Raw genomic sequence first — 62,194 nt, 5'->3', positions numbered from 1 at the left:
TTGGTGTTCCGAAATAACTAAAAAAAAGAACATAACAAACAAAATGATGTTGAAATGTTTTTTCTTATTCACCAAAGAGTTTCTAATTAAGAACAATCTTTTATGTCTATATATTCTGCCTTACTGAACTTTATTTTCGTTACGTGATTTTTTTCCATTCAAAATATTACCAAATTTAGCTCAAAAGTTTATTCATAATGCCAGTCATTATACTGACACTTATTCCTATTGCAGTGCAATATGCAAAAATAAATCTCCTTCAAGCTGTAATCGCTCAACGCGATTACTTCCTCCTCCTCCGTCTCCTGCTGGAGTCTTTTGAGAACCTCTTCAACGCTTTCCCGGTTCTTAAGACCCTCGACCCTGAAGCCTGAGTGAATAGTTCCTTAAAACCTCTTTATCTGCAGGTCAGTAATGGATCCATAATGCCATTGCCAACTCTCAGACGCATTCACGTGTATTCCAAAAACCCACAAACCCGAATTTCTGATAAATAAACCACCGGGTTCTTTTTGGTTAAGCTTGCTGGTGGGAGCTAAGCCGAGTATAATGAACCGGAATGGACCTTACGGGTGGGAAGTGTAAGCTGACTCGGGTACCACCGTCTCTATCGTCAATAAGCTTCTATTAAGGAAAACGAGAGAGGTTAAGGGCATGTGAGAATGAGATCAATTTCAGATAAGGAAGGTTGGTGCCTGGGCTTTATCCAGAGTGCCAGAGTGTATCGTGGCCTCACTCTCTATGTTCATATACATATAATGAACATTTTATATATATATATATATATATATATATATATATATATATATATATATATATATATATATATATATATATATATATATATATATATATATATATATATATATATATATATATATATATATATATATATATATATATATATATTATTAAATATGACCGAAAAAGTAAGATTAATAATTCTAACACGAATTTTCTCAATCTTTCGTACATTACGCTTCACTGTTGGAGGTAAATCAAAAATTAATTCTCCAAAATTCATTTTTATTTCTAGTCTTCTGACGCGACACGGGCGCGTTTCGTAAAACTTATTACATTTTCAAAGACTTTAGTTCACAAATACACAACTGAATAGAACTTACGTATCTCCGATTTTATATCTACATTTGAGTGAGGTGGGAGGGGTGATGTGGCATTAACACAAGACAGAACAAGAGGGGATATTAATAGGGTATTAAAAGTATCAACACAAGACAGAACACAAACAATGGGTATTGAATAGAAGTGTTTGTAGAAAGCCTATTGGTCCATATTTCTTGATGCTTCTATATTGGAGCGGAGTCTTGAGGTGGGTAGAATATTACCCATAGTAATAGGGTAATATTACCCATATTAGAATATTAGAATATTACCCATAGTGGGTAGAATAGACTTATTCGTACCTAGTAGCCAGAATGCACTTCTCAGCCTACTATGCAAGGCCCGATTTGCCTATTAAGCCAAGTTTTCATGAATTAATTGCTTTTCGACTACCTAACCTACCTAACCTAACCAAACTTTTTCGGCTACCTAACCTAACCTAACCTATAAAGATAGGTTAGGTTAGGTTAGGTAGGGTTGGTTAGGTTCGGTCATATATCTACGTTAATTAAAACTCCAATAAAAAAAAATTGACCTCTTATATAATGAAATGGGTAGCTTTATCATTTCATAAGAAAAAAATTAGAGAAAATATATTAATTCAGGAAAACTGAGCTTATTAAGCAAATCGGGCCTTACATAGTAGGCTGAGAAGTGCGTTCTGGCTACTAGGTACGACATATATATATATATATATATATATATATATATATATATATATATATATATATATATATATATATATATATACATTATATATATATATATATATATATATATATATATATATATATATATATATATATAATATGCCTGACTTCAATTTCTTTCTTTATTATGCACCCCATACCCATCCCGTGGGCGGTGGTGTAAAGGGTTACAGAGGAACATAATCGGTTCAGGAACTGAACCCTCTAGTTCGTTTAGCTAAGCAAATAACAATTTTTGAGGCTAGTTACAAAATTATTAATGTTATATATACATGTTCACATTATATATATATATATATATATATATATATATATATATATATATATATATGCAAACAAGCCTGAATGGTCCCCAGGACTATATACAACTGAAAACTCACACCCCAGAAGTGACTCGAACCCATACTCCCACAACTGGTATGTACAGGGACGCCTTAATCCGCTTGACCATCACGACCGGACATAAGGAAGTGATAGCCGAGGCTATATGAACCACTTCCCCGCCGGCACTCGGATGGTAATCTTGGGCATAGCATTTTATCAAATCACCTCATTCTTTGGGGCACACGTGAGGAACACAAATGCAAACAAGCCTGAATGGTCCCCAGGACTATATACAACTGAAAACTCACACCCCAGAAGTGACTCGAACCCATACTCCCACAACTGGTATGTACAGGGACGCCTTAATCCGCTTGACCATCACGACCGGACATAAGGAAGTGATAGCCGAGGCTATATGAACCACTTCCCCGCCGGCACTCGGATGGTAATCTTGGGCATAGCATTTTATCAAATCACCTCATTCTTTGGGGCACACGTGAGGAACACAAATGCAAACAAGCCTGAATGGTGCCGGCGGGGAAGTGGTTCATATAGCCTCGGCTATCACTTCCTTATGTCCGGTCGTGATGGTCAAGCGGATTAAGGCGTCCCTGTACATACCAGTTGTGGGAGTATGGGTTCGAGTCACTTCTGGGGTGTGAGTTTTCAGTTGTATATAGTCCTGGGGACCATTCAGGCTTGTTTGCATTTGTGTTCCTCACGTGTGCCCCAAAGAATGAGGTGATTTGATAAAATGCTATGCCCAAGATTACCATCCGAGTGCCGGCGGGGAAGTGGTTCATATAGCCTCGGCTATCACTTCCTTATGTCCGGTCGTGATGGTCAAGCGGATTAAGGCGTCCCTGTACATACCAGTTGTGGGAGTATGGGTTCGAGTCACTTCTGGGGTGTGAGTTTTCAGTTATATATATATATATATATATATATATATATATATATATATATATATATATATATATATATATATATATATATATATATATATATATATATATATACGTATACACATACACATACATATCTAATCACCCACACAAATACACACATCAATAATCTTGTGTGTCATAAGTAATCAACAAGAGGCTCACAACAGTCACTATACAAGGCACTTTACATCTATGGTGAGTCACACAGTTACTAGTCTTGCTCCACACCCACCCAACAGGGCGGCAGCTTTACAGTCATGTGCTCCACACCCACCCAACTGGGCGGCAGCTTTACAGTCATGTGCTCCACACCCACCCAACTGGGCGGCAGCTTTACAGTCATGTGCTCCACACCCACCCAACAGGGCGGCAGCTTTACAGTCATGTGCTCTACACCCACCCAACTGGGCGGCAGCTTTACAGTCATGTGCTCCACACCCACCCAACTGGGCGGCAGCTTTACAGTCATGTGCTCCACACCCACCCAACTGGGCGGCAGCTTTACAGTCATGTGCTCCACACCCACCCAACTGGGCTGCAGCTTTACAGTCATGTGCTCCACACCCACCCAACTGGGCGGCAGCTTTACAGTCATGTGCTCCACACCCACCCAACTGGGCGGCAGCTTTACAGTCATGTGCTCCACACCCACCCAACTGGGTGGCAGCTTTACAGTCATGTGCTCAACACCCACCCAACTGGGTGGCAGCTTTACAGTCATGTGCTCCACACCCACCCAACTGGGCGGGAGCTTTACAGTCATGTGCATGCATTACCTACAGTAAGCAAATTTTGGATACTTCGCTAAGATTTCGAGCAGCACATCATTTTGAATGAAGTACTTACACATTTCTTGGACACTATTGATGGTGTTATATCTAAATTCCGCGATTTTTTCACATTCCATTATATAATGACGCAAAGTATGCGAATAGTTCTGCTGACAGAGTTTACATTTAGTCAAATCTACATCAGCAAATGTTACAAATTCCCAGAGGTACTTGTAGCCGAGCCTAAGCCTAGCAGTGGTAACATCTAGAAGTCTGCTAACTGGCAGAAAGATTTTCGTTGTTTTCAAATATTTATTTCTAAATTGGTTCTTTTCTAACAATAATAATAAACTAGGAGCATAATTTACTGACTTAGGTAGGTTAGGTTAGGAAAGGTTTTCACATTGGGAATACATTTCCAAGGATTTGCCTAACATTGGCAAGACTTCTCCAGGACACATCAATAGTGTCCAATAGTGTCTCTTTACCAGCTTGGTGAGGGGCGACTCCAATCTTCACCAGCGCCATCTGTTGACCAGATGCGTCACTTGTTGAAACCGAAAGGTTGAGAAGATTCGCGTTATTAAACCATCAGTTAGTGAAGGGCGGCGAGGGTTGTTAGTGGTGTGTTGGTGTCTGTGGGGTGAGCAACAGGGCCTCCAGTGGTAGCAACAGTACACCACACAGGAGCTGTTCAGGCCTGCCACCACCACCACATCCACGACGTTTTGGTGAGTACTTTCTATACACGTGTGATGTAAATATAGAAAAAGGTTTAAATATCTTGACAGGAAGATGAGAAGAATTGCCCAGCAGATATTGGGTTTCAAGTAACATTGCCCTTACCACTTGGTCCTACTACTTGGACTGGACGGTAGAGCGACGGTCTCGCTTCATGCAGGTCGGCGTTCAATTCCCGACCGTCAAGTGGTTTGGGCACCATTCCTTCCCCCCCGTAACATCCCAAATCCTTATCCTGATTCCTTCCCAGTGCTATATAGTCGTAATGGCTTGGCGCCTTCTCCTGATACTTCCCTCCTCTTCACTTCCTAACGTATATATTTTTTTTAGAGGGCGGATTATCCAGCCTAGAATAGTCATCCACGTGACTTGTTTTATATATGATTTTGATGAAGTAATGTTGTTGGTTTGTGTGAAATTTTGATTTTGAAATTTCGGCACAGCACCATCTTGGGGGGAGGGTATTGAGTCGTGTTCACCACACGAGTAGTTTGCAAGCAATTAGAACCAGTAATAACGCAGTCTTGATTATCCACCACGTACAAAATCCACCGCCCTAACTAGGGGCCAGACTCACGAAGCAGTTACGCAAGCAATTACGAACGTGTACATCTTTCCTCAATCTTTGACGGCTTTGGTTATGTTTATTAAACAGTTTACAAGCATGAAAACTTGCCAATCAACTGTTGTTATTGTTATAAACAGCCTCCTGGTGCTTCGGAGCTCATTAACTGTTTAATAATTGTAAACAAAGCCGCCAAAGATTGAGAAGATGGACGGGTTCGTAAGTGCTTGCGTAACTTCGTAACGAATCTGGCCCCAGATTCGTAAATGCTTGCGTAACTGCTTCGTGAATCTGACCCCAGGAGCGTTTAAACCCTATCAACACCCGTAGCCTGGTCTTTCGATGTATAGAAAACATGTATATGTAAGCCGCTAGTCTTATGGTACTTTGAACGTGGCGAAGTCTTATTCTAGACGTTCATAACGTCTAGAAAAAGACGTACTAATTGATGAGTTGAATAATAGTATGGAGGGACCATCAACTGGGCCTCTACCCTCCCCTCTCCTCCCTCTGGCGTTGGCCTGCACGCCGCATGCGGTTGATGAACGCATGCGGTTGATGAACGCATGCGGTTGATGAACGCATGCGGTTGATGAACGCATGCGGTTGATGAACGCATGCGGTTGATGAACGCATGCGGTTGATGAACGCATGCGGTTGACGAACGCATGCGGTTGACGAACGCATGCGGTTGACGAACGCATGCGGTTGACGAACGCATGCGGTTGACGAACGCATGCGGTTGAGGAACGCATGCGGTTGACGAACGCATGCGGTTGAGGAACGCATGCGGTTGATGAACGCATGCGGTTGACGAACGCATGCGGTTGACGAACGCATGCGGTTGACGAACGCATGCGGTTGACGAACGCATGCGGTTGACGAACGCATGCGGTTGACGAACGCATGCGGTTGACGAACGCATGCGGTTGATGAACGCATGCGGCTGACGAACGCATGCGGCTGACGAACGCATGCGGCTGACGAACGCATGCGGTTGATGAACGCATGCGGTTGACGAACGCATGCGGTTGACGAACGCATGCGGTTGACGAACGCATGCGGTTGACGAACGCATGCGGTTGATGAACGCATGCGGTTGATGAACGCATGCTTCAGCTGCCGACTTTTCCAATATTTACCGACGGGAGAAAAACACAAATATCCCTCCGAAACAAAATTTCTTAATCTAATGAAGCAGAAGTTTGTGCTGGCCTAGTGGTGGTCAGGGAATTGTGGGTTGGCTCTTTATGCACTATCTTGAGATGATTTCGGGGCTTTTTAGTGTCCCCGCGGCCCGGTCCCCGACCAGGCCTCCACCCCCAGGAAGCAGCCCGTGACAGCTGACTAACACCCAGGTACCTATTTTACTGCTAGGTAACAGGGGCATAGGGTGAAAGAAACTCTGCCCATAGTTTCTCGCCGGCGCCTGGGATCGAACCCAGGACCACTGGATTAAAAGTCCAGCGTGCTGTCCGCTCGGCCGACCGGCTCCCTACTAGTTTCGTACTGTTTTTTTTTTGTAAGTTGACGTTAGTTCCTTGTCGTATCTTGTCTTTAACTTGATGGAGGTGGCTTCCACGACTTCTCGTTCATTTAGCCTTGTCACCCGTTCAGGGATGAGGTATTACTTGAAAGTTCGTAATTAGGTCGCTTTCCCCTACATCCCTGTGTTCTTGTTTACTATTTTCTTTTAATTTAAAGAGGCTGGCGCTATCCTCAATGTTTATTCCTATCGGTAATTTGTATGTTGGGATCATATCTCGTTTCTCCTCCATAGTTACGAGCTTAATTCTCTTAATATAGGTACTATAGTCTTGCTGCAAATTTGGTTTTATTAAGTTTTTCACGAGATGCAGATTCCATGCTAGTACTTCACATTTTTATATTATATTCTTTCCATGACTACACAAGACTGCAGGCGACGAGTCACAATAACGTGGCTAAAGTATGATGACTAGACCAGACCACACACTAGAAGGTGAAGGGACGACGACGTTTCGGTCCGTCCTGGACCATTCTCAAGTTGGTTGATAATCGACTTGTGAATGGTCCAGGACGGACCGAAACGTTGTCGTCCCTTCACATTCTAGTGTGTGGTCTGGTCATCATTACACACTGCTACATACTTTTCCACTAGTGTAGCAATGCCTTCTGTTGATAATTACTTAGCACACGTAGCGTTTTGGGCAAGTCCTTAATCCTGTGTTCCCCCGGGATACGACCCGCCAAATTGGTTTAACAACCAGGTACCCATTTTACTGTTGGGTAAACAAAGGCTACGGTTAAGGCGACAAGTTAATCTTCCTCGGCCAGGATACGAACCCAGGACAGTGTTCACGGCGAGTGTGCATGCACTACGCCATGGGAACTAAACACTTCTATCATCAGTTGACCTCTGCGTTACTCCATTATAGAAACGGCTGTTAGTTGCATGTGACTAAAATAAAACTAAAACTCGGTAAAAAATATATATTGAAATTTTGAATGTCTTTTTGCATATCAAATGTGATGTCAATAAGAATCTTATAAACTTCTATAGAATAGTTTGTTTTCAGATTCTGTAAATTATTGAAAATATAAATCCCCTTATATGAAAGCCCTGAACAGAATGATTGTTAGACCTGAAGCTGACGTTAACCCAACAATCTGACGTATTGTTCACAATCCCAAACACCTCGTGACATCCCGGTGGGGGACTGAGGCACACACACATCAGGTGAAGCCGACATCCCAATCCTTGGATAACGATAATGGCATCACGACTACTGGTCGGTTTTCTCCTCACTCTAGCCTGGATAACCTTCGCTTCAACCAAGAGGTTAGTAAAGGTTTAATATACAATTATTCAAAACGTAACTGCACCACTAAATTGGTATATGTAACTTCTTTGCGTTACGTATGGAAATACTTAAATACTTCTTGGGACTTCTCAGTCTCACGAATGACGATAATGACAGTTCTATAGACAGAATTAATGTGGGGGGTAATGGACGGATGTGAGAGGTCTTTTGAGATGAGGAATGAGACGTTGGGTTTTGTAATAAGGACGATCAAAGCCCTCACAAAGTCCCTGGTCACGATGATGGATTAGTATCTCAAATTATGTTAAGTGGTCCTCATATAGACTTAATGTTAACTAGAACAGCCATCACTTTCCACTGTTAAGTGTGTGTGTCTGTGTGAGAGAAAAGGTGCCTTTCTGTGGATAATTTGCCACTATGTATGCATTGGGCGTACAAAGACAGCTTAGCGAATCGTGACTTGATGTTTTCGAGCAATATTTCACTCGAAACTTCTAATTTAATACATTTTTACCTTTGTCTGGATTTAGGTCTTGTACGTCAGAGCAACTGGACTAAATGGAATGTTGAGATTTAGGCCTAGTCCAGGTGTTATAACCGGTTATACTGCTAACTTTGTGTAATAGGATAATGGGTATATAATAGGTATGATATACCTGTGTATAACCTCGATAATTATGATAAACTGGCTTGAACGGTTTGTTTTCAGTACTATAAAGAACAATGCAGCTTGCAGAGCTGCATTTGGGGTTGTCACAAATATCATTTACTTGAAAACGGCGCTGTTTAAGGCTGTAATGGATAGGTTCACCAGACCACACACTGGAAAGTGAAGGGACAACGACGTTTCGGTCCGTCCTGGACCATTCTCAAGTCGATTGTGGACTTGGACTAAACCTATCCATTACCACTAATGGATGAGTTTCTTTGTAGCCTCAGGGTCTGTATTCAGTCATGAACCAACGAAATAATTACAGCTTTGCCGGTCTGAAAGCGTGTAGGCAACCGCCAGATTTTACAAGTCACGGAAAAAGGTTAGCTTAGGTGGTGTAAATAGTAATTAAAATATATATTAATTCACTCATGACAGGAGTGACATGTATGATCTTGGAGATTGGTGGACAGATGTACAACAGGTCAGTGTGTACACCTGGCAATCACTTCTACGTGAACTTGTCATAGTATGTCATCTGCAAATGCTTAATTACCCATTATTCCAGTGTTGACTAAAGCATAGTGCAGTGAAACCTTACTATTTTGTAATAGTCTATTTTTTTTTGTCAATTTTAAATACATCTCCAAGCATTGGATATAAATTGAACAAGTATAGATTCAGGAATGACTTGGGTAAATACTGGTTTGTAAACGGGGTTTGTTGATTTATTAAAAAAATGATTAGGTAACCTTATTTTCGTGAAATCGTTGGGTTGTTTCAAGCGTAGGTTAGACATATAAGAGTTTCGGTGGATATAAGTAGCCTCATATGGGCCAATAGACCTTCTGTAGTTGATTTTTTTAACAGCACAAAAAAGGGCCATTAAAAGCATTCTTTTTCTACCACAAACGTGGCCACACATTTACAATGCTAACCAGCATATATTAAATCATTGCTTGGGTAGGTCTGGGCGCCCAGGAGCTGAAGTCTCTCCGGATGTGGCTGATCTGGGAAGCAGTACGGTGCGGCCGGCTGAAAACATAGGCCTAAACGACGTAGGCTTACTGAGCTCCATGTGGCGAGCAGTTCAACCTTATGTCCTCAGGAAGGAGACGTCTGACCTGGGTGAGGGATTTTCTTGAACTTTTAAATATGCTGTTCAATTGTTCAATTGAAGTTGGCAGTCATTGCATTCACTTTGGTTGCAATGTATTTCTGAAGTTTTCTTTCAGAAATTCAGAAATATAATGCATGAAGATCAGATGATGTTAAAGATTAGCTACCTGGAACAAAGTTCCAAGTAGCACAGGCTATGGTGAGCCCGTAGGTACTTTTTTTTTTTAGTATAATTAAGCTTTAGTTCCCAGTGATGTCCTATTAGATAAGGTTAAGTGCGGTTATATAAAAAAAAAGCACACTTTAGAAATATATTCTGGAATATAATAGTTTTCTTTTTTGTGCACTAAAAAGCTTGGATTATCTTTCCAAACCTTGATATGGGAGTAAGTTAAATGTGTGGACATGCAAATGTAATTATTTTTCTTTACTAAATCCCTTGCTGGACATAAAAGTAGGAGTCAGTTTTATTGGGACTAGTTTATATAAACGGTTTAGCTTTGTGTGTCAACAGAGGCTCGGCTGACAGCTTTCAAGAGGCAGCTGCTGACGAAGGCTGACGACCTGGTTAACCTCCGCACTCGAATCCCTGATTCGCGTCTGCTGGGTGCGTAAGTGCTGGAACCGGAGTGGAGGGGCTGGGCCAGCATTCTAAGCCACATTCACGTATTTCTGTATTGAATATTCAGCAAGTATAAATAAATCCCCAAGGGCCGTGATAAGGGTTCGAATCAACGTCCAGGATGATTCCAGACGAAGGTTCGAACCCTTATCACCGCCCTTAATAAGGATTTATTCCTTTGGTATATCACGCTATTGTGATTTGTGTGTAGTCAGAAAGTATCTTATATTTCATGAGCAGCAGTCGTACACAAGTCTCTGAAAGTCAATTATCAAGCTCATTAAGCTTTAATGAGCTTGATAACTTAAGGTTAACTCATTAAGATTATATATTCTTGGTTGGTTTCCAGCCAAGTTTCCCTGTCCCCCCAAATGCAGGCGACGAGTCACAATAACGTGGCTAAAGTTGACCAGACCACACACTAGAAAGTGAAGGGACGACAACGTTTCGGTCCGTCCTGGACCATTCTCAAGTAGATTGTGCCTGTGATTGTGTCGATTCTCACAATCGACTTGAGAATGGTACAGGACGGACCGAAACGTCGTCGTCCCTTCACTTTCTAGTGTGTGGTTTGGTCCCCCCAAATTATCCTAGACACCAACCAGCCTTCCCTAATGTAACTACAAATTCTCGTCTCAATCGACTATATTCCCTCAAATTACGGGACCAAATTTGTCAAAACGTCCCATTTATTCTGCCCACGATAACTTGCTCTTAAAGTTGTTAGGCAGCGCCAATGGGTGAAGTCTTGGCAGCCCCAAGTCCGGTCCTGGATTGGACTTGTGGCACGTCTGGGACTTGGCTTCCATCGACGTCTCAATAAACGCAGCTGTGATTGGAGATATATGTACATACAGACGTCCTTGTAATGGCTTGTCTCGGGCCTCCAAGACGCTTCCACCTTGTTTATGCAGTACACACATTCCTCTTCCGCTAGCCTGTGTTTTTTGTGAATAATAGTATACGTTTTGTATTAGTAATCACTAGTTACAGCAGTGGATTGATGAGGGGTGGATAGATGCGATGGGGTGAAATGTTTGATCAATGTTCTATTATGTTTTTGTCTACGAGTTTGTTTGATTTAAACACTGCACAAATTATGACTAAAACAAACGAGCTAAATCTAGAAAATTGCAATGTGTAATTGATCGTCTTGAGATGTATGTTGACCAGACCACACACTAGAAGTTGAAGGGACGACGACGTTTCGGTCCGTCCTGGACCATTCTCGAGTCAATCGACTTGAGAATGGTCCAGGACGGACCGAAACGTCGTCGTTCCTTCAACTTCTAGTGTGTGGTCTGGTCAACATACTTCAGCCACGTTATTGTGACTCATCGCCTGCATCTTGAGATGTAATAAAGGTGTACCAAGATTGATAAAGGGTGTAGTTGATGGGAGACAGGTAATCTGTCCTTCAGCTGGAGGAAGATGGTCAAGGAGACGGAAGGTTGAGGAGGAGGTCAAGGTGGTCAGCGCTGGAGTCGGAAGTGTCGAGGACAAGGTCATCACATCCACCGGAAGTAGTTCAGAGCATCACAGAAGCAAGCGGGATCATCTTGAGGGCTTCACCAGCCTCAGAGACACAGAAGGTAAGTTAGTTGCTCCTCTGGCAAATATCTTTTATATTTTTCGTAATTTCTAAATCTACTTTCTAAAGTGTTGAACTATAACTATTTTTTCCCCAGGTGGAAAATTGGTAAACGCTTCCCTTGTCTCCTTTACAGAATTATTTGATTGGTGATCTGTAATTGTTTAATTCTGACGTTACTATGTATATAAACTTACTTTTCTGCTTGATCTCGGATACATGCCTATGAATGGGGCAAGTTCAGAAGAACATGGATGGCAACATGGTTCTTAAATAGTTGCATTAAATAGGTTTGGTTTAGTTGACTTTGTAAAACCATTATTGTATAGTGTGTGTGTGTGGGGGGGGGGTATTTAGATTGTGTATCTGGTATCTTCAGGCCAGTCTATATCAAACTCGCTGTTGGCAGAAAAGGCTAACGAAACGTAACAAACATGACTGTCAAGAGTGTATGATAGGGAGTCTGACTGCTGAAGGTAAGCTTTAGGGCCGTTCTGTATTAGGGTGTTGTGATAGGTGAATGCATGACGTGCATTCACCTATCATTTATACGCTGTGTGTATATATATACACTTAGGGTACTTGGAGTGCTCATTGCTCACACCTGGAAGTACTCTAAGCGTCGTGGTGTCGAAGGGGCGTCCGGAGCCTCCACATACACCACCTCGGTGATAATTTGAGTTTGCTTAGAGTGCCATGTCAGATCCTCAAAACTGAGGTCGTCGTCTGCTTCTCTCGTTCCTGGACCCAAGAAGGTAATCTGTAACCTTTTACCCGGACGTGGGGGAAGGGGCCCCAGCTGTCAGCACGGCCTGCTGTCAGCACGGCCTGCTTTCAGCACGGCCTGCTGTCAGGAATACACAATCAAGTAGACCACAGCCTCCAGTGCAACGACATCCTCTACTCAATTTACTACCGTCGGTACCTCATTAATTTATAATAAACTTGGCTTTGCCTCTGATTCCAGCCATGTAGTTACAACCATTCAAGACGCTTGAACACCTGAATCCGTTCAACAGGGTTTGCCAATGGATTTTAGAACAAACACCTACCTTGCCCAACCAAACCTAATGTCCTAATCTAACTTGTATTTACGTTTTTGACGATCTGAGACGTTCTGGAGAACAGCCTTGTGTGTTATTTCATTCTGTTGTCAGGTGTCCCAGTGCTGGCGGCGGTAGAGGGCGCTGTGAGACTAGGAGCGCCAGGCGCTGGGGCCGTCCACATGACAGTATGGCGAGGTAAACTCATCGTCGCTATCATCGATAACGCCATGAACGTCTCCCTCTACACCGTAGACCAGCGCACTTGGCAGGTTAGTTGTCACCCTTACTTACACTATATAGGTTGATAGTGGTTGTCCCTATACCTTACTGATTACTGGTTTACCTCTATGTAACTGTAGGATAATGCTTCTCAAAACCCCACCATAAGTGATGGTGACCCTTCCGTCCCCCCACCTAAACTGCCACAGCCAGAGTAGGTGGGTGCTCCCACTGCTCACTATCATGAGTGGAGTGGGCTATGGTTCCCTACCACATCTTCAACTATCCCTACAGTTTGTAGGATATGGCTGAGTTCCCCCTAAGCATCTTGTGCACCACTCTGAAGACTGTTGCCCCAGTCTGTTGTTCCAGCACTAAGCGAGGTGACGACCCTCCTGCAACCCGCACACCCTGACACTCTTCCTCCCCTCCTGCAGGCGACGTACGCGTTGACCATCCCTGGCAAGAGCAGCTGCGACTTCACGGTGGTTCCTGGCGACGTGTTACTCCTGGCCTGCATCGTCCCCTTCGCCCCATCGAAACGCACGGCCTTCAGGGAGGACATCCACGAGGCGGTGATGATTTACGAGGTGACGGACGGGATCTCTGGTAATATTGCTCTGAAATTCTGGCAAAAGATTCAGGCTGAACACACTCTCGACCTGATCATGTGGTAGGTAATGATTGTGTGGAACCTTCAGGTGTTTTATATATAATTTAAGGTGTTTTATATATGATTTGAGGTGTTTTATATATGATTTGAGGTGTTTTATATATGATTTGAGGTGTTTTATATATGATTTGAGGTGTTTTATATATGATTTGAGGTGTTTTATATATGATTTGAGGTGTTTTATATATGATTTGAGGTGTTTTATATATGATTTGAGGTGTTTTATATATGATTTGAGGTGTTTTATATATAATTTAAGGTGTTTTATATATGATTTGAGGTGTTTTATATATGATTTGAGGTGTTTTATATATGATTTGAGGTGTTTTATATATGATTTGAGGTGTTTTGTGTGATTTGAGGTGTTTTATATATAATTTGAAGCGTTTTATATATAATTTAAGGTGTTTTATATATTTATAAATATAGAGTATTTAGAGGAAAAAATATGCCCACTGATACCGATGAGTGATACACCAGCTCATTTATTTTGCATTTATCACAACGTACGAAATATATATAGTACTAATCTAACCGGAAACGTGCACACCCAGGCAACCCCCCTAACCTACATGTGCAGACGATGATGTAAACGCATAGAAACGTATGTTTGTGATCCTCTACTTTTCCATAGTACTTTGTAATTTGTACTTTGGGGCACCACAGTGTACAGAAATGAGATGTACTAATTGAGAGGACGGAGAACCGTATGATCGTGTGACTGTACTACCAAGAGGGGAGGGGGGGGGGGCAAGAGGGGGGTTCAGACTGTAAACCAGTTTTATCCTAGCAAAAGCTGAAATCAAAGTTCTCACACTGATTGGTTCAAGCTTTTGAACTGCATGACAACATAGTTTCGATTTCAGTCTTTTTCTTTTTTGGTACGTTACTTTGACTGACTAGTTGGACTGGGCTGAAAGTCATGTTTTGTATTTCTATATAGTCTACTACCCCCATATAAACTGTCAGGTGTAGATGGTGCAGTAGGTGACAAATTCTGTCGATACACACAATATTCTGGAAGATCTTGTTTACATAAACATTATAGGACCTTGTCTAGTGTGAATGTTTTCGATAGACGTTGTTTATTGGTTTGTGTACACACACTGGTGGATGATATTGGTTGCATCTTTTGAAAGTGAGAGAAAGGTGTGTTGTAAGGTCAATGTTATGCTCCATTAGTGATGAGAGTAAGCCTTCATCTTCAATTTACCCTTTCAATTCCCTTTTCCTCTATTTCAGTATATTTCCCCTTCTCTTTAACACTGTTCTTACCACACCATTCCACCTGTGTTTCACCACTACTTTATCAACCCTCGTAACGACCCCCCCCCCCTTTTCCCCTCTCTCCCCTTTCACCCCTTAACAGGATCCAAGGTGGCAAGAACTACCTTCTGGTCGCCGACTCGAAGGAGGTGATAGAGCGCTTAATCTCCACTCCGACGGGTACCAAGCGGGTGAACAAGACCAACTATCACACAGTGTCCCGCCTCTACCACTGGACCGGGCAGTACTTCGACGTCTTGCAAGAGCTGCCCGGCACTAACCCGAGGGGCCTCCTGCACTTCCTCGTTGGCAACACCCATTTTATAGCCGTTGCCAACTTCAGGAACAATAAAGGCAAGTTGAATGGGATTGTTTATATGGAGATTTTACAGATAAAAAGCCGCGACCACAACAATAAAGTTGTGAAAACAATCACGAAAGTTCTTGAAGGTAGGAAAGATATTTCTCATGAGAAAGCACTAAACCATTAAGATTATATAACCCTTGAAAGGGATCAGGATAAGGATTTGAGATGGGGGAGGATGGGAGAAGCAATTGTGCCCAACCAACCACTTAGACGGTCGAGGATTGAACGCCGACCTGCAAGAAGCGACACCGCCGTTCTACCGTCCACTCGGTGATTAGGCGCCCATGGGAAATTAAGAGGAACTGATAAAATATTTAGGCAGTGTAATCGGATTGAACTCGTCTCTGGCCCTTAGCTCAATCATAGTGCATTAGCTAAGGTCAGTGACTATATAATAACTTTGTAATGATTTAGTCTTTTTAAGTCTGGCAAGAGCCATTGCCTGGTGCAGTTATACAAACTAAAAGTGCACACGCAAGCCAATCACAGCAATATATAAGTGACTTGGCTTGAGGATCCAACTAGTTAGCTTGAATCAACTTGGCATCATAGTTCATAGGCACAAGGCATTGATGGTGGCAGTCATTAGTGTGTGTGTGGGGGGGGGGGTTGAATTGCAGAGCTTCCTGGCACTCATTATCGATGGTCCTTTTGAAAGATTAAGGCCTAGATGAGGCCACTGGAAGGGGTGGCGCCGTGCGTCAATGTATATTCGTGAGGGAATTCGAGGTAGCCTCGAACGCGCTTACAAATGGGGAAAAACAGAGTTCGTCTGGATTTTGTTGCCTGACGTGTGCGTGCATCCGCACCTGGCTAATTGACGGCATCTCTTGTGTGAAGTGGTGTCTGGACTGTGCAGAATTGCCTTTATCAAAACATTTGTAATTCTCTGTCCTCCATCCTACTGCACCAAGAGCTCACCAGCTTCTTCGTTGCTCCCACAGGTCAGCACAACTGCTACAGCATGATCTACCGCTACTCTCCGGACGCGGGTCACTATGTACTCTTTCAGGAGGTGTTCACCAAGGGCGCCTTCAACTTCGAAAGCTTTACTTTGGGCACGACCCGCCACAACGACACCTTCCTCGCCGTGGCCAACTATTGCCAGGACGACCAAAATGGTGGGTTTTGCTGCTCTGTTTACATGTACTTAAATAGGAGGTTTCTGCAGCGGGCAGGATTAACTATACCGCTATCCTGCTGTTCGTAATAGTCCTGTACTACTCTAGACCTGATTAAATAATTTCCCTTCCATAAACGTCTCAGAATTGCAGAAGAGGAGTCACAATAACGTGGCTGAAATATGTTGACCAAACCACACTAGAAAGTGAAGGGACGAAGACATTTCGGTCCGTCCTGGACCATTCTCAAGTCGATTGTCTCAGAATTTTTAACCGGATATTTATCTGGCGCTAATAGTAATATTACTGCTCGAGGATACAAAAGATGATCCAACAGAAAGGCTTTACGAACTAATAATCGCTTTCGACTCCCAGGCCGCTGCAATCCGGACACCAGCTCGACAATCTACCGCTACCACTACGGCAAGTTTGTCGCCTTCCAGGAAATCCGTACCTCGAACGCCGTCCAGTGGCTTGCCATCCAGGTGTGTAGGTCCACGGCGAGCCTCTGCTGGGTCAACATGTAAATATTTTTTGTTACTCTTTGGACAAATTACCATCCGCCATTGGCACTTCTCATAATTTTGTGGATTAATTTTGGACCATAGTTATTTAAAAACGCTAACATTACACGCAGGTAATATAGATTTATTGCTTTAATAGTGTTTAGTTTTTTTAATTGCCTATCGCCAACCATTTCCAGATTAGGTTATGTGATTAATCCCTATGTATAGCTCTACCTCCATGTATACTATGTAGACTTGTCCCTTACATGCATCTTCTCCCCCGCATTTGACGTCCCTGGTGGAGCAGGTAGAGGACACGGTGCTGCTGGCCGTGGCAAACGCCGTGGCGGGCGTAAAGTTCTTTCAGTACAACGGCTGGAGGTTCGAACCCACTGCGGTACAGTACTTCGCAGGACCTTTTGGTCCTGGAGTCACCCGAATGGCCACTATCACATGGAATAATGCAATCCTTATAGGTAGGTACGGCTGCCTTGTCGGAGTGGTGATTGAGTGTATGAAGGGCATGTGTGGGAGCTAGTAAGTGGGGAAGGGGTTGTTTAGAGGTTCTAAAGGTAGGTGGGGAGGGTTATCTTGAGACGACTTCGGGACTTTAGTGTCCCGCGGCCCGGTTCTCGACCAGGCCTCCACCCCCAGGAAGCAGCCCGTGACAGCTGACTAACACCCAGGTACCTATTTTACTGCTAGGTAACAGGGGGGGCATAGGGTGAAAGAAACAATGCCCATTGTTTCTCACCGGCGCCTGTGATCGAACCCAGGATCACAAGTTCTGCGTGCTGTCCGCTCGGCCGACAGGCTCCCTAAGGGGGATAGGTATTAACCCATACTCAATCATCCATGACTGTTTGTGGGAGTAGAGTTTTATTTGCAGACAAGCTCGGCCATCTGTAAACATCACGGAAAAAGTTTCGTAATATATTTTGTTGTTAAAGATGTTTGGCTGAACGTGAGGTCTCAGATTCGTATATTTAATTACAGCATAATATTCATTCCAAATTGGGTTGGTTAGACCAGATTAAACGAATGTAGTTTTGTCACCCATCATGTCTAGCACTGGATAAATGAATCATCATGGCCGACAAAAGATTGTATCCCTGGCTAGGGTAATATGAGCGACGACCGGGCAGAAGGGTCGCTGAGCCCCGGAATCGCCTCAAGGTAAGGGTTAACCTGTACTGTTATGATAACGAACTCGTTAGTAGCGATAGTGGCTCGCCAACTTGCCCAGTTCCTATTATTATTCCGTTCCGTCCAAATTCTACCTACTCACGGTGGGGCGTGTTGTAATGCGTGTGACATCTCTGGAATCAGTCGTGTTAGATAAGGTCGGCCACTTGTGCTGCTTTAGTGATAATAGCAACTGTGCAGCGTTTCTGGCATTGGGTAATTTAATAAGATTCTTAAGGAATTTTTCAACCCCCCCATTAATAGTATTAGATTGAAAATACAGTAAAGGGTCCCAATATTTAAATCTATTGGTCTCGTGTGGGTGGACACCATGCTTGAGTTAGTGTTAAATATTTTGATACAAATGAAGGTCTATTTTACGTGCTTGTTTAAATTTGTTTTTATGGTTGGAATAAAATAAACAATGTTGATTTTTATGTGCTTGCATGCCGGCTGTTGCTGGGAGCAGTCACAGTTGTTTACTGTGTCCTGTGCACGAGTTGTAATTTGATGTACAAATCCACAAAAGTCATAAGGGTTCGAACCTACACGCTGGGTGTTCCAGCCTCGCTCCTGTGGATTTGTTCATTGATATCACGATAATGTTGATTTCTGTGAGATTTTATGCACTTCGCTGAGGTGGGAATGTTAATGTGATTTCGTTGTGCATCATGTGATGTATCGATAAGAAAATTTGGAACCATGAGGAAGATTTCGAACCTGCACACTAGCTACTCTGAAGCTCACGCTTTACACCACTACAACAACACATGGTAAAAGCAATTAATTCTGGGATTCGACTGTATCCTCAAGCTGTCCTGAAGCTTCTACTGAAGCCCAATCAGGGTTTCACACACTAAAATGCCCTCTGGCTTACGGGTGTTCTACCTCCAGCCCAGGTTGTATTGCTTTTACCATGTCCTGGTGCAGTGGTCATGGACATGTGCTTGATAGTGTCAAGTGTGCGGCTTCGATTTCTCATCAAAGCTCTTGCTGATTTTTTCATGATCGTATCGCCCTGTACATATATAATTAATATTTGTGTGTAATTTACCTATCCTTAGAGCTATTAAGTGTAATTATTAAACTAGAATAATCGCCTAGTTGCAGACGATGAGTCACAACGTGGCTGAAATATGTTTACCAAACCACACACTAGAAAGTGAAGGGACGACGACTTTTCGGTCGAGAATGATCCAGGACGGACCGAAACGTCGTCGTTCCATCACTATCTAGTGTGTAGTTTGGTCAACTCGCCTATTTGTACCTGCAGGATCGAGAATTGCTTCTTGGATACCGTCTTTCTAGCCACCGATTGTTTACAGCATCTCCTGTCCCATTTCCCTAACATATCAAAGTTTTAAAATTATGAAAAAGGAGCAGGTTGTAGAAGCAAACTAAAGTTAATTCAGTTTTCCCACTACTCACGCTAAAAGAAAACTTCTTAACCGACTCGATTGAGTTTCCACCATCCACCCATGTCCCTTCGTTCTGTTAGACACTGTTCACACTGAATACTATTTCTACTGTCAATCCCCCAGGGGCGATTGCAGGGGTGGGTAGGTGGTTGGGAAATTGCCGAGTCGTAATGTCATTGCTGGGGATTGGTAGTAATTGCAGAGGGGCGTTGTTACCGTAGGACCGAGGCTAGGTAAGAGTAGTTGCTTGCAACATTGCATATACACTAACACTCCGGTTCACTTGACAGCCGTGACGAACAGAGACCCGCAGAAGACTGGTGGAGATAAACCAACACTCTACGCCATCACCTTCAGTAGAGACAAGTCCCTGCAGGTAGGTTGTGTGCGTGTACAGGACCCCTGCTTGTGTGATTGTGCCTGTGGAACTACCTCCTTGTGTGTATGTATGGGCGTGTGGGCGCTTGCGTTCTCCCGATAATTGCATCAAATGAGTTCGTTTGGCGTTAGACTCGCGCTACGCCAAATGTCTAACGAAGCAGTTGAACACTGCGAAGACTATCCTGCCTCAATGACCCCTCTTACACCCCATTTTCCCCCCTCTTTGGCAATCACGATCGTCCCCTTTTCTCCTAAGAGTACCTTTTAATCCTGTATAGTTTCCCCTCCCCTGTATCTGCTGACCAGCGTCTCTCCTCACTCCAGGAGTTTCGGAAGAACTCTCAGAAGTGGTGTAGGGAGCGTCTGCTGGAGCTGACCCGGCAGGATGTGACCAGCCTTCTGAAGCGGGTTAAGGCGGCGCCTAAGACCACCTATGGGTACACCTTCACGCAGCAAGTCGCTCTCCATGGTCACTTGAGGGTACTCTTGGCCAGCCACGCCACTAAGGTAGGCTGGGAGGGGCCACTAAGGTAGGCTGGGAGGGGCCACTAAGGTAGGCTGGGAGGGGCCACTAAGGTAGGCTGGGAGGGGCCACTAAGGTAGGCTGGGAGGGGCCACTAAGGTAGGCTGGGAGGGGCCACTAAGGTAGGCTGGGAGGGGCCACTAAGGTAGGCTGGGAGGGGCCACTAAGGTAGGCTGGGAGGGGCCACTAAGGTAGGCTGGGAGGGGCCACTAAGGTAGGCTGGGAGGGGCCACTAAGGTAGGCTGGAAGATGTCTTTAGCTGCATGTCATACAGCTGTTTAATGTGTTATTCGTGAATGTTAATTAGTCAGTGTCTTGATTTCATTTGTTGTTAAAGGATTCAGTGTTGCAATTTACATCCATTGTTTTATGTATTGCTGGAGAATGACGGTGCTGGATTTACCTGAAACTAATGTGTTTTAAGTGTGAAAAATGACAAAAAGATTGGGTATCTCTTAATGTTAGATCAGATTTTCCAATATACTTTGTAGACTAATGGAATACAAAATTATGATTTGTCTGATTCATTCCTTTTGGAGATGAGCACGTGGCTTTGACCACGGTAGGGGTTGGGGGGGCGGGCTATGAGAACGTGGGGGGGGGTTGGAGGGCTGGCTTTGAGGACGTGGGATGGGGGCCTGGCTTTGACCACGTGGGGATAGGGGGCTGGCTTTGAGGACGTGAGGAATTTAGTACAATCTTGTCGATTGGCTCACAACATATTCTTGATACTGTGTTGTCTCCCTGTACTAAATGTACTCCACCTGGGTGTCACAGGTGTACTCAAGGTCGACGGAGGTGTGGATACCGCCCTCGTGGGAGTACCTGACGGAGGTGTCAGAGAGGCTGCAGCTCCAGGTCGCAGAGCTCCGCGCCAGGTTCAGGAACGTCGTCATTCACAAGGGTCCCGTCACTTGGCCAGGTCAGTACTGATCATGACCCTAACTTCCTTTCAACCTCAACCACTTGGACTGGACAGTAGAGCGACGGTCTCGCTTCGTGCAGGTCGGCGTTCAATCCCCGACTGGCAAAGCGGTTGGGTACCATTCCTGCCCACCGTCCCATCCCAAATCCGTATCCTGACCCCCTTCCCAGTGCTATATAGTCGTAATGCCTTGGCGCTTTCCCCTAATAGTTCCATTCCCTTCCTACCTACATACCTTTCACCATTCCATTTTGCATTTAAAGAATTATATTTCTCACTTCCCACTCACTTCTCTACATAATTCCAGTTTACAATCCCCCCCTCTAAAATCCACTCAATTTCCTCTACATGACACTTCATGAACAGTCACTACATATTCCATAGTTTTTCCATAGACAATCAAATTGATAAATCCAGCAGTCTATCTCATGCATTATACGAATGAGTTTAAGAATTGATTAGCGAGAGAGTTTTTAGGTTTCCTAATCTTTCTCGTCAGCTGGGTTGCACTTGACAAGAGTGGAGGGAAGTCAGGTGTCCGCAGAGTCCTCTGTCAGCAGCCTCCACTCAGCCTGGGTCAACGGGCAATCTGTGATATACGACCACCTGGTTAGACTGAACATGAGAAACAGCATCAACCGGGATATGTTTACTTTTGAGCATGTTCTGTCGCGGGTAAGGAAGGTCTTTTGTTGATCCACTGGTAACGATTCTAGCATACACTAGTTCGATCCCCTGGAGCTAGCGTGGCTCCCTAGTTCAGGGCCCTGCCTCTGGCTTCGTGAGGCCTCGTAAATTGACTTGTGTAAACCTATTGGATGATCTACAGTTTGCAATTATATATTACCCCCTTTTTATCAATGGACGAATTTTGTTCACAGATCCATTAAGCAAATATTTTAACACCTTGTTAACAAGAATTTTCAGTAACTTCGTGTTTAATTAGAACTCGTTATAAAAATGCTTTAATGCTTGCAATAATCACCTGGAAAAAATTAAACTCGCCACAGCAGCTGAATTTTTCTACAGCAGCAGAAAAATATGCGGAAAATAACAAATCTCGTATTTGGTGTAGCTTATGGTAGCTGTGGCTTTCTGTGCTCCAGCGCGGCTGGAACACTTAGAAGTAGAGGCGGCCACGTAGCTTGATACATTGTGTTCCTTCCACAGGGTGCGACTTGGGTGGAGAAGCTGCTGATGGGTCGAGCCATGTCTACTTACGTGACGCTTTCGGGTCGTCACGTCGTCTCTGGGGACGTGACCTTCAGGGGGAGATTGGCGGCGTCCTTCCTGGTGTCCTTGGCGACTGTGGACGGTGTGAGGGTCGCTAGGGACGTTCTCTTCACCACCAACATTCACAGCTACGCAGGTGCCGTATCGGGGACTAGTAAAGTTTGTTGACCAGACCACACACTAGAAGGTGAAGGGACGACGTCGTTTCGGTCCGTCCTGGACCATTCTCAAGTCGATTGTGACTTGAGAATGGTCCAGGACGGACCGAAACGACGTCGTCCCTTCACCTTCTAGTGTGTGGTCTGGTCAACATACTTCAGCCACGTTATTGTGACTCATAGCTTGCACTAGTAAAGTTTGAAAATATTGTAGAAAAGTTTACCAATAGTTTGGGCTGGCTGGCCTGCTAAATTATACTATTTGTCTATTAAAATTTTCATTATCTACCAGGGGGGGGGGAGGGTTTTAGAAATAAATAACAGTACTATACATGACACGTCGATGACTATTGGAAACTTTATCCAGGGATAGTGACGTGTGGAGACATGACCGCCAAGGATGTACGCGTCACCACCATCAACACCATCAACATCGACCAGCTCTTCAGCTCTCTGCTCCGGCGAGATGTCTCGCACACCACCTCGGCTGGTAGACTCCCTGCGTTAACCTTCTCTAGTTCTTCTAAATAGCTGTGCTTGCATAGTCGCAATGACTTGACGCTTTCCAACCACTTGGGCTAGACGGTAGAACGACGGTCTCGCTTCATGCAGGTCGGCGTTCAATCCCCGACTGTCCATAAGTGGTTGGGCACTATTCCTTCTCTGCCCGTCCCATCCCAAATCCTTATTTTGACCCCCTTCCAGGTGCTATATAGTCGTAATGGCTCGGCGCTTTCCCCCCTGATAGTTCCCTTCCCTTTCTCCTGATAGTTTCCTTCCCTTCTAAATAGCTTTACCGACAAAATACTAATAGATGAAGCCTCGGATTCTTCTTTTTGAATTTATTTCCAAATCATTTTCCCTCTCGATACCCATTTGACAAAATTTTATGATGTATTAGATATTTCCAATTTGCTAATTAAATTTACTATTTTCATGAAGCGCTAATGTAAGCGTTTGGTTTTCTAATACGGTTACAACCAAAATTGTGAACTATATCAAATAGATGAGTTTGCAATGATTTAGTCCTAGACAACAATTGTATACTTTATCTTTCGTTAGATTATTGATAAATCAAGTGTGAGCCGAATGGCCGCTTGTTCGTGCCGGACTCTTGACCCCGAACAATCAACAACTCTTAGTGTGGTGTAGTTACAGGTCACGTGGTTGTTGAAGGCGACCTCGTCTACCACAGGGACCTGGAAGCCAACATTACCGCCAGTATCATCTTAGACAACCTCCTCCGTCTGGACAGATTTGAGAACCAGGTCGTTACCGGTAAGTCTTGAATCTTAGTGGTCTTGTGGAATTTAATAGTGATTGACTATACAAATCTGGGCTTATGCGAGGTCTCCTTTACACTGAGGTATAATTTACACACAGATCACACTAACGTGATGCATCAAATGAACAAATCCACAAGGGCCGTTTCAGTGAGGTACAATATAGAAATGTTAAAATCCCCCATGACATTTGGAAGGAACGTTTGATCATGTTCATTGAGCAGATGCTGACATGAACGTAGACTCGTACCACTTTCTAACGGTAGAAATGTCAAATTTACTTCAGTATCAAAACCTATTTTGGCTCGACGACTAACTGATGCGTTCAAAATAAAAAAAATATTTGCAGGTAGTTTTTTACCTTAATCATCAGCTCGTGGTGTCTAAGTATTCAGAGAAGGAAACTTTAAAGACGAATTTATCTTGATCTGTGTCCTGTCCACTTACCCCCCCCTCCTCCCCCTCGGGACAAGTTTAACATGCATTTTTTTTATTATCTACCACACACGTGGCCACACATTTACAATGCTAACCAGCATATATACATTTTCTTCTGTCCTCCATGCATTGAGTGGTTGAACGGCTGAAGATCTGTGGAATATCACTCGGACGAAGACGGGAAAACTCGGACGTCACAATTCGGGTTTCTTAAATCTGGAAAAGTTAAGATCGTTTTCTGCCGTCAGGAATGATTCCCAGTGATGAGATACCAGTCCTTTCGTCAAGCTAACGGCTTTAACCGCGTTCATTTTCATTAAAGACGGTTCGTATCACCAGGACTTGTTTCACTCGAGTGTGCTCTTGAAGCTCTTTTGGCGAAACATGGTGCTCTTGAGGAAAGAATTTTACACAAAAGGAACTAGAAACTGAAGCACGAGGATAAACACGAACTTTTCTGAGTGCATTGAAAAATTAGCTTTAATAACCTTTGATTCCAACAGCATACAGCTTCAAAAGCAGGTGGGATATAAAGCAATTGGGCCACGAGCCTTGACTTCAGCCGACCGGTAAATGAGAGGAGCCGCCCAGGAGCTAAACCTCTCCCTACAAGCACAGCCTACATACCTACCTACCTAGACACAACCCTTGACAAAAAGCTGTTCGCAGCCTCGACAGACTCAGTCAAGGGTAAAAACCACAAAGATTTTATTACAAGTGCAATTATTCCAGTGCTTGGAGGACCGTCTCTCACGCGCTTCTTAAATTATAAATATCTTTGAGGCCAAGACAAGAAAGTAATATTTATCTGGGCCTGGGAAGAGGCCGCTGCGAGCGGCGCCCGTCAAAGCCCTCTCCTCCCCCAGGAAACACGCCAGCAATAATGACTTTTCTTAAAATAATTTCATGGCGTATTTTTTTTAATTACTTAAAAAAAATTACAAGGCAGACAGGGCGCTTTATAGTCTTGTCAGCGTGGCTAATCTTCGAGTGACACAAAATACTTGGAAGATGCGTTAATTACCCAGGCAATAACGATTTACATTTTAGGTTTAGCGAATTTGCATTAAAAATTCCAGTATGAAGACCGGCGTAAAATTGCTATTTTTCGTATTTTATTTTTTACTAGATCTAAATCATGTTGTAAATTAAATGTAGAATTTAATTCGTCGGTTAGTTTTAGTGTTTAAAATTCACTAAACTGGAAATGATGAAATAATGCCTAGTTACAGTAAGCTTAAGTATAAAGCTTTAATGGGACAATTTAATTATTAATACAAAATGACCTACAGTACAGTATGTTTATAATTCCTGGCACAAGAAGCGAAGACTGGAAGTTGGGCTCGAACATCCGTCAATGATCTTCAGAGCAATGAATCGGGGTCGATTCTCGTTTCATGGCACCAAAAGGGTCTTCTGATGGCGTCATGCAGTGTTCTGTATTGGTTAATAGGTAACCGGTAGCAGTATTTTAAGTAATTGTCGGCACAGAACGGTATTCAATATAAGCAAGTACTGATGAAGGCAAGTGCTCGTATATTGGCTGGAACACTTGCTAGGTTGTCCATAATGCAGGTCCAGGTTGGTCGGGTAATGGCATTATAGTGGTCGGGTGCAATAACTTTATCCACACTGCAGGTTATGGTCGGGTAATGGCCGTATAGTGGTCGGGTGTAATAACTTTATCCACACTGCAGGTTATGGTCGGGTAATGGCCGTATAGTGGTCGGGTGTAATAACTTTCTCCACACTGCAGGTGATCACCGTGTGGGCGGCATGAGGTGCCTGTCAGCCAGGGTGACTGGGAGGGTCAACGGTGTGAGGGTGCCAGGTGAGGTCTTCCAGAGACACTATCACCTTCCCTACAGTGTGTCGTCGGCAGCCTTCACCCACCTCCTCGCCGCCTCCCTCACCATCAACACCGCTCTACACACCATCACGGTCAGTACTGGCGTCATTATTCTCGCTCACTGCTGAGGAGGATCGCGGGTTGGGATCGAAATATTCAGTATACACAGTACTGGCGTCCCTGCCGTGTCCAGGGGTGATGTCATTGCTACCTTTAACTGAATACTGTTTGACTTAGAATTTAAATTTTTAATACCATAAAGTTATTGAAGAGAGCGCGCTAAACCTGTACGACTAAATAGCACTAATGTGGGATACGAAGCAAAGGAGCGGGATAAGATGAAGGGAAAATCCCCATCGATGAAATAGAAATCCCCATTTCTACCCATTGGGCAAATGTAGAAATATAAATTACAATATTGTAAAATAACACAATATAGCACATTGGGGGTCAGGGTAGAATTTCATTTAGTTTTCCCAACAGTAGCGAATACCGACTGCGTGAGCGGGGTAGACAAGGAAAAGTAGTGGAAGTAGATGGTCGAGTCTACCATCTTGAGTAGGAAATTTATTCTCGTACCTCTGTAATTTTGTCTTAAAATTACCTTGTCAGCGTTTAATTATTTTGGTGTTTACGGGGAGTTTGTGACATTAAATTAAAGAGTTGTGGTGTGCACTCTTGCACGTTTTTCAGTATCATTGTTGCAAATACATAATTAAAGTTTGCAATGCATTCGGTTAGTTTCACCAAAGTTTTTGAAGTTTGCAGCCTGCAAATAAAGTTTTCGTCAACCATGTTGAGAGTAATTGGGTTTTTAGTTTAATAATAGATGCTAATTTGTTCTTGGAGCATACGAGGCATATTCTATAGTGTTGTTGAGGGTAAGTGACATTTCTAAGATTTCATTGACTAGCACTAAAGTGATGTCTATTCCTGATAGTGGAATAAAGACATCACTTTACGGTATTCATCTTTTTTATTTGCGAGGCCTTTAAAGTTATTTTATTGCGAATTATGCTATTTGGATTCATCTTAATTTTGCGGGAGGTCTCGCTCATTTCGTCCAGGTGATTTAGAGAAAAATCACATGGGGGGGGGGGGGGGAATAGCCTGTCATCTAAGAGTTGTTGCAACGGACATAAAAGGATGTGCTAAATTGCCTGAACCTAGTCGGAGGACACACGCGTTGAAAACGTGGATATTTGAGAGTCGCTATGATTTATAGTACATCATATTTTGTCCGTTTGGGGATTATGAGGTGAAAATGCGTTATTATTCGAGAGAACAGGTTGGTCACCCATCCACACAGGGCATTTATACTCACGTGTTCAGAACAGGTTCCAAAATAACGGGTAAATACTGGCCTTTTATTCTCTTGTAAATATTGGACCTTTTAATACTAGATGGTATTGCCCAACCCTTTTAGTTGGACGGTAGAGCGACAGTCTCGCTTCATGCAGGTCAGCGTTCAATCCCCGACCGTCCAGGTGGTTAGGCACCATTCCTTCCCTCCCTCGGTCCAATCTCAAATCCTTATCCTGATCCCTTGCAAGTGCTATATAGTCGTAATGGCTTGTCTCTTCCCCCCCCCTGATAATTCCCTCCTTTTCATTTCGAGGACAGGTGAGCAATAAGAATCTGGACCTTCTGCGTGTGGTTGGGGCCCTCCAGGTAGTAACGTCCCGGAAGACCTTCTCCTCCATGCGACTGCTTCAGGAGGTCACCTCGGAGGGCTCCTACACATACAAGCGAAAGCGTCGTGAGGCGGACTCCAGACTCCAGGCTTGCACGACCCAGCACGACTGGGAACTGACGGAGGGAGAAGCCCGTCTACAGGTGCTGCTGGGGGCGCTCCGGATTTTGACCACCTCGCAGGATCTAATGACCTCTGATGACTTCCACCCTGCTGGGGGAGGAGCTTTCAATCGGCAGAACATTGCTTTTTATATCAGACTGGCCCAGGAGCCCAGTTATGCCTCGCTCTACACAGCCGCTGCTGATCTCTTGCTCTGCGATGTCCTGCTTGATAACATGTTTCAGGGGGAAAGGCCAAATGACGAGCTGTTTAACCGCGCAAATATCACACACTACAGAGCAGACATTGAGAAAGTCATAACTGATGCCAAGACTCGCCTTGCTGAACAAGATGTGAACATGCACGATGTTTTCTTAATGTTCATCAGTTCACGAAGACTCGCAGAACGGCGAGATCTCGAGACTCTTGACCTCCTTATGTATGCACTCGATGACAGCAGGACTAGAGCCTCTAACAATGACTACAACATCTGCCGCTTTGTGTGTCCACAAAGGCTTTCCATAAATAAAACTGATCGTCGTGAAATTAGCACGTGCGACCATTCCATTAATGCAATATATAACACGCTGAAGAGGATCATCCGGTATGGTTCGGTACTGGAGACGACGATGGCGCGGCTCTCAGACCAGCAGGTGGTGCTGCTGCAGAAGGCTGCAGTGGATCACGAACTGGGAAAACTGTTGGAGATCATCCAGGAGAGGAGAGAGTTGTGGGAGGGCCTTCAGGTGGCTGCGCTATGCAGCGCCCCGCCAGGGAACAGAGAAGAAAGACTTCAACTGCTGCAGATGCTTGCGTCCTACCGCCAGCAGCTGGCCAGGACTACTGCAGTCTCCCTCAAGAGGACCAGAAGAGACGTGCTTCTTACAGGTAGGAGTCGACAGTTTTTTGACATCCTTGGAATGTAGTTTGAAAATAATTTGTAGTAATAGACTAATAACCATTAAACTTAACGTTGACAAAATTAAAAAAATTTAATTTTTGTTTTTTAATGACTTGAATATATTTACACTATCATTTGATTTATATATCACACACGCACCCTACTAGTACCACGAGCACTGCCACTCCCACCAACAAACCACACTAGTACTGGTAAGATGAGTAACTTAGAAAGTAACAGGTGTAACTACTAGCTAAGATGACTGCAGATGGGGATGCTTTATCAAACCTTATTTTATAATTTCAGACTCTGATGCTGCATCAGGAACGAATTCCCCTTCAAGTTCGGCATCTGTTAATGACTCGTATTTAGCCATTAACAGTACACTAGGGGCGGCACCTACTTCACTGAAGACTGTCTCTTTACCTTTGAACATCACTCCTCAAGCGGGTGTGGCGCTTGGAGCGGGTGTGAATATCATCTATCTGAAGACTGTTAAATACGGAGAGAATAATACAGTTAACACAAATTTATCTTCAGAGGCGAGGACCTCTGAAGATATTTCACCCTCTTCATTTCTCAATACCGACCCGGGTAATCTTGGCGACGAAGGTCACCGTCTACGGTTGATTGATAACTCCAGCGTAGGGATCTTGGGACCTCGAGGTTCGTGTCCAGGATGTCCATCAGAAGCCGCCTCCAATTCGACTCGAAGTCTCAACCCATCAAAGGATTTGCCTATTGCAAGTCCTCGGGTCGCCAGTGAGGTTCTTGATGATGTCTTGCACATTTCGCAACGTACTTCCTCATCAACAGGAGTTTCTTCTAGAGACATCTTGACCACGGAGGCGCCCCCCGACATCAACACATCTGTAAAGACCGGACTTCCGGTCACTTCTACGGTGGCTACCGTGTTTAATCCTTCAAGACTTTCTGACGTTGTCAGGGTCCCGTACCAGGAGAATTCCACATCTTTTTCACTCGGGGATTACTGCCGTAATATATCTTCACATAACCTTGAAGATTTTGACTCGGCTATTAAGATAATCGACGAAGTCAAGATATTTCGGCAGTACCTTCACATCGTCGCTTCCACCCACCCTTGGGACCTCTCTGGTCCCTCGGTCGACCAGCGGTTAGATGCAGAGATTTTTTCCATTTTTGGCATCGTTGCAGAGACCGTAGAACATTTTGTGCATGACCCTCTTCAGCCTCTGGGTTCCAGGAACGCGACGAGCTTGATTAAGGAGGCGCTTCTTTTTGATGCTGCGATGGACTTCGCAGCATTATCTCAATACAAGTTCTCTAATGCGGTCACGTCGATAATTGAACATCTTGAACATCTTATATTAAATGCCACGGAGTTGATTGAGAATATCTTGGCATGTTATGACTCGTCAAACTTCCGTAACGAGTCGACAGTTGCTTCAGAGATCTTGCTTAGGAGCTTACCAGCGGCGTTGCCGTATCCTGAAGTAACTTCTCTCAATATAGACAAGTTTATAGCCGTGCTGACCGGAAATAAAGCACTACTATTACGTATAGACTTTCTGCTGACTTTCGTGAACGAAATACTGTCAGTCAACCCGTGGAAGCGGCCCAATGATCAACCTGTTTTCTCGGTCAATCATTCCTTCGTTGTCGCTACTGCCAAGAAAGTAAGAAACGTCCTTTATTTGATTTTGGCCGACGACTCTAAATATTTCTCTGAATTCGATAGTCTGGTTTTAAGTCTTCTCTTGACAGACTATAAAGTGGCTATGGGGATGGTACAGGGACTGCTTCCTGACCACTTGCCAGCAGATACAGAGACAATCATACGGCAAATCTATGGCCCGAATGAGTTGAACACGGCTGACCAAGCCCGAAATATCCTTTACGACCGAAGAAGGTTCCTCGAAAAAGCTAATGACGACATTTCCAAACTGATTGCCTCTTTCACTCGACACGCGAATGATTCTTCCTCGGGCGTTGATAAATCCCTTCCGGGCGCTAAAGAGACTAACTTGGGCAGCTTGGTGAAGTTGTCAAAGTCTTGGAGATCGTTCGTGTCTGTATCATGGGTGTCTGGGCGAGTGGCAGGCTACAGGTTGGAGAACATTGCACGACAACACGACGTTGTTCACGACAAACGGCGAATTATGGATCTAATAGGTGAGTATCGGTAGTTAATCTTCACGAAATGTAGTCTAAAGGGCACATTACTAACTCTGATCTTAGGGATGAATTGGAGATAAATTATGTACTTTTATGAACACATTCTAACAATGGAACTGAATTTGGATGGGAGATACACTGAACCTTTTAAAATATGCTAGATATTACATAAATGATTTTTTGCACCCTATTTCGGAAGCGAAATAATCATGTATAAGCAAGATGGTTGAATGTTGATCAGATTAATTGTTGCATGGCTTTCCTTGCATCATTGTATGCACCTGGTGGCTAATTTTTGAAACTTGAACGAAGATGCCTTTGAAGTGACCAAATTGACAAATTCATTCATTATGCCTTGTGCAGATACATTATTAAAAAAAATAATCCTGAGATAAGTTCCATAACAATGCATTATATACATTTTGGCCTAAATAAAAATGCGAGTCACTTTAGGTGTAATATTCTATATTTTAATATATAATTTATTCTTAATAATTACTGCAAAGCCATGAGACCAATATCATATCAAATTAACTGCGACAAGAGGTTCAGAGTCAGGAAGGCACACTGGTGTAAGGGCTGCTCATGAGTTAGGTGTCGGGTTTAAGGCCTATCAACCTCTGCAGGTTAGGCTACATTTGCGTATTAAGGCTACACTCGAAGCATATTTTAATCCTAAAATTAGTTAATTTGCATAATTTGGATTCCACTATTGACTCCCTGCTTGCATATCTTATCCATTAGTTCTTGTATTCTCATAGTAATCCAATAATATGACCAAATCAGACACTAGAAGGTGAAGAGACGACGTCGATTCGGTCCGTCCTGGACCATTCTCAGGTCGATTGTGTCACGTCCATTCTCACAATCGACTTGAAAATGGTCCAGGACGGACCGAAACGTCGTCGTCCCTTCACTTTCTAGTGTGGTCTGGTAAACATATCTCAGCTACGTTATTGTGACTCCTTATCTCCAATAATATATCATAAGCATGTGTAAAGTTAATTTTAAGAATAGGAAATGATTAAAATTTATTAATACAGAACTTTAGCATATACCCCCCTTAAAAAGTATTGGTTTGACATTGGCAGCGAAAACAAAAGTATTGTAGAAAAGATACAATGCAACACTAGGCTCAAATGATATGCACGAAGGTTATTCGTTACTGCTACAAGTAAATATTGCTCCCGGTAGGGTCCAGCACGAGGGTGAGGAACCTGGTGTTAAGGGCCAGGCTTAGCGTCTCTGTTGTGAACGGTGTGGAGATGAGTCGTGTGGCTCACCATGCCCTTACCCTGAGTGCCACTGTCCTCACCATCCCTCACACCTTCTCTGCCGCTACGGTGAGTCACCATCTTCCTGAGTGTCACTAATGTCACCCCTCACTATCTTGTCATGTCATCTGGCTCGCCAGTGCCGGATAATCCCTTGCACCCGACAGAGCGTTGCAAAACTTCAACTGGTCAATTTAGATATTTGATAGTGTATCGTGTAAACACCATTATCATGCCAATCTGCACTTCACTTGGTACCTTGATACGCTGATAGTGATGTAAACTGGTTAACCATTCACTCTTGACGGTTTGAGATACTAGCTGTTCAATTTAATAGCACCTTTCAGTAGTTAGGCGTCCAAATTTGACTGATTTGCTCATTTATTAACGATACTTTTGATGTGAAAATTTCCTGATGATTGCAGCCTTTCTGAACACTATAGGGAATATACAATAGTGTTTAGGGCACCGTTCCTCATCCTGCAAGAGGATGGAACCTTCAGTTTAAGGTAGTAGGAGTCCTTAATGTTGTCAACCGAAGGCTTGGTGTTACAGGAGGTTGGGGAGCTGCAAGCTGGTTACGTCAACAACATGCCAGCTGGGAGCTACCTCACACTAGGGGGTGACCACCACCTGCCTCGCCCCCTCGTATTTACGGTGAGTGCTGTGACAACCTAATGTTGTATCCTAACTGCTACATGGCTATACCCTGGCCCCCATTTTTCCCCTCCTTCCGAGCGAGTGCTGCCCTCTGGCGGAGCTAAATCAACCATCTTCCTCCAGGAGAGCGTGGTGGTTCGTGGCCAGGTGGTTGTGTCGTCCACGGTCAATAACCTTGACCTGGTTGACCTCGGCAAGAGTGTGGTGCTGACCTCTGGCCCACCGCAGGTCATCCTCACCTCCGTCACCTTTCTCAACCTTTCAGCCGTCAGGTGATTTACGACAAGATCGCCTCATCGTATTGTCCTGTACATACAAAATTACCTTATTACCTTTTAGCTTGTAGCGTTTTTGTCTCAAATACTTTGGAGAAATACCTTTCAAAGAATATTGATTGTTAAATTATTTGGACAGTGTGGGGTGTGAGGTGGCCCGACTGACAGGTGTGCTCCTGAGACACCTGTTGACACGTGCTGAAACAGCTGTGATTACAGGTAAGACGGCTATCTTGGAGAACCTGTGCGATAGGTCTGGCTAATACTAAAGACATACACTTAAAAGTAGTCTAATGCCTGTGCAGTGACTTCAGTCTCTAGTGTGATCTCTAACATGCCATAAAGGGGTTTAAGTGTCTTCAATCCTTCTCCTTCAGGAAGGAAGAGGTTCCTGGAGGAGGTGATAGTGAGGAAGGGCCACGTTAAGACAGCCAGCCTCGAGGTGGACCTCGTTACCGGCGTCAACATCACTCACCTAGTCACAGATTCCCTCAGGAGAAGTCCAGGTAGAAAAGCAGTTGTCATAACTTGCATATCCATGAATGTGTGAAATATTTGCCGGAATAAACTGGTAAAAAAATTATCGCAAGTGTTGTAGTCTTTGACCTGCACTGTTGGGTATCTACAGGCGGCGTGCAGGTCGTGTCCACCAGCCTGCAGGGGACGTTCCTGGTGGTGCAGCAGCAACTGGTCTCCAGGGGCTTCACCGTCAGCTCCCAAGGTGTAGATGGGTACCTCGATCTCCACAGGTAAGGAACTATCAGAAGGCGCCAAGCTATTATGACTATATAGCACTTGGAAGGGGTCAGGATAAGCAGTTGGGATGGGACGGGGGGGAAGGAAGATTGGTGCCCAATTACTTGGATGTTCGGGGATCGAACACCGACCGATGCAAAAAGAGACCGTCGCTTTATCCACCTCTCGGTGGTTGGACAATTATAGATTGGTAGTCGCGTATTTAAAACTGCTAAAAGTAGGCATATATAATACAAAACGGAGGTCTGAAACTCTGTACTTAAATACCTCTTGAAACTTTTATCAGGATTTGGACGAGTACCGGCAGTTGATTAGCCGAAACTTTGTTGTTGGGAATAAGAAAAAAGGCGTTATTACCCGTGTGGGAAATCTTTAGGTAGTGTAGGAGACTCGCCCCTTTCAATGGTTCTGACTCGACAGCCCAATATCCAGTCAAGATCTCTCAATATTCATTAAATCGTCAATTTGCAGCATTTAGATTTGACTTGAGATTTAATGTGAAAGATGCCTCGTAGCCCAACTTTGAGGAGTCACTGGTGATGAACCGGTGACACATTGGGCCACAAACTTGACTCAACGGTGATGGGGTAATTACGTATGTCGTAATTCATCCCAGTTGACGATTTGTCATAAACTGTGTTGATCTTGTTCTGCTTTCGGCCAAATGGTGGCTCATCCTACGGTCTGTCGGCCTGTCCCTCGGCCGCCTCTGGTGCTGAAGTACACGATAATTCTGCAGAAGTCACTACGAAGCCACGTATTGTGTTCATAGTAACGCCTCGTTAGTAAGGCGAGGAAATTTTCATGGATCAAAAGCGCGTTACTTCGTAAATTTAGCATTAAGTAGTAGACGTATCGTCGCCTGCCTTGACTGGCGTATGTAAATTAAACTTAAATATGTAAAAAGAGTTTGTACACAGTTTTAAATTGAAGGCGGAAAAAAGCAATCTCTCTACCACCAACTCGAATGATGGTAACGGGGTCCTTGTTTGGACAGGTTGGCGAGCCAGGTGGTATTCAGGAACCAGGACACCACCATTAACGCCAGACTTAAGTTCGTCGGACACTCCTCTATCTCTACCTTGTTCTTCCAAGGTAAGCATCCCCCATCCTTACTGCGCATCCTATTTATTTAGTCTACGGGATTGAGTCGCCATATTTTACTAACTAGTTGAAGGACTAGTAGCATAACCCTGCTTCATACGTGCTTGATGGCGTTATGGGAGTTCTTCTACTCCCCAAGCCCGGCCCGAGCCCAGGCTTGACTTGTGAGCTTGCTCCAACAGGCTGTTGCTTGCAGCCCCATTATCTTAATTTGCTTCTAGTGTCATTTGTAACTCAAATTCCGAAGCAGTCATTGTAATCCAAACCCTCTCCTGGCAGACACGTTTGACCTGGTGTCTGCAGAGCAGTACAGTGCTGGCTGGCTGCTCAAGACTACAGACCAGAGCCTCGAGGGTCAGGTGACGGTGCCCTCCATGACCTCCAGCCGGGTTACAACTGCCTTGGGGGTCAAGATCCAAGAGGTCGACTTCACTCGCTTCCACAAGTTCGCTGCGCTCATTACTCAATCGGTTACATTGTCGTTCGTCAGGTTTAGTAAGATCATCTTAAAATATTCAACATTTTCTGTGATTTATATTTTAAGAACCGATGTTTCGTTACACACAGATCACACTAACGTGATGCATCAAATGAACAAATCCACAAGGGCCGCGACGAGGATTCGAACCTGCATCCCAGACACTGCCTTAATCGTCTGAGCTACGACAGGGTAAAAGGGTTGATACCGAAGTTCTACTGAACTTACTGGATCCCGTAGCCTCTCAGAGGCACAAACCAGGCTTTTACACACACCCCTTCCCCTTGCACCCGAGCTATGTCAATAGGCCGTTCTCCCTCTTCGCCCTTACATCATTACACAGAGATCACATTAACGTGATCGATTAAGGCAGTGTCTGGGATGCTCCCGGACGCAGGTTCGAATCCTCGTCACGGCCCTTGTGGATTTGTTCGCAGTTTCGTTATTCTTGATTATGAGCTCAAACGAAACTCTTAAGTTTTAAAACTTCTGTTTCTGACGAACAGAAACATCATGGGGTTAAAGTCCGTATTTATTATGCAGGGGAAGTGAGGTCAATGCTGTCGGTGAATTTAACTGGTCATATACAAGGATGGGACCTCTCGCAAGACGCCATCCTCACCACCACCACCTCCAACCTCGTCTTCACCTCCTCGATGACCTTCCTCGGCCCCGTCAACGTCACCGGCGACTTCGTAGCTACCAAGGGCATCAATGATGGCAGCCTGGCTGCCCTCTGTGGCCCCGTCTCCCTGGATACCCTCACAATTACTGGTAAATATCTTTGAAAAACCTATTTCGTTGTCGACAGAGCTGTGGATTTGATCATTTGTTTATCTTGTCACTACAGCAGTCCGTCCGTCCTGGACCATTCTCAAGTCACAATGGACTTGAGAATGGTCCAGGACGGACCGAAACGTCGTCCCTTCATCTTCTAGTGTGTGGTCTGGTCAACATACATCGGCCACGTTATTGTGACTCATCGCCTGCAAGGGAGTCGATGTTGTGTTAAGGGATTACTATAGTACAATTGATTCGTAATGCTGGGGGGGGGGACTACTTCGTTGCAGAGGGAGTTCGTAGTCTACTTGAGGAACGTTCACCAACCTTCCTGGCCTTGGAAGACGAGTAACGCCATTACTGTTCAAGGAATAAATCTTTCCATTTGCATCCAGCTAGTTAGTGCTTGGTCAGAGAGCCTCTCTCCATATTTTGGTTATCATAATTAAACTTGTTTTTAAGCCTTTCTAGTTAGTAGGTTTTAGTAGGCAATCGTCGGATTGAGAAGCTGCGCCAATCTGTGATGGTAGGTAGATAATTATCAGGGAAAAGCGCCAAACCATTACGACTATACAACACTTGGAATTGCTAAGAATTTGGGATGGGACGGGGGGGGGGGGAAAAGAATGATGCTCAACCACTTAAGGATTGAACGCTGACCTGAAAGATGCGAGACCGTCGCTCTACCATCCAGTCAAAGTGGCTGTGAAGGTGTAATAGACTTCAGTAGCCAATTCTACTTCCAAACTAGACCTAACTAGCAGAACAATCCCATATCCCATTTGGAAGAATGATAGTAGTTTTTATAAAGACTGTAAAACTCTTCTCTGCATTAGTATCATAGTCGTTTCTTGTTAAGTTGATGGGAAAAGACAGATTTCGGAGGAAAAATAGTTGAAGAGGTAATTATGATTAACGTACATTTATTATAAATCCGCTGAGTGATGGTGGAAATGCGACCAATCTCTCATGACATGTAATCTTCAACGAGGTGTTCCAAACGGGTACAGGTACAGTGACGTACTTGACGAGGTTGAACGTCAACGTCGTCGTCCTGGGCATCCACGAGATCACCGACGAGACGGTGCCAGACTTCTGGATGAACGACAGAGATGTTAACTTTGAGAAGCCGCTGACGCTGAAGAGGTTAACAACTCGACACGTAACCACAGTCAAGGTGAGACTTGATTCGTTTTATCGGACAAAGCCTATGTATGTATGTATGCGTATGTATGTATGCATATGTATGAACGAATGAAGTTCCCCATGATGCAATACCACAACAGTGGGCCAACTTCAGGGTACCTATTCACTGCTAGGTGAACAGTGGCATTAGGTGAAGGTGAACATGCCCAACAATTTATGTCCAGCCTGGGAATCTAATCCGGGATTCTTAGCTATAAGTAGAGAACAAAACCAACTGTACTTAAACACTAAACAAAAATCAATCTGCTATCTTGCTAACAAAATGCAAAACTTCAAATTGAAAGTTTCATATTTTAACGGTACATAGGTCAGCAATCCCAGGGTATTTTGAAATAGGTGTAGTGGTGGACGTTGAGGAAATAGGCGAACCGCATTGTCATCTCCCTTCACCAATTAAATTTCCTAATCAACAAATTTTATTTAGTCTGCACTGTGAAGTCACTTGGTTAAAATCTCGTTGATGTGAATATATATCAAAAGTTCAACAGATAGACCATGATTATAATTCATGCAAGTTTCATAATGAGGCCTATGAGGGTATATTACCCTAGTTTAAGATAAAAAAAATGTAGGCCTCTGCACTTATTTTTGTTGAATAATCAGCTTCTTGGATAGACTGGACTTGGATAGACTATTTAACTGTAGGTCGCCTATTGGCAGTGTTCTTCAGTAACTATAAGTTCGTCATGCCTTCTCTTGCCACTTGTTAGTCTTGGCTGCCTTCCCTGTTGCCTTGTCTCTCCCTTCCCAAGTCTCATTATTTTGCATTTGAGATAAAGTAGAGTAACATTTCTCAGACGATCTCCAGCTTGTGCAAGTCTATCTGTAGCGTTCTATGTTCAGATTCGTTTCATCAGTTTTGCATCGTTAGCAAGCATTAAGGGGTATATACCATACCGTCAGGTATGTAAAGACATTTATCGGAAAAATGTAATTGGCTAATCAACCATGATTGACAACTGGTCTAAGACATCCAGCAAGTCTGTCAAACACAATATTTCTTTTGTCAAACCACGTCAAAGCTCCGTCAGTATTTGTCTATCCAAAATGAGCCATTAGTCTCCTGCTTTTCTCTAGGATCCAGCAAGGTATGGATGCCAAAGGTTCATGCCTGAAATTAAAGACCTTTTTGTCTCTCTTGTATAGGTACGATACGAATCATTGCAATTTAAGCGTCAGCTGCATTATTTAGGAACCAGAGGGAGATTTATCTTGTCAAGAGTGTGTATTTTTGAAAATTTTAGGTCCTAAAATTGTCCCGTTATCTGCTGTAACTTCATTGCTGTTACGTCATTCACGTGAGGTTGTCCTTGTGTAAAATCAACCACTCGGGCTTAATGTAAAAAAAATACATGTTATAAATTTTTAGGAATTTGAGTGAAATTTTCAGTTGTAATGATTTATCCAACTTCTTGTCTGGCATGTCCGTGTGGCCAGTCCAATGCGGCACAACTGGTTGCGGTGAAGGAGCGGATGTTACCGAGGCTCTGCAGCAGTGGGACGGAGACGGTGGTCCTGAGGGAGACCTTCACCTTCATCCACCTCACCGTAGTCTCCCTCCACACACAAACACTCCAGGTACGTCTATCACAAATAGTTTTACGGGCTCACCATAGCCCGTGCTACATGGACATTTTGTTCCGAGTAGCTAAATCTAAAACATTATTTACGTGAATGATGAACATCTCTACTCAAATTATTCCTCCAGCTCCGTCATCAATGTGTGGATTCGATTGTCAATCGTGTATAGCACACGACGGTCAAAAAGTCAACAAGGGGACCCCTTTAGCGCACATTTTATAATCAAATCGTGTTGTGGCCACTCCTAGTGTTTCATAATCGGTTAAGCTGATAACAAGACTTTTATATACAATAAATTGATGTTATAAAGTGGCTTTTGAATAAAGCTGAGAGGGAGGGGATGGCATGTTGTCATGTGTGATTACTCTATAAATAATTTAGTAATATAAAAATACTTTTCATTATATTATACTAGATCGGGGTGCATTGTATTCTGTGGTGTGTACATATTGTGGTATGTATGTGTACACGTACATACTAAAATGTGTGCGGGTAGGTAGGCAGGCTTGATGTCTGAAGGGGGATGGGGTGTGGTTAGAAGGTGGGTTGGTGACGGGGATGTGGTTAGGTGGGGTCGGATAGTTGCCTGACGAGTGTTTGGTTGCAGGGGGATAGGTGATCTGGGATGAAATTATAGTTTAAACTAGTAAAGGCAGGTTGGTGGAAGTACTCTGCGCTGGCGTGTAACTGTAGGGGAAGGGGTGGGGGTGAGAAGACTGGAGACTGTGTGGGTACTTGAACAAATGCTATGTAACCCAATTAACATGGACTTTACGATCCATTTAATAAAATTAATCACTTAATTTGATTGCAATTACGTATGCATACCAACTTGATGGATTATGCATCTCGAGCATTGTATTCTTTTACTGAATGCACTATTTTTTTTTACGCAACTGATCCTTGCGTTAAAATTTTCTCTTGCTTGGAGAAATTTTAAAACATTGCAGTCTTGAGGCTAAATAGGGCTAATGATTATCGCCTCCAGAAAGTTAGGTGCCTAGCGTAGGTTCTCCGCCAAACTAAATCACTATTATATAGAGGGGGAATAGAACGGGTTCTATCAAAAAGGGATCATACTCTGTCCAAATTTACACTACTCATGGGAACCAGTAACTGCTCTCGTGCGGAAAACGTAAATACAGTAATTTAACATGTTTGCTGCGTTTTAATATTGCCGAAACTTTTGATCCAGTTGTGGAACTAACCGATTTGCTCAAATCTTAGAGTTGATAAAATTACAATGTAAGACTGCCCCGATTTAAGGGACATCATGAAAATGAACACATCCACAAGGGCCGTGACGAGGGCTCGAACCTACGTCCGAGAGGATCCCAGACCCTTGTGAATTTGTTAATTTGATGCATCACGCTATTGTGATTTGTGTGTAATCATCAAAATGGTTTGTAAAAGCTACTCACAGTAAAAAATTTGTCATAATTCGATTGGCATTTATTCATATTACTTTTTCTGCCGTTTTATTTAAATATTAATAAAGTTGAGTAAGCATGATGTGCCCCCAGATCCTGACGATGAATGACGTGCCATTGACCGAGCTGCAGCAGGTGCTGACGACAGAGGGGAACCAGGTCATTACTGGTCACTACACACTAAACAACGTCCTCTTTATGGGTAGGTTTATTGCTGGTCAATGCACTTGGAAATGCGGAAAACTGATTAGGGTTCCAATATTGTTTTTCCTCCCATAAAAGTTCAACTGGTTATCGAGAAGTTTCGAGCTTTTAACTTTAGTGAGGTTTAAAAAAGAAACAAAGGTTGGTCAGTGCTAACTACCGTTGGTAGTAGTGGAAGAGGGGACAAATACCACCAAAACCCATAAAGACGACCCCACTACCACTCAAAGGCATATATAACCACTCAGTCACCCAAGACCTCACAACCTTGATGTCCCTGTAGGTAACCACTGTTAGGGGAACACCACCACCACTATCAACACAACCCTCTGCCAGCACCCATTCACCTACCCAAGCCTTCATCCTGAACCTGTCGGGCTGGCTTAGAAAGTTGATTTTTCCCTCGGGCTCGACGTGGACAGGTAATTTAAAGTTAAGATGTGGCTGATTTTGGTAACGTGTTGGATTCGACCCCCTGGCCTGTCACTGCCTGCTGGTGCTGTTGAATGGGTCTCCGCCTGCTCCTCCTCCACTCATGAGGAGCTCGTAAAGACATTTTGCGTTTCTTTGCAATAATCTTCGTTGTTCTGCCCACTCGCCTGACATGGGGCTTGCGTAACTTTTTCGTGAATCAAGTACTTACGAACGTGTACATTTTTCCTCAATCTTTGACGGCTTTGGTTACATTTATTAAACAGTTCACGAGGATGAAAACTTGCCAATCAACTGTTATCGTTATAAACAGCCTCCTGGTGCTTCGAAGTTCATTAACTATTCAATAATTGTAAACAAAGCCGCCAAAGATTGAGATGTACAGGTTCGTAAGTGTTTGCGTAACTGCTTCGTGAATCTGGCCCCCCTGGTCTTTCCCGCCACAGAGAACCTGATCACCGCGGACACCGTCAACGGGAAGATGATGACTCGCTTCTGCCAGCAGACGACGCCGTGTCTGGTCACCGCTGCCAAGACGTTCATCAAGAACGTCACCGTTAGTAAAGCACTCAGCATCCTAGACAACAGGTGTGGTTACTGAGTTTTCAGTGGCGTCCTATTTCAACGGAGAGATGTTGACCGAACCACACACTAGAAGGTGAAGGGACGACGACGTTTTTGTCCGTCCTGGACCATTCTAAAGGCGATTGTCGATTCACAATCGACTTGAGAATGGTCCAGGACAGACCGAAACGTCGTCGTCTCTTCAATTTCTAGTGTGTGGTTTGGTTTTACATATTTCAGCCACGTTATTGTGACTCCTCGTCTGCACATGTAGATATGTGTACACCCCGTTTCTCGGTGCACAGTTTACATTAGTCCTGGGACTAAAGTAAACTTGCTGATTGGTGTGTAAGATATTGTGGTGGTCTTAATAGCCCTCCAGAGACTGATAGGTCCAGACCAAAACCAAACATTCTTTTATTTAATAACCAGGAGTAATTTTTGTTGCTCTAGAAACTGATTTAAATGGGAAATATTTTAATGTAAATATTAATGAAGTTTGTTTATAGAATGTTAGTTTGTGATCGCTGTTAAAATATTGCTTTACCCGAGCACAGGTTGGTAATTGTTGGATCTTGGGAAGCCTCGTTCAGAAGGAAAGCAGTTTGCCTAATTTTTTCCTGATTAATAAAATTAGCAAAAATATATATTTTTTTGAGGTACTCTGATTTAATTGGGCGGGTTTGAGACCACCAATACTCTACAAAATGTTTTAAATTGTGATTTTTACAGCAAATGTTCAGTTAAAATGTGTTAATAGTACTTGACCCTATTTGGTAATGTTGTGAGGTCATACTTTGTCACGTCCACACCGGCGCTGTCTAGAAGGTCAATCTTGGAAGGTTAGTGGAGCAGCCTCATTCCTGGGAGGTCAGTCTTGGAACGATAGTGTAGCAACCTCATTCCTGGAAGGTCAGTCTTGGAACGATAGTGTAGCAACCTCATTCCTGGAAGGTCAGTCTTGGAACGATAGTGTAGCAACCTCATTCCTGGAAGGTCAGTCTTGGAACGATAGTGTAGCAACCTCATTCCTGGGAGGTCAGTCTTGGAACGATAGTGTAGCAACCTCATTCCTGGAAGGTCAGTCTTGGAACGATAGTGTAGCAACCTCATTCCTGGAAGGTCAGTCTTGGAACGATAGTGTAGCAACCTCATTCCTGGAAGGTCAGTCTTGGAACGATAGTGTAGCAACCTCATTCCTGGAAGGTCAGTCTTGGAACGATAGTGTAGCAACCTCATTCATGGAAGGTCAGTCTTGGAACGATAGTGTAGCAACCTTATTCCTGGAAGGTCAGTCTTGGAACGATAGTGTAGCAACCTCATTCCTGGAAGGTCAGTCTTGGAACGATAGTGTAGCAACCTTATTCCTGGGAGGTCAGTCTTGGAACGATAGTGTAGCAACCTTATTCCTGGGAGGTCAGTCTTGGAACGATAGTGTAGCAACCTTATTCCTGGGAGGTCAGTCTTGGAACGATAGTGTAGCAACCTCATTCCTGGAAGGTCAGTCTTGGAACGATAGTGAAAGCGCGGGAAGACCGTGGCCTCTACCCACCTGTACTACTGACATCTCTAGTCTCCTCCAGGACGGTGCAGGGGGTGGACGTCTCCGTCGCCTTCAGCTCCTGGGTCAACAGGTTCTCGTGTGGACACATTCCTGGCCTCACCACCTTCTCCGGCACCCACGCCCTTCACCTCCCTAATATCGTGTAAGTCTCCTGAGGGAACGGAAAAGCTTCTTCCGTGACTCCATTTTCAAGAAACTAGTTTCAGAAGAGCAAGCAAGTCGTTGTTATGGATACATGTGGGGTCCAATCCGAACCCAATTTCTTTTCTCTCCTCAAATAATGTTTTTCTACGTACTCTAGATAGAACACGCTCTTGTACATATGTTTGTTAGCTCACTGTTCAACCTGTTCTCTATCATTATTTTGATGTGAAAATCCCTAAACAGACAAAATATTATGTACTGTAATCATAGCGGTTCAGACACTTTTTCTGTCCAACTACAGAGAACGTCGCTTTTCGCTCGTATGTGTTACACAAGGCCAAAAATTCTCTTACTAGCGATGGCAGCGATGCTAGTGTTGTGGTCAATTCTATGAAGGTCTTAATTGCAAGTCTAACCTCGTGCATAAAAATTAACTTCCTTACTAAGGAATTATTTTGCTTTTTATTGGTACCCCAATTGGTATTGGTATTTTATTGGTATTGGTATGGGGGCCTCGTAGCCTGGTGGATAGCGCGCAGGACTCGTAATTCTGTGGCGCGGGTTCGATTCCCGCACGAGGCAGAAACAAATGGGCAAGTTTCTTTCACCCTGAATGCCCCTGTTACCTAGCAGTAAATAGGTACCTGGGTGTTAGTCAGCTGTCACGGGCTGCTTCCTAGGGGTGGAGGCCTGGTCGAGGACCGGGCCGCGGGGACACTAAAAAGCCCCGAAATCACCAAGATAACCTCAAGATAACCTACCCCAGTTTTTTAATGTATCTTTATGCGAAGCTCATACACCCCCACGCTAGTATACAGAACAATGGAGTTTTACAGTTGCATAATTGTTTGTGTGAATTTTTTTCATGATAGTTTATCGTGTAATTATAATCCTGTTGCTAACGCCAACGCTCCTCACTTGTTCCCAAAACTGACGCTTGGGGCTCCCATGTTGTCATGCGGGCTGCGTGCACACGCCGGCGTGGTGCTGACGGGACGATAGCGTGCATGGCTTGGTGGACAGCGTGCAGGTCGCCAAGGGTCGTCTCATGAGCCTCTCTGAGAACCAGGTCATGATTGGCGCGCTCACCATCAACACCCAGTCTGGTCAGTACTGCTTCATGGTCAACAATATTGCATGGTTCCCCTCAGATGAAAGTTTGTCTTGCTGCCGCGACCCAAGTGGAACTTTTTATTATTATTATTTTCTACCACAGACGTGGCCAGACATTTACAATGCTAACCAGCATATATACATTTTCTTCTGTCCTCCATGGACAGGATTAGAGATGTGTTAAACATATAGTTCAAGGGTTTATTGAACACTCGGCCACAGAAGGTGATTCGGTGCTTTTAAAATGCTAAGTTAACCTACATACGTAAATACATACATATTTACGTATGCCCTACATAAAGCGTTCAATGTGTCTTTTACATAGTCATTAATGTACATTTACAAAGGTGAAATGTAATAACAAGTGGAACTGGAAGGTAAACATGCTCTCTCTCTCTCTCTCTCTCCTGCAGGCGGGAGAGTGAGAAGCGAGGCATTTGTAGCCACCGACGGCTTCTTCAACACCCTCAACCTGACGCACCTCGTTAACAGCACGGTGAGTAGCGCTCACTGCTGGGTTGGGCTGTAGATTTGGGGGGGGGGCTGAGAGTGATGGAGAAGCCCCAAAGTGGCTGCGCACTGAGTAGGTTGTTGTTTTTGGATTCAGCTACTCGGAACAAATAGTTCCAAGTAGCACGGGCTATATAGTGAGCCGTAAGTGGAGGCTCTTGGAAGCCATTAGCTGTATCAATAGCTAATTGAGGAAAATGTAGGTGTAGTAGTGAATTAAAAAAAGGATTGTGCGGGTGGTGCTGAAGGGTGTAATGGAAAGGTTTTAAGGGAAAGACGTGAAGGTAAAGGGAGGGTCACATTCACCCCCTTCGTCGCCAACAGTTCCGGCTGGACAGGAACGTTAGTGTGGCCTCACCCGTCCACTTCACGCAACTGGTGATCTTTTTGGACGCCACTTATTTGGTGACGCGCGTCAACCTGACGGTAGTGACTATCGGCAAAATGTTCGACCTGCAACCCCTCCTGTTCGCCTTCACCAACGTCCGCGGCCTCAGCCAGCACTTGAGTGTATTTGTCAAAGGTAAGTTTACATCAATGGGATTCCTGGGCAAATGTTAAGCTCCTGGGCTTCGCTTTTCACCAGCTGGTTACAGATTGAACTGCTTCCTGATCCTCTGGTACATTTTCACACAAGTCTCATTCAGTTCAGTCTCCACTCGTTCCCTCTACTCCTTCACAAATCTTATCCTGAAGTGCTTTCCTGCTTCAGTGACCGAATGATCGGAGAGATGTTATGATAGACCAAACGACTCCAGTTTGATTTTTTTGTGTTGAAGTCGCTCCAAGTGTGTGTAAAGGCTGGAAGAATGTTGTGCTTGTACATTGTTTGTCTTAGATGAAATGGCCACCACAGATTTTGGCATTGAAATGCTGATTAGGTCATTCAGTCAAGTTTGGTTATTCAGTACAATTATCTGTCCATTATCCGACCTTCTGCAGTTACCTTTATTCAGTTACAAAAGGCCTTCTGTAGTTACCTTAATTCTTATATTCTTATGTTTTATGATGGTTCTAGCAGGAATTTGATTTTCTGTTGATGGGGAAATTTTTTAATGCCATTGTTTACCTAGTAATACACATATATTTTCCCGGTATAATCTTGTTCCAATTGTTCCAATAATTAGATGTTGTGGTCCCAGCTCAGGTGAGGGAGTACTGGGGGTGGCGCAGCGTCCAGAGGTTTGAGGAGATACCAGAGAGGATTGTACCCCTGTGGCTACCCTGGGGGAAGGCTTCTGCTGGCCCGGTCGATGGTGTGGCCCCGGTCCTGGCCTCTAATTACCTGGTAGTTGTGACGAAGGCAAACTACACGTCAGTCCTGGTGTATGAAACGGCCTCTCGCCGGTATCGCTCCGCAGGTATGATCATTTCTTATGTTGCTTGAACGTTGTCTTTAAGCCAGAGGGAAGGTAGCTATTAGGGGGGGGGGAAAGCAGCAAGCCATTACGACTATACAGCACTTGGAAGGGGTCAGGATAAGGATTTGGGATGAGACGGCGGGAAGGAATGGTGCCCAACCACTTGGAAGGGGTCAGGATAAGGATTTGGGATGAGACGGCGGGAAGGAATGGTGCCCAACCACTTGGAAGGGGTCAGGATAAGGATTTGGGATGAGACGGTAGGAAGGAATGGTGCCCAACCACTTGGACGGTCGGGGATTGAACGCCGACCTGCATGAAGCCAGAGAAGGATCTACGTATATTTCAGGCTAGGCTATACAATCCCGTTCTTAAAGTGTGTATCTTTAAGACATCCGTGATTCTTGGAAAGGAGAAGTCGTTTAGAATGTGCAGTTGTAGAATTCGAACTTAAACAAAATTTCATCATTTTTTAGAATATTAACCAGTAAGCCGTTGTTTGAATATAAATATAATTTATGTACCATACAATTACGCACGTACGCGGGTGTGTTGTTTTTGGGTCCTCTGGTAAGTTAGACTAACGGCAATTTCTCAACGTTGGGGAAACCTTAGGAGAACGGGCTAGATTTCTGAAGCTATTGGTAAACACGGCTAAGCCCGTAATGTCCTTGGGCCAGATTCACGAAAGCAGTTACGCAAGCACTTACGAACGTGTACATCTTTCCTCAATCTTTGACGGCTTTAGTTACATTTATTAAACAGTTTAAAAGCATAAACTTCCCAATCAACTGTTGTTATAAACAGCCTCCTGGTGCTTCGGAGCTCATTAACTGTCTAATAATTGGAAACAAAGCCGCCAAAGATTGAGAAGATGTACAGGTTCGTAAGTGTCTGCTTAAGTTCGTTCGTGAATCTGGCCCCTTGTCTGTGGCTCCACAGGCATGTCGTTCGAGGGTAACTGTACGAGCGAAGTGGTGGGCTTCACCTCCCACAGCGGTCAACAGAAGCTTGCGATGGGTCACTTGTGCCAGAAAGACGACCAAGGGCTCCCCAGCGACGTCTTCACCAGCTTCAACGCCTCCACCCAGCAGGTCAGACAATTATACGTTAACCCATCTTGAGATTATCTTGATTTCGGGGCTTTTTAGTGTCCCCGCGTGTCCCCATCCTCAACTAGAGTCCATTCCATCCAGCGGTCGACCCCCACAGACGCATTCATCCATTTTAACATCCTGTTCATTCAAAAGGGGAATGTTCACAAAATATAAATTATAATAGCATATTGTGCATATATATATGCATAGGTTAGGTGTTTAGGTTCTGTTGGCGATTATTTGTACATAGACCATAGGATTATGTACTCATAGGCCTGAGTACAGAGCAAGTATTGTCGCCTCCTGCGCAAGGATTTTTTTTTAAATATTGACTAATATGATCATAATTCTTTAATCACCAGTCTGCTGCAAGTCGATCACTGTTCTGTCACCTTGTTTCAACCTTCAGGGTCGTGTTGAGGGGGACGAGCTTCTTCGCTTGTGGCACCTGACACCTAACGAGGCCATAGTAGAGAACGTTACCACAGTGCCTGGCATTGCTGATATGCAGGCGAGTCTTTGAGTGGCACTTGAATGTACTGCCAGTCATTGGTCATATTCCAGTAGCGCTTGAGGGGGGAGGGGGTTGTAGTGCCAAGGGCAATGATGCCAGACAAGGCTAGGGTGCCACTGTTTCACTGAATGGAACAGTGTCATCAGACAAGGCTAGAGGTATCACTGCTTAACTATTGAATATAAGTGATATCAGACAAGGATAGGATGTCACTATGCTTAATTAGTGCACCAGGTTATGCTGATAAGCAAGTGAAATGTATAGTGAGTTCTTATCTTAAATGCCACAAAAATTTTGGGAGTTAAAGATGCCTTATTTTCTAGTTAAGACAAAACTTAATATATTAAACAAAATGACAAATTACGTACCTGAACACCGGAAATGATCAGTGGCTCTCAAAATGCACTTCATAACTCAAATTAAATCCTTTCACTTTTAGATATGGAAACCCCACCCCAATTTGAGCCTTGGAAACCCCACCCCAATTTGAGCCTTGGAAACCCCACCCCAATTTGAGCCTTGGAAACCCCCATTTTTATGTACGAAACTAGTTTAGTACACTTCTCTCTCTTCCTGGTGGGCAGGTGGTGGTCCTGGGGGAGACGGTGTGCCTGGTAGTGGTTGAGGGTCGAAGCAGCGACACAGTGCTGCTGTGTGAGGGGCCGAGCGGCTTCACGGTACACCAGCGTATAAGCACGACAAATCCTGTAGAGGTGAGCTTGGTGGTGTAGGTGATATTTAACCCCTTCACCTACACCTTCGTGCGGGTGTGGGAGGGAAGAGCCAGCTGGTGAATATTATAGTAGATCTGTTAATATTATCTAATTTATGGTTGCAGGGATCACTGTGCTCCTCGGCCCGGTCTCTGACCAATCCTGGTTGGTGGTATGATCCTTGAAGGTATACACAAGCGGGTGTTTTTTTTCCCCCTTTAGGTAGACCTTTGGTGTATTGTGCTACTGCCTGGTGTTGTAACCTTAGCCTGGGATATTGGGGCTCCAGTGACGTTTCATCCCTGACTTAACCTGTGTTAACTACGAATACACTCATTCCTATTTCAGCAATCATACGCCCCAGGTTGAAGTTAATTATTAACTTCCAACAGAGCGGGGAACCTTGCAATATGCAGTCGGCTAAATATTCTTTATATGATTAGTATTCATTAAACGTGATTTGTAATTACTCGTACTAGGCCTATTCACTAAGATTTTGCGTCCCCCCCCCCTTTTTCAAATTTTTTTTGCCTTGATAACAAACCTCCACCTTGGTAAACACAAGTTCTTGACTAAAAATCCCATGAAAACAAATGATTGACAGGAATCTGATGCATTGTAACGAAAGTGTAATATAATGACATGTTTGTGAATGGTTTTTCTTCCCATCAATTGCAGCGTTGTATATAGGTGACGACGTTTTAAGAATGTACTCCCCTAGCTGTGCTTGCATGGGTTGAGCTTTGGCTCTTTGGTCCCGCCTCTCATGCCTGTGTCTGTCTGTCTAGGTGTCTGTGGCCAAGCACCGGTACCCAGACGGTAGAGTCGTCACCATCATGGCTGTGGCTGACCCTGGCCTCTCCTCCAGGGATGCTGGATCTGTCTTCATCTACGCTTACGATGATAACTTCGGAGAGTTCTACCTGGTGCAGGTGGGTGGTGACGATTGGGGAACGGGGTGTGACTGGGTTATAAATGGTCGCCGGTGGATTGTTCAGAGGGATTGGTGATTGTAAAGATGGGGGCGATTGGTGAGGGAAAGGGGGGTGGGGGGGGGGATGAGTGGATGGGCGCCGCTACACTTTGAAAAAGTACCATCATTTTATTTAAATATTTAATCTATCAAATATTAACTAAAACGCCTCTAACATGCATGGTAGCTTACTGTCAAGCCAGTTAATCTATCATGGATTATCGTCAGTAAAAACTGCACTAAACTATATTGTATAGATTTATTAATATAGCCTTATGACACACTAAAATATAGTATACTCTATTAATTTTAGTTATATAATAGTATAAAAATCTAGCAATTGAGGAGCTGTTATTAAGACCCTACGCTGAAAGTTTATCCAGAGGCAGTTGTAACCCAGGACAGTAATAACGACAATGAAGTGTGTGTGTTTTTCTGATCTTACGTTCTTCGCTGGCGTCTCCTCCTACAGGAGGAGCGGCTTGAGAACGTTGTGTGGGTCGAGCTGGCCTCTTACGATACTGATCTTCTCCTGGCGGCGCTCTCAGAGGATGTGCATGGTGACCTGGGTAGCAAAGTGGCTGTCTACAGGTCAGTGTGGACATTAGGCACTATGGGGGAGTTGAAAGTGGGGAAAGTTTGATCCAGTACATTCGATTAAATGCTTCTGAAGCAACACCAGACAGACAAGATAGGCTACCATCATCATCATGTAGTGTTACAACGTTCTTGGATGCTGTACACGTGAGATAATATGGAGGAAGCTCTTCGAACGTCAAATCCTGATGCGAATTCCACCTTTCAGACTAGACTGGACCGTCAGAGAAGGGGTCACACTGATGGGGTACCTGGGCAGCGCCGTGAAGACTCCCAACCCGACAACCAACCCAAATTTTTTCTTGGTTCAAGAGCTTCCGGTTTCACTGCCCGTTGAGGCCCGGTTCTCTGTTCTACCTTTGGGGCAGCTTTGCCTGTATGTCATCAACCGGGATGGCCTAATCACCTGGTTTTGTCACAAAGGCATACACCGGTGAGTGTCAAGGAGGGTTTGGTGATTGCAATATACCAGAACTAAACTACTGTTTAAATTTCCATCGTTGCAAAACGCTGGCCTCTGAACAGGTAGAAAGCATGAGACAAAAGTTTTTAAATGAAAATTCTGACCTGTAATTTGTAGTTTCAGGAAGGAAGGCGAACTTCACATGCCTGGGAAGTTGACTCTAGAAGCCTGGATGAGCTTTGATGGAGAGAAATTCGTCCATAGAATCTCTGTAGCCGGGCAGAGCTGTTCTCACTCCAGGCAGACCATCCCTCGGCTCCCAGGCGAGGTGTTAGAGATGAGGATTAGGGGATGATTGAGATCAGGGAGCTTCAGTAAAAACTTAACTATACAAGAGATTTTATCAGGGGAAATCCTAGTGTGGATTGTATTTCAATCGTGCTCTGAAACTTTCTCTGGAGAAACATTATTAATTGAAAGACTGTTTTGGTGTTTACAGAGGTCCATATCTACTAGGATATCAGTGCTTTCAACGTGAATTCTTGCTTAGTGATCTGTTTACGCAAATTCAGGTACCGTTTATTTAATCTGAAAGAATAGTTTGGCATAGAGGTGTACTGTAATTACAGCTTCAGTTATCTTGTATTTGGAACTTTCACTTTCACCTGGGAAGAAATCCTTCTTAAATAGATATCTTGACAACGCATTTACTTAGACTTTAAAAAGTTATAAAATATATATTTACTTATTTTTGTTAAACATAAAATCATCTAATTAAAAACATAGACTGCACGACCAGTTGTGAAAACAAATCTTTGAATCAGTCGATTAAATTCCACATTTATAAGGCGACTAAAGTCTCTTAATTATAACTTGAATCTCGAATATTTATTGACTCTGATAAGAAAACAATAATTGACAAACTATTTGAGTGCAAGTCTGATAAATTAATTAGGTTAATAGTTCAATTTTTTTAAAATAAATGTTGCATTACCGTGTTAAAAATTTCTGTATAGATAGCCGTGATATATTTAACTTTTTACCTAACATTTAAACTTATTTAATTTTTAAAGTTGTTTTTTTGACCTGTTACTAATTATTATGGCTTTGTTAAATTTATTGTTTGTATGTCTTATCCACTAAATAAAAAAGTTGTCTAGTAAACATTCTCATTGATTTGAAACCATCTCGTTTCCATAGTTTTTCACGTCTATTAAAAACTATTTAAATAAGAATCACAGTGGTTACTTACAGGAAGTACGGTACACTGCAGCAAGTAAGGTACAAAGTAATGGAGATGGTCCACGTGCCATTATGAATGACCCATTAGCATTTATAAATAGGTTGAGTAACGAGGGGTGAGGTTGTATGAGGTGATTTCACCTGCATAACATCCCTGAAGGGAGATCCAATCGTTGAATGTTGTTAAGGATAGAACAATCGTTCACCAGTATGCTGAAGGATTAGTCCTGACATAAGAACCAGGGGCCAGATTCACGAAGCAGCTACGCAAGCACTTACGAACCTGTCCATCTTCAATCTTTGGCAGCAACTTTGTTTACATTTATTAAACAGTTAATGAACTCCGAAGCACCAGGAGGCCGGTTATAACAATAACAGCTCATTTGAAAGTTTTCATGCTTGTAAACTGTTTAATAAATGTAACCAAAGCCATCAAAGATTGAGGAAAGATGTACACGTTCGTAAGTACTGGCGTAACTGCTTCGTGAATCCGGGTCCTGATCGTTACTACTTCCTCCTCTGCAATTCGTACGCTATTATTGTATATGGCTGGTTCAGAGTCTGTTGGTGTTGGCTTCTGTTATTTAGATTTTGAAACACACTTTAAGAACTCCCTCTTCCCCAGAAAAGACTGTGTTTACAACGGAGTCTAATGCTCTGTTGAAATGTTTCCTTGAATGTTGACCAGACCACACACTAGAAATTGAAGGGACGACGACGTTTCGGTCCGTCCTGGACCATTCTCAAGTCGATTTTGTGGTCTGGTCAACATACTTCAGCCACGTTATTGTGACTCATTTCCTTGAATGTTGGTAGATTCTTGCAGTGTTCTCATTCAGTCCTTCTCATTCCCTAGTGATCGAAATCTAACATTTAACTCTATTTTTTTTTTGTTCCTTGCCTTGATTATTTTTTGTTCCTTGCCTTGATTATTTTTTGTTCCTTGCCTTGATTTTTTTTTGTTCCTTGCCTTGATTTTTTTTTGTTCCTTGCCTTGATTTTTTTTGTTCCTTGCCTTGATTTTTTTTTGTTCCTTGCCTTGATTTTTTTTTGTTCCTTGCCTTGATTTTTTTTTGTTCCTTGCCTTGATTTTTTTTTGTTCCTTGCCTTGATTATTTTTTGTTCCTTGCCTTGATTATTTTTTGTTCCTTGCCTTGATTATTTTTTGTTCCTTGCCTTGATTTTTTTTTGTTCCTTGCCTTGATTTTTTTTGTTCCTTGCCTTGATTTTTTTTTGTTCCTTGCCTTGATTTTTTTTTGTTCCTTGCCTTGATTTTTTTTGTTCCTTGCCTTGATTTTTTTTTGTTCCTTGCCTTGATTTTTTTTTTGTTCCTTGCCTTGATTTTTTTTTGTTCTTTGCCTTGATTTTTTTTTGTTCCTTGCCTTGATTTTTTTTTGTTCCTTGCCTTGATTTTTTTTTGTTCCTTGCCTTGATTTTTTTTTGTTCCTTGCCTTGATTTTTGTTTTGTTCCTTGCCTTGATTTTTTTTTGTTCCTTGCCTTGATTTTTTTTGTTCCTTGCCTTGATTTTTTGTTCCTTGCCTTGATTTTTGTTTTGTTCCTTGCCTTGATTTTTTTTTGTTCCTTGCCTTGATTTTTTTTGTTCCTTGCCTTGATTTTTTTGTTCCTTGCCTTGATTTTTTTTGTTCCTTGCCTTGATTTTTTTTTTGTTCCTTGCCTTGATTTTTTTGTTCCTTGCCTTGATTTTTTTTTGTTCCTTGCCTTGATTTTTTTTTTGTTCCTTGCCTTGATTTTTTTTGTTCCTTGATTTTTTTGTTCCTTGCCTTGATTTTTTTGTTCCTTGCCTTGATTTTTTTGTTCCGTGTCTCGATTTTTTTTGTTGTGCCTTGCCTTTTTTTTTTTTGTCCTTGCCTCGATTTTTTTTTTTTTTTTTGGTCCTTGCCTCGGTTCTTGACGCTGCGATAAACTGTTTCTCGTGATCTGACGTCCCCCTCAGACTCTCCCTCCCCATCATTCTCCTCCCGTCCATCTTTCCCCTCTAATCCCCTTTTCCCTCTGCCTACGTATCTCCTTTGGCCAATTTCTCCCATTATTTTTTGTGCCTCACTGTTCACGCTGTCAAACTTTATTTACCCACCCTCTTCCTCCCCCTCTCCCCCTCTCCCTCTCCCTCCCTCTTCCTCTCCTTCCCCTAGTATATATCCTTCTTTCCCATTCATTTCATTCATCCTATCTGCTTAATGCTTGTCTCACTTCTTATTTTTTTAATCCAGTAATGCTCCTATCTTCATGGGGGCAGCATCTTTCTCTGGTAAGGTCATGACAACCTGATGGAACAGACAGGTTCTCTTGCCGAAGCCCGCCCTTGAGAGGTCATACTCGGTTTTATCAATACAAAAACAAAACACTACTCGATACTCCCAACTAATGATCGAAATGTATAATCGAATAGAATATGTAAACTTAGTCTTTTCACTCTTAAATAATTTACAGCCAAACCTAAGTTCCCAACCTCATTTAGGCCTAACAATAGACCAAATTAAAAAAGTACAATAATGGAGTTTGAGAAAATAAAGTTGTATATAGAAAGTTAAAATTGATGTGTATCGTTTGAGGTCGCCCGCTGGAGGAGAATAGCCCAATAATGGCTTGTTTAACATTATAAAATGCTGAATGATAAGTAAATTCAGTTATCAGTTTTGACAAGACACCAGTAACTACCTTGTCAAGGCAAGACACCAGTAACTACCTTGTCAAGGCAAGACACCAGTAACTACCTTGTCAAGGCAAGACACCAGTAACTACCTTGTCAAGGCAAGACACCAGTAACTACCTTGTCAAGGCAAGACACCAGTAACTACCTTGTCAAGGCAAGACACCAGTAACTACCTTGTCAAGGCAAGACACCAGTAACTACCTTGTCAAGGCAAGACACCAGTAACTACCTTGTCAAGGCAAGACACCAGTAACTACCTTGTCAAGGCAACACACCAGTAACTACCTTGTCAAGGCAACAAGACACCAGTAACTACCTTGTCAAGGCAAGACACCAGTAACTACCTTGTCAAGGCAAGACACCAGTAACTACCTTGTCAAGGCAATTAGGGATTTTTTTTTGTTTGAAATACTTTTTTTTGCTTGTTTTCCTTCCCCTAATTACTCTTTACTGTCGATATTTTACCTTTTTTATTCCTCTTTTTACTATTATTTTTCAGCACAGCATTTTTCTACCCCATTTTTCTTTGCCTTTTATTATTAGCTTTACTCGTCTGTCTCTCTCCCTCCCAGGTATATTTTCTACCACTGTCATGGCGGACCCTTTTTTAATAATTAAATAGAAATGAAACGTCCAGAAGTTATTACTTTAAAAGCCCTTTTGCTCTCCATAACTGCCCTTAACTTGTAGTATGAAGTACGAGCTCTGTACAGTTTAAGGTTTATTATGCTATGTACAGTATAAGGTATACTATGCTCTGTACAGTATAAGGTATACTATGCTCTGTACAGTATAAGGTATACTATGCTCTGTACAGTATAAGGTATACTATGCTCTGTACAGTATAAGGTATACTATGCTCTGTACAGTATAAGGTATACTATGCTCTGTACAGTATAAGGTATACTATGCTCTGTACAGTATAAGGTATACTATGCTCTGTACAGTATAAGGTATACTATGCTCTGTGCAGTATAAGGTATACTATGCTCTGTATAGTATAAGGTATACTATGCTCTGTACAGTATAAGGTATACTATGCTCTGTACAGTATAAGGTATACTATGCTCTGCACAGTATAAGGTATACTATGCTCTGTACAGTATAAGGTATACTATGCTCTGTACAGTATAAGGTATACTATGCTCTGTACAGTATAAGGTATACTATGCTCTGTACAGTATAAGGTATACTATGCTCTGTATAGTATAAGGTATACTATGCTCTGTACAGTATAAGGTATACTATGCTCTGTACAGTATAAGGTATACTATGCTCTGTACAGTATAAGGTATACTATGCTCTGTACAGTATAAGGTATACTATGCTCTGTACAGTATAAGGTATACTATGCTCTACAGTATAAGGTATACTATGCTCTACAGTATAGGTATACTATGCTCTACAGTATAAGGTATACTATGCTCTACAGTATAAGGTATACTATGCTCTACAGTATAAGGTATACTATGCTCTACAGTATAAGGTATACTATGCTCTGTACAGTATAAGGTATACTATGCTCTGTACAGTATAAGGTATACTATGCTCTGTACAGTATAAGGTATACTATGCTCTGTACAGTATAAGGTATACTATGCTCTGTACAGTATAAGGTATACTATGCTCTGTACAGTATAAGGTATACTATGCTCTGTACAGTATAAGGTATACTATGCTCTGTACAGTATAAGGTATACTATGCTCTGTACAGTATAAGGTATAAACAAAAAAAATCGGTGAATTTTCGGCCAGAGAAAAAATCAATAATTTTTTTTAAATTGTTTTTCCCTATTTTATTTTTGCGCATATCTCCTCATTTTTCCCTATTCCCTCCTTCCCCAATCACTCCCTTTCCCACCCGTCGCCCCCCCCCTTCCCCCTTTGCTATTTAATTCCCCGTTACAAAGTTTTTTTCACCCTTTCCATGTTCTCAATTTTAACTTATTTTAATTCCTCGACTAGTTTTCAAAGTCCATTTTCTTTCCGATTCTCTATCTATTCCCGTTTCTTTCCATTTTTTTCAGTTATCATTTTTGACCGATTTCATGTCTTTTGTTTCTCCCTTTTTCTTTCTCCCTCTCTCGTTTCTTTCTCGTTTCTTTACCTCTTGTTTCTTCCTCTCTTGTTTCTTTTTCTCCCCCTCTTGCTTCTTTCTTTCTCCCCCTCTTGTTTCTTTCTCCCTCTCTCTCTCGTTTCTCCCTCCCTCTCTCTCCCTCCCTCACCCGGGCGCCGCTAAAGCGACCATAGGCACCCTGGAATACCAAATGATGGGCTAATTGCGGCGGGGAAGTTTGGCCTCTCCGACGGGGCGCCGTAAGGGCCGGATTACCGCCTCTTGCTTTATTAGTCCTCGACAGTGTGGCAGTTCGGACCTCGATTGCAGTATTCCCCGGGTTCGACCCCCCATCCCTCCCTCTCCCACCCCCCCCCCACCCATCCTCCGAATCTCCTATCCCTTCCCCCACTCATTCCTTAATCCCTATCCCCCCCTGCCCTACGCTGTCCCTTCATCCCTCTCCACAAATTAAGGGATGGGGGGGATGTACCCCCTTCCCTTCGCCATTGGATAGACCGTGTTCGAGTCCTTGCAGTTCGACTTGCGTTTCGTGGAATGTGGGATTTGTATGACTACAAATTTGTTACTTCCGTTATACACACCATTAGTTTATTTAATTTATATATGTCGCGTGATACACCAAACTAATTAATGTGTATATAATTCTGATAAACATTATATAATTAGATCGCGTACCTGGCGATAATAAGGCCAAGAATTTTTATAAAATCTGCGAACCACTTCACAGATGTCTTGGGGGATCGCCATGACAGTAGAGTCTTCTTTTAATGCGGCTAAAAAGAGGGCCGACCCGTCCATGTTGGTCACCTACCCTACATTTATCACCATGCAAAGTTAGGAGAGGCTAGGGGGGGGGGCACCTCCCAAACCTCATATATCGAACCCAGGTTGATTGGTCCCAGTGGGTTCTCACTGTCACATATAACAGTGAATATGATACCATTCTGTGACAGTGAACAGTCACCATCCTCACTGCAAATAAGATGACTGAATTAGTTGAAAAATCTAATGCAAGCGATCAACAAATTTTATCTTTTCCACCTTTCCATTTTCGTAGATATTATATCCTTTATTATTTTGCTGTTGCTTCCTCGTTCTTCTCATTTTCTTATCTTATTCTATTATAATTTAAAGGCGAATACAAATAATTTGTCGATTATACTAATAATAGCCATAATTATTATTAGGTGAATAATGATGCAGATAATTATCAGTGGTAATAAAATCGATTGTAATAAAAATTACTCTACAATATTAATGGTAATAATAAAGTTTCGATAACAATTCGATAATAAAGGTTTTCATATCAAAATAACGGGTTTAAACAAAGATGTAATGTAATGGGAAATAAATATGAAATTGAATTCAATAATAATGACAAATACAAATATTATATATATCTATCTTGTTCAATATTTCGTATAATATCGCATCAACATATGACATCAACATCCTAATATATATCGCAAGAAATTAATAGTAATGTAAGTCAGGTGTTTATCCACGTGTATATAAACACCTGCTGTGGGTGTTGACAATGCTTCCACGTACAGCTAACCACCACAATATCATCTTAGTTCAACACTTACAAAATCTATACATAGCCTTCCCGGTTTGGTGCCTTCTTTTGATAATTACTTACTTACAAAATCTATACATCTATCGTCAATATTCATTGTATTATAGAATTCGGTATATGTTCCAAAAGCCTGTAAAAAAAATTTATTTGAAAAGGGGTGAAAATATAATCATACAAGAGCCAGCAGCAGAAGGAAGGTGGTTGCTTACGGGGCTCTGAAATCTATTCCCGGAACGACCGCTCAGCCTTGAAGACGTCGACAAGAAATGGGTGCCGGTCACAGGGAATTCGTTGTACGAGCCGAGGAAAAATAAAATCCCGGTTTTCCCCTCGCTTGCAGGCCAGAGGGGAAGGTCTTGCATATTACACGGTGTAGGGCTCCGGACAGCGGGGCGACCCCCTCACTTCGCCAGATGTTTGGTATAAAGCCTATTGCCACGGGTGTGGGTGGGGGACGACGACCCCAAAGCACCACGGTACCCTCCAAGGCACCACGGTACCCTCCAAGGCACCACGGTACCCTCCAAGGCACCACGGTACCCTCCAAGGCACCACCGTACCCTCCAAGGCACCACGGTACCCTCCAAGGCACCACGGTACCCTCCAAGGCACCACGGTACCCTCCAAGGCACCACGGTACCCTCCAAGGCACCACGGTACCCTCCAAGGCACCACGGTACCCTCCAAGGCACCACGGTACCCTCCAAGGCACCACGGTACCCCCCAAGGCACCACGGTACCCCCCAAGGCACCACGGTACCCCCCAAGTCACCACGGTACCCCCCAAGTCACCACGGTACCCCCCAAGTCACCACGGTACCCCCAAGTCACCACGGTACCCCCCAAGGCACCACGGTACCCCCCAAGGCACCACGGTACCCTCCAAGGCACCACCGTACCCTCCAAGGCACCACGGTACCCTCCAAGGCACCACGGTGCCCCCCAAGGCACCACGGTACCCCCCAAGGCACCACGGTACCCCCCAAGGCACCACGGTACCCCCCAAGGCACCACGGTACCCCCCAAGGCACCACGGTACCCCCCAAGGCACCACGGTACCCCCCAAGGCACCACGGTACCCCCCAAGGCACCACGGTACCCCCCAAGGCACCACGGTACCCCCCAAGGCACCACGGTACCCCCCAAGGCACCACGGTACCCCCCAAGGCACCACGGTACCCCCCAAGGCACCACGGTACCCCCCAAGGCACCACGGTACCCCCCAAGGCACCACGGTACCCTCCAAGGCACCACGGTACCCTCCAAGGCACCACGGTACCCCCCAAGGCACCACGGTACCCCCCATGGCACCACGGTACCCCCCATGGCACCACGGTACCCCCCATGGCACCACGGTACCCCCCATGGCACCACGGTACCCCCCAAGGCACCACGGTACACCCCAAGGCACCACGGTACCCCCCAAGGCACCACGGTACCCTCCAAGGCACCACGGTACCCTCCAAGGCACCACGGTACCCCCCAAGGCACCACGGTACCCCCCAAGGCACCACGGTACACCCCAAGGCACCACGGTACCCCCCAAGGCACCACGGTACCCCCCAAGGCACCACGGTACCCTCCAAGGCACCACGGTACCCCCCAAGGCACCACGGTACCCCCCATGGCACCACGGTACCCCCCAAGGCACCACGGTACCCCCCAAGGCACCACGGTACCCCCCAAGGCACCACGGTACCCCCCCAAGGCACCACGGTACCCCCCCAAGGCACCACGGTACCCCCCAAGGCACCACAGTACCCCCCCAAGGCACCACGGTACCCCCCAAGGCACCACGGTACCCCCCAAGGCACCACGGTACCCCCCAAGGCACCACGGTACCCCCCCAAGGCACCACGGTACCCCCCCAAGGCACCACGGTACCCCCCAAGGCACCACAGTACCCCCCCAAGGCACCACGGTACCCCCCAAGGCACCACGGTACCCCCCAAGGCACCACGGTACCCCCCAAGGCACCACGGTACCCCCCCAAGGCACCACGGTACCCCCCAAGGCACCACGGTACCCCCCAAGGCACCACGGTACCCCCAAGGCACCACGGTACCCCCCAAGGCACCACGGTACCCCCCCAAGGCACCACGGTACCACCCCCATGGGATGATAAAAGTTTCGTCGCGCTTCGGCCAATATGAGCCGTAGGCGACACAAGAACAGATATTGTTCTTTTCGAACTTCCGTTCCGCAATGAAGCTCCTTCGGTTGGGTCGGCCGTTGCCGACCTCACGGGTTGCATTTATGGGCGTCGCCCTCGGGGTCTTAGAGTGGGATATTCGCCTCTGCGACACGTGCCTCTTGTGTCTGCCTGTCGCGGCACATTCATGATAATTTTAATCAACACTCTCACAATCGACTGTCGTCGCCGTTTTCATTTGTATGTTAATTTCGTCGCTGACGTCTGCTCTTGCCATCCTACGAGCACATGTTTTCCAGTTCCATTGAGAATTGAGGCTTAGAGAAGTGTTTTTTTTCTTGCCGAGATGGTCCTCTCAGTGGCTTATTCACGTGGGAAGGTCATCGTAGTAATCTTGGGGTGAATAGGGTGCCCTTTGCCCTTCCTATCTATTCCTTTTTCTTGCCTAAATTATTCTCCCGCGTCAAGGGCAAACGAGCTTCAAACTTCGGACGAAGACTCGAGCGTGATCGCCGATGTTATAAATTCATAACGACTTCAATGAAAGCCCGAGTACATATTAGACAAGATAGTAATGGCTATCTAGAATCCATTCTCCTCGCCCAACTGCGCAATATGAGATTTGGGGCCTCGGAATTACCGCTGGTGGGTTCAAGAGTTGTTCGGAATACGCCTTGGGGAGGGAAAGAATGCGTTGACCCAGCCACATTTAACATGGCAGCCATGTTTAAATTAATTTTTTTTAATGTCTCTTATTCCCCATGGCATTTATCTTCGTTAACAGCAGTATGGTACTTACTTACTTACTTACTTACTTGAGCTTACGCAACAACTTCTCCAGAATCATGGACAAACTTGAGGAATGAAGGCGATGAGTCACAATAACGTGGCTAAAGTATGTTGACCAGACCACACACTAGAAGGTGAAGGGACGACGACGTTTCGGTTCGTCCTGGACCATTCTCAAGTCGATTGTGTCAAAACTTCACAAAAACACACAATCGACTCGAAAATGGTCCAGGACGGACCGAAACGTCGTCGTCGTCCCTTCACCTTCTAGTGTGTGGTCTGGTCAACTTAAGGAATGAATTTTGGAGAGGGAGGGTAAGCTTTTCTGCTGCGTGTGCTTGCTTAGTTTTGCCTACGTGGGGTGAAATCTAGCTCTGAAGACCCGCCTCTTGGGTACTATACCCGATATATTCATACCTCTTGGCTTTCTGGCACTGTTGTACTTGCCCTTGAAGATGTCTGGGTGTAGGGTCCACAAACATCACCTCTGGTTTGAGATTTCTACACCACTTTAACTGAATTTGTGTGTTAAT

At 43.9% G+C, this 62,194-nt stretch overlaps 1 protein-coding gene across 3 annotated transcripts; it reads left to right on the top strand.

Moving 5' to 3' along the window:
* The first annotated feature begins 4,456 nt into the window (after positions 1-4,456).
* Positions 4,457-52,308, top strand: LOC123750026 (uncharacterized). 3 transcript variants are annotated; one of them, XM_045732156.2, is made up of 46 exons: positions 4,457-4,604; positions 7,780-8,000; positions 9,603-9,763; positions 10,269-10,361; positions 11,798-11,968; positions 13,125-13,282; positions 13,670-13,905; positions 15,275-15,525; positions 16,483-16,659; positions 17,035-17,144; positions 17,473-17,641; positions 20,059-20,144; positions 20,474-20,656; positions 21,450-21,594; positions 22,097-22,272; positions 22,768-22,966; positions 23,356-23,478; positions 24,141-24,266; positions 26,466-26,650; positions 28,182-29,241; positions 29,561-31,408; positions 32,606-32,754; positions 33,241-33,342; positions 33,469-33,617; positions 33,760-33,839; positions 33,998-34,126; positions 34,249-34,369; positions 35,374-35,471; positions 35,760-35,975; positions 36,502-36,732; positions 37,749-37,915; positions 39,382-39,522; positions 41,049-41,157; positions 42,038-42,179; positions 43,739-43,861; positions 44,866-44,969; positions 45,390-45,472; positions 45,811-46,009; positions 46,629-46,847; positions 47,790-47,941; positions 48,354-48,455; positions 49,043-49,171; positions 49,960-50,103; positions 50,617-50,735; positions 50,950-51,174; positions 51,322-52,308. In XM_045732156.2, exons 2-46 carry the CDS (start codon positions 7,933-7,935, stop codon positions 51,497-51,499), a joined length of 9,336 nt encoding a protein of 3,111 aa, XP_045588112.2. In that variant the 5' UTR covers positions 4,457-4,604; positions 7,780-7,932; the 3' UTR covers positions 51,500-52,308. The 3 variants fall into 3 exon arrangements, with proteins under 3 accessions (XP_045588112.2, XP_045588119.2, XP_069190170.1); XM_045732163.2 differs by having other exon boundaries at positions 4,464-4,604; positions 7,738-8,000; XM_069334069.1 differs by having other exon boundaries at positions 4,469-4,604; positions 7,727-8,000.
* Positions 52,309-62,194: the final 9,886 nt, after the last annotated feature.

Source organism: Procambarus clarkii, chromosome 4 (genome assembly GCF_040958095.1).
Source record: "Procambarus clarkii isolate CNS0578487 chromosome 4, FALCON_Pclarkii_2.0, whole genome shotgun sequence".
NCBI lineage: Eukaryota > Metazoa > Arthropoda > Malacostraca > Decapoda > Cambaridae > Procambarus > Procambarus clarkii.
The sequence above is the reverse complement of the archived record's forward strand: the minus strand, read 5'-3'. Positions and strand labels throughout refer to the sequence as shown.

Bases quoted from the DNA above. Each gene is read 5' to 3' on its own strand.
- LOC123750026 (XM_045732156.2), top strand. From the start codon at position 7,933: ATGGCATCACGACTACTGGTCGGTTTTCTCCTCACTCTAGCCTGGATA. The intron at 35,976-36,501 runs GTAAGATCATCT...TTTATTATGCAG, and splicing joins ATTGTCGTTCGTCAGGTTTA to GGGAAGTGAGGTCAATGCTG. The intron at 44,970-45,389 runs GTCAGTACTGCT...TCTCTCCTGCAG, and splicing joins CACCATCAACACCCAGTCTG to GCGGGAGAGTGAGAAGCGAG.